The sequence below is a fragment of the Cornus florida genome, unplaced genomic scaffold, assembly GCF_030987335.1.
Source record: "Cornus florida cultivar Cherokee Brave unplaced genomic scaffold, ASM3098733v1 CherokeeBrave_3.0.0_Hap2_Chr01, whole genome shotgun sequence".
NCBI classification, from domain to species: Eukaryota; Viridiplantae; Streptophyta; class Magnoliopsida; order Cornales; family Cornaceae; genus Cornus; species Cornus florida.
Genome location: NW_026775571.1, coordinates 113,282,453 through 113,354,541, shown reverse-complemented (window position 1 = coordinate 113,354,541; position 72,089 = coordinate 113,282,453). Strand labels below are relative to the sequence as shown.

Here is a 72,089-nt window from a genome sequence, read left to right as displayed (position 1 = left end):
AACAAGCCTACATTCAAATAATGAGGATGGAATTAATCCGAGTTTAGATAGAAAACTGGTAGGAGGATGAATGGAAATTAAATTTCTGTTGTTTACTGATTTTGGAATTTTGCTTCCTCTACCAAATCTTAAACTGCTAATCATGTTTATGTTATGATACAAGCATATAGTAGTATAGTCAAGTGTATGCATGGATGGAATTAACTGATCGTGTAAACGGGATATGGATTGCGTCAGTTATGGTAATTGTTGGAGAAGTAAATTACATGTCTTTGTTTGTCATTTAACGGACTGTAATTTGGATTTCTTGGTTTAATACTGTTTTAATTATATTTACACAGTTTTCTAAGCATAGTAAATTCTTGGGATTAGCTATGTTTGGATTGGAAGTAAATTGACATAACAAATCAGTTAATTTTATCAATTAGTGGACTTGGTGCATGATGTAAATGCTTTGTTTTATAAATAACAAATTTAATGGTTGGAATATAATTTCTAGGCCTGGACTGAATGCCTAAGTTTTATAATTATGGATTAATTTGGTTTGTGCATATTTTGGGAGTTGGGTTGATGACTATTGAGTACTGTTTTATCAACTCTGTTAACTGGAGGATGGTATGTACCGGTATGTGACGGTGACATACTAGGTATGGACTAATTTCAATACTAAGTCCTACGTAATTTGGATTAAGGTATGGATTAATCATAAAGGTTAAGTCCATCACCTACATGTGTCATATCAGTTATGAATTGAATGGCCTACTATGATTTCAGGATGGATTTGTTATACATATATCAGCGTACTACACAGATGGATGGTATACTGTATTGGGAGGAGTACGGACTTTATATATATACTATATGGTGCCGTGTAATACCCCTAATTTTAAAAGGATAGTTCTAGAATTTATTTAAATGTTTAATTGTGTTTTTAGTTTATTTAGTTTGGTTATTTGTAGTTGTTGTGTTTGTTTGTTTATTTAAATTGTTATTTAGTTAAATTTTTGTTTTGCTTTAATTGCTTAAATTGATTATTTGTTTTATTTTAAATTGTTTTATTTTAAATTGGTTGTTTATGTTAGTTAGTATTTATTTGAATTAAGTTAAATGTTTTATTTATTAAATTAGGGTTTTATCAGTTTAGGGAAGCCACGTATTTAGCCGACTTATTTTTTCTGTCTAGTAATAGGATTAGGGTTTAATTGCATGTAGGTTTAGTTGGCCTATATATATCTGTATAAGACTGCCAAGGGTTTAGAACCCTAACCACACGTATTGGAGGCAGAAGTATCAGGGGAGTTAGGAGAAGGTAGTTCGCCGGAAAACTTAGAAGAAAGACGTTGAGATTTTTGAATCGAATCTCACAGGCAAGTTTTATTACTAACTCTATCTCTTTGGCCTGTGTTCTTTGCATCTCTAATTCAATTCCAGGAAGAAATAAAGCTAAATTAATTTGGTTGTAATTATTTGTTTCAAACAGTATGGGTTCTTGTATGTATTTTTCCGTTCGTGATGAAACTGTTTGTGCTTGTTCTTGTTTTAATTGAATTTGATTAACAAGTAATGAATTTAGATAACTTTGGAGCACTTTGGGACTTAGTTTTAATCCATAGGAAACTTAGGTTGGAGGAACAAAGTTGCCGGAGTTGGAGAAGAAGTTGAACAGCATGTTTCCTTGTAGGTGCATGTTAACCGTTTTTAAATTATTTTGTTTAATTCTTGTTCCCACTGAATGTGATTATTAATCAAGGAAGTTAATTAACTTTTGAACACCCAAGGACTTAATTTTAATCAGCAAGAAATTTGGTTTGGAGGATCAACACAGCCGGACACCGCCGGAATTGGAAAAACGACGCACAGGGGAAGGAGCCTGCTCTATTTCAAGTAGAGCAGGCTCAATTAAAAAGTGGAGCAGGCTCTACTTTGTAGTAGAGCCGGCTCTACTTGGTAGTGGAGGTGGCTCCACTTTGTGTGGAGCCGGCTCCTTCAACAGGTTTTAATTCTTCGCCTTTTCAGTGATGGTTTTGGCTACGGGTTTCAGAATTTGGTGTTTTCAGATGCTATTAGGAGCTATGCAGGGATGTTTCAGTAGCATCTAAGTCCTATTAGAAATTCTGAGGGTGTGATGATACATAATAAATTACAAAGAAATCGGTAGATTTAAACCGTTATAGTTTTAGGTGAACTTGTGGACTGTTCTTGGAGGCAGAGGGTTTTAAGTGCATAACCCTATGAGTTGCAATTTATCTGGAAATGGTAATATGGTTAAATCATCTTTCTGTAATTTAAGTTAAGTTTATTAGATTACAGAATGATTATATATATTCATAAGTGTCAGTAAGACACTTTTAAGGAAGTTTACATGGTTGAAATTTTGTAGATGATTCCAGTCGATTAATTTTAAATTAGCAACTGAATTAGGAGTTTGATATGTAAACCATATATCAGTGGTATGGGGATTAAGCCTATTAACTAATATAAATTCGGTTAATACTTAATATGAAACCAGTTGATGTTACCAAGAATTTATTTATGTCAACTTGTGAGATGTTGTGGAATATTTACAAGTAAGCATGTATATACTATTGTTATTATTATTATGCTTATTGTGAGTTACATGATGGTTATATTTCTTCTCTGCATTTAAAAATTTGTCAGAGAATCAGGTACTAGATGTATGGAACAAGCATGCTAATTAAACATTCTTGTTATGCTTATGATTGGATATGTTGATATTGATATGTTATGCTATCATATATATATTATCAATACTGGATGGATGGTTTGTATGCATCGGTATGGGACGGTGTCATACTAGGGGGATTAGCTCAAAAAAAAAAATGCTAAGTCCTACCTACTCTGGATTAAGGGATGGATTAACTACAAAAGTTAAGTCCTACCTGTTTTCTGTGTTAGATCAATAAATAATTGAGTGACACTTTGGTTTGGAATGAAATTTAAATATATTTTTATGATGCCACGATATGAGTCTGAGACTCAGAGTCATTGGTTAGGGAGCGTATATGCATTAGGATGCATAGCTGGCTATGATGGTTGGATGTGTACCCTGCTAAGGCTAGGTAGTCATGCCCACCTTTGGGTGTGTTTTCGCATGGTGCCTATTAGTCAGGTTGAGACAGGCCTGTAGTCCAGTGAGAGTCCTGTAGTGTGATTATATATATATATTTATCTACGGACTATTAGCTATTGTTGGATTGGTTAGGATGTACATGCGTATCGGGTCTCTGCTTGGGTAGTAGTAGTATAGAACTTGCATGTGGGCCTGATCCACTCATCATTTTTCAGGTATCGGACATTTCCAGTCTAGAGCTTGTTCGTGCTGAGCAGAGACGATCTTCCATTCTACCGACGACGTAGGACTTCTTTCCAAATATTAGATTTGGATTTCATTTTCAGTTTTTACTTTCATTTAGTTTGGGATTTTTATTAGGGGTCCATTAGAGATGGATTCCCGAGTTGTTAAACTGATGGAGTTTTGGATTATCAGATTCTAAGTATTTAATTATAAAGGATTTTACTTTTAGTTTCTTCCAGCTTAAACTTTATTTATTAAATTCATTTTGTTATCTGTGTTCGATTAAATATTAATTGTTTGATATCCTTCGGATCTGTGCTCGGACTTGATCACCCGTGGCTCTAGAATCGAGGGGTATCACATGTCATGGTATAAGCTTGAGTCTTATGACCATGGTTAGGGTGCGTATATCGCCTAGGATAGATCGCTGGACAGAGGTGTTGTTCCCTGGTAAGTCTAGATACACATGACCACAGTATGTGCAATTTGTATGGTATCTCTATTCAAGCTGAGACAAACCTTTTTGGACTAATGAGCGTCCTATAGTGTGTACTATATACATATATGGACTATTCTAGATATTGTTGAGTCTTCCTAGGATGTATCTGCGTATCGGATTACTGTTTAGATTGTAGTAGATCAGGACTTGCATGTGATCCTGACCCACTTCTTTATTTTTCAGGTGCTCGTTAGTTCCAGGGTTAGAGTTTGGACATACAGAGCAGATACAGCTATTCATTCCTTCGATTATGTAGGAATCTTCTTTATGTTAGCTTTGGATTTTATTTTTATTATTTCCTTATCTTTTGGAAAATTTTAATAAGGGGTCCAATGGATGGATTTTCGAGTTGTAAGCTTATGGAGTTTTGGATTTTCGGATTTCAATATTTATATCTTAAGGATTTTCAGTTAGCACTCTTTCAACTTATTATTTTTATTTCTTATTTTATCTTGTATTCTGTGTTTGGTTACATATTAATTGTTTGATATCCCTCGGGTTTGGGCCTGAGCCTGATCAACCCGTGTCTCGGATCTGAGGGGTATCACAGTATGTAAGACACTAGAACAAGTCATAAAAGATTCATTTGAAACACGATGAGTATGATTAGGGGAGGAAGACATTTGATTTGCCGAATTGTGGTTGACCAAAAATTGATCAAACATTTGAGTTAGGGATTTCACCTCGGCGGCTATGTCATTCGAATTGTCAACTTGATATAAGCCAACATTCTTCCTTCCACCTAGAATTCTACCATTTTTAGAGGACAAAGATCTATGCATGGAATTTTCACTCATACTTTCATACAATTGTCAAATATCATTCTCATGTTTATTAAGGTAAAAACCACCCATAGATGCATCTGTCATTCCTTTTTGATTATCCGGCAAACTTTCGAAGAAGTATTGGACTAATTGCCACTTAGGAATGTCATGATGTGGACATTTCCTAAGCAAGTCATTAAATCTTTCCTATGCCTCATGAAACAGTTCCCCTTCCCCTTGAGAAAATTCACGAATGGAAGTTCTCATAACATTGGTCTTTGATACCGGGTAGTACTTTTTCAAGAACTCTTGTTGTATTTTTGTCTAAGAAGTTATCGAAAAAGGCCTAAGATTGTTGAACCAGTATTTTGCTTTGTTTTTAAGGGTAACAGGAAAAAGTTTGAGTCTTAACACTTTTTCTGGCATGTTTGTGTATTTCACGGTGGAACACACTTCAAGAAACTCATCCAAATGCCTGTACGGTTCTTCACTTGGAAGTCTATGATAGTTAGGAAGCATTTGAATGGTTTGCGGTTTAATCTCATAGTGATATGCTCTAAATGGGGGCAATTGAATGCATGTCGGTGCATTGTATTCATTTGGAACATAATGATCACGCAAAGCAATGGGAGGACTCCCAGCCGGTGATACTAAACGAACACCGTGATTAACTTGAACCATGGGAGGTTGTGGAGTAAAAATTGGTCGAGGCATTCCCAATGGAATTTGGCCTTGTTGTTGTGGTGGAATGAATGGTCTAGGCATGCCTAATGGTACTTGGATGTTGTCATGATGCACGTTAGGGTGGAGGATACCTTGTTGGTGTGACCAAGGCCCTCCACATGGTCGTCATGTTGCTCCTCCATTGATGAAATGGAGTGATGAGAACTACCTCTTCCCCTGGGAGTATGAACAATGGATTCAAGATTCAAATTAAGTGGGACAAAAGTATGATTTAATAATCTACGACCATGCATGCACTAATAAAACAAATAACAAGTAATCAATCAAATAGCAATCACTTTGCCCCCACAACAAATCAATCAACGAACATCCTCCACATATATTGATCCCATACTCCCCATGCTTGAACAAAATGCAAAGAAAAGTAAATTGCCTCTATGCGGACTCACGATCTATTTAAGAATTTAAGAACTTGTCACCACACGGGCCGACGATTTAACTAAAGATTGAGTTAAGAAATATCTCACAAAGGGTCCTTAAGTAAGTTTAATTCATTTTTCAATTTTTTCGCTTAGCTTTGCAATTTTTAGATTTTCACCTTTTTATGCTTAGTTTAGTTCATTGCTTTTTAATTCTTCTTTGCTTGACTTCCTTTGCTCAATTCACCTAGCCAATCAAGAACAAACACAATAAGTAACTAACAAGAAAATAAAGTAAAACACGCTCAAAAGATTACTAATTCCTAATTGTTTCTGAAACACGGCGTTACCAAATCAATCCCTGCAACGATGCCAAAACTTGGTGTGGTGTTTAGTCGCATGTGCACCAACCAGTTGCAATAAAAGTGTGGCCAAGTTTAAATTTATAAAGTTCCACTACTAACTCTAACTACTAAAATAGCTAGGGTAAGTAGGGATCGTCCCAAGGGATTCGGGGCTATGTTAATATAAAAACAAGGTCGGATTAGTAGGTCAAGTGATCAAAAGGTGTTTTGATTTGTTTATTAAACTACAATGTAAATAAATTCAATACAAGACAATTAAAATAAATAAAGGGTAGAGAACAAGAGGGAGATGTCTTAGGAATTAGAGGTCACCACTAAACATTACCATTCTAGACACATAATGTGTAATGAATGAGGGAAAATATGTATTGCAATACAAAGAGGTGCGATTAATTGAATCAACAAGTATGGATTGACTAATTAAGTATACAATGCCTAGACAACCTAGTGAATAGCACAATATATCAATCTAAGCCATTAATCATTCCTTTAAGCTCACAATCAACACACTAACAAGATAGAGAATTGTACTACTTGCATTCATAAGTATGGAACATCAAACAACAAGCATGGATTGTCCTCACATTTAAGAAAGTAAAGCAAATACACTACTTCTAAGCTAAAGACATGAAAATTAAATTAATTAAACTAAGGTAGAGGCACAATCCATCAAGAAATGAGTATGAACCATCAAACAAACCACAAGAGTATTCTATTTAAGCACTATGCCTTAACAATCTCTAGATTCATAGCATTAATACACATAGACATGCATCAATATCACAAAACCAAGAGATAAATACATGAATATCTATTATAGCATACATAGATATATGGATAGAATGGAATGATCAATTGGAAGTATTAATCAACACAAATCATTGTAAAAACAAGATTCATATATAAATCAAATGTCAAGACAAGATTACAACACAAATTCCCTCAACATACAAAGCATCAAGGTCTAGATGGTATGCTTAGGGCTAACTCTAGCCCCAAGAAGATGTTTAGCCACTCATTGATGTAGTTATCCAACCCTCAAGGGCCATCTCCATGGTAGAAATGCTCTTCTTCTTGATGGAAACCCTAAAAGAATGGAAGAACTCCCAAAATAGTGTCTGTCTCTCTAAGCTTTAGCCTAATTTCCAAGATATGTGATATGAGATGTATTGAGATATCTAAGTTATGTTGAGATATATAAGAATGGCTCAAAATCCTTTTATAGGTAGCTTAAGTGTCACAACCAATGGTCAGGTCTTGTGCACTAGGGTTCCTATAATGATTGCACCACGAGCCATCTTTTAATGAGCTGGACTCTGTTTTATTTCGGACTTGAGGAGGTTCGTGTAATACCCCGTATTTTATTTCAGAGTTTAGTTTATTTAAAAAAATTCATTTATGTGAGGATTTCTTTACTTATTATTGTGCATGCTACATTATTATATTAAGTTCATTTAAATGTGCATGTAAATTAATTGTGTATGTTAAAATAGTAAATTTATTCATTTAATTATGCATGTATTATTATTAATAATTTTATTTGTTGGTTATGCTTATATTAATCATTATTAGTTAATTAAAGTATTATATTTGTGTTATAAAGTATTATAATGATATAATGTATTCTTATGTAATTATAATAATAATAATAATAGTTTAATAATATAATAATAATAATTATAAAAGTTTTATTAATAATAATATTAGTAATAATAATATTAGTATTAAATCAATGTAATGATGAAAAATTAAATCTTAGGATAGGATTTACCTTAGGACATCTTGCTTGACTTGGCTTGCTAGCCTTAAAGCCTTATGGTTGGGAATGTGGTTAATTAAATGCAAAAATAGATATTTGTAATATTTATATTATATAATTTGTATATAAATTAGCTAGCCTACCTTAGAAGGAAAAAAAGGGAGTTAGAAACAAATTATAAATTCTAGTGAGCCATTGTAAGAGTGTGGAAAGGAAGAGACAGAAAGAAATGAGCTTGGACCGGTGTAGGGAATTTACCCGACTACGCGCAACCGGCGGATTTATTTTAAATCCAAAAAGGCAAGTTATTATCTATTTTTTCCCTTTGAATCCATAAATTAATTGTTTAAATTATTTAGATTATGATGGAGCATTGAGAGCATGCTTAAATTTTATTAAATGATTTTTTTTAGTTTATTAAATTAATGAATTTTTAATTATTTAGGATGGTATATAATTAGTTATTATCCTATGATGTTTAAATTATCTAAAAATATTTCCTTAAGGCATTAGGGATTTTTTATAGAATTTTTAAGAATTTTCCGGGCATTTTCTGTAATTTCCGGCGAGACTCCGGCGAGTTTTCCGGCCACCGGCAGTGAGGAAGGTGACCGGAGTTATCTGGTGTGTTGCGGTGTATTGTAACAAGCATGCGCATGGATCAGCAGCCGTTAGATGGGTTGTGAATCCTTAGATTGATTCGGTGTAGCGCGGGACACCATATGATGGTGCGCGCTAATCATCAGCCGTAGGATGAAAGGAGCATAGGTGGATTGATCCGGTGTGGCGCGCATGTAGGAAAGGTGATGCAGCCAACCAACCGGAGGACGCCACGTCAGCAGGAAGACATCAACGCGCGCGTGGGAGCGCGTGCGCGCGCGTGGAACTCTCCAGACGCGCGTGCTCGCGCGTGCTCGCGCGTGGCTGATGCTAGACGCGCGTGGAGGCGCGTGTGAGCGCGTGAGAGAGTGGAAAACATAGGGCTGCGCGTGGGGAAGCTTAGGGCGGCACGTGGGGGCGCGTGAAGGGCCCGGTCAGCTGCTAGAAATTACCAGAATACCCCTAGGGCCTGTTTTGTAAATTCCAGAACCTTAAACGTGGATTTTTAGGTACTGTGTTGGTATTTACGGGTTTAACGGGCCACGAAATTATTATTTTAATACCCGTTAATTATTCTTATGGCCAATTAATCTCTTCTAAGCATCTATTGGCTCGTTTACGGTACGGATATTAATGTGATTTATTTAATGACATTGTTAAATATAAATAGTGTTAATATCTTACTAAATGGAATCAAACATTACTGTTAAATTAAATAATGCCATGTTTTAGTCATATAAATTATCCAATATATATTATGGGATATTTATACTGTTAATCATATATCAACCATGATTATTATGCTGTGTGCATTTCAGGAAATAAATGGACTGTTTAAATTATGTCGCATTTATATTATATGGATGTGTTGCCATATAGAACCATGTGAGCTGGCTAATAAGTTTAGACTCATTTATACCTTATGCATTCGTTGCGATAGACAGATGTGTGGCTGTCGGGGTATGTGGTTTAATATTATTGGCATGTGTTGCCTAATTAACATACTCAGTATATTTATTAATATTGCTGGCATGTGTTGCCTAACTTATATGCTCAGTATATTCATCAGTACTTTGCGAGGTGTTATCACTGTGTAGTTCGTTATAGTCTGTGTTGTCAGTACCGTGCACCATGTATAATAGCTGATTTCCCGGGTGGGGAAAGGCGACACTTAACCACCTAGTGTGAGTCTAAGTGATCACCGTCTATTCTGGTTGAGGTCATGTTATACATGGGATAGTTCCCTTAGGATGTATACAGATATAATACTCAACCGATTCATAATGATTAATTTATTTGATTCTCTGATTTGGGTCATAGTAGAGAGGACTTGCTCGTGGGGTTGACCCACCATTGTTGTTATTTCAGGATACGGTCAGTACCCGTTCCAAGGTTGAGGTTAGCAGTGTGGGACCACCATCCGAACTCATCTGCTCTTACGATCCAGTTCAGGGTAGAAGTTTTATGTATTACTTCAGTTTCAGCTTTTATTTACTTTTGACGTTGAACTCTCGGGGTTATATTTAGGGATCCTTGATATAGGATTTCCAAGTTGTAATGAAGTACGGTATTAAATAAAGGATGGATGGATGTTGTATTTTTTAGTGTTCCTTTCCTGTCTAAATTCTTTTATTATCATCATTTTGTACTCCATGCTTGTATATTGCCAATTGTTTTTGATATCCCTCGTTTTTCGTGTATAAGCCTGATCAACTTATGCGTGGAAAATGTGGGGGTGTTACAGTTCGGTTGATCGAATTCAGATTAGATCGATCGAACTGTGGTCAGATCCATCGAATTAAGGCCAAATCGATCAATCCTTGGCGGTGCCTTTTTGGAATATGACAAAACTCTGAGATATTTTGGGTTATTTGGAAAAAAGATAAAGGTAGTAGGTGAGAATAAGATTAAGGAAGTTCGATCGATCTGAAGAAAGTTAGATCGATCGAAGATGGAAATTCTTTGAGGATAAGGACAAGGGGTCTGAATCATCTTAGTGAGGTAAGATCGATCAATGTGAGATCGATCGAAAATATTCCTGATCGATCGAAGATTGTTGATTTCCACCACTTTGCTTCCACTTTACTCCATTATTCCATTCAGCTTAAGATTGCTTCTTTTATGCTTTAATTTGGCTGAATTAACTTATTTTGGGGATAAGCACCTAAAAAGGACAATAACATGAAATTAGTTTAAAACGGGAAAATAAGATAGATAAAGGTCCTAGAATACTAAAGCTTAAGGGGTTTAAATGCGTATTTTTCAGGGCTCATCATATGTGTTGTTGTAGATGATAATAAAGTCTGAAATTTCATCATATATATATATATATATATATTTTTTTTTTTTGTGGGGGTGGGTTGGTTAGGTTTCTTTTATTATAAATACATATCGTATGTAATGTTTTCCATTTTCTGAAAGTTTTCAATTTTTCGAGGGTATTTTAGTCTTTTCTCGTTTTGCATACTGAACACCGTGGGGCGTGCCGGTTGTGTCTAAGAGTTAAATGGGGGCATGCTATTGAGTTCAAGACTCTTGGAAATGCACCGGTTTTCATTTTGGTATTTTTTCGTTTTTCGGACCGGAAGGTTCCGTGTGGGACCCGCTACAGGAATTGTCACGCACGGGAGTTTTGGTTGGGTCCATTTGCATATAATTTATTTTTATTTAATGTGTTTTATACAGTTATAATATAGTTTGTGTGCATATATGTGTGTGTGGTGGAAGATAAAAGAAAAAAGAAAAGTCAAAAAGTTTTTTTTGTGGTGGGACCCACCACTAATGCATTTTAGTGGCCAAGAGGCCAAATTTGGCTTCAATTCTCTTCTTTCTCCCCGGTTATCTTTCTCTCTCTCACTCATTTTCATCATTTTTCTTTTCTTTTTCCATCAATCTTCAAAGTTTGATTGATTCTTAACCAATTGGAGTTTTTAAGTGTCGTTTGCGGCAAAATGGAGAGCTCGACGAGATTTATGCGTTGATGACCGCTATTCATCAATTGGTGCACCCTAGGAATTTTAAACCTAGGGCTTGGATTTGGGGCTTTTTGCATCTTTAAGAGGTAGGGGTGTTTAATTCACAATTTCTTGAATTTTTGTGAATTATCTTGGTATGGACTGTTGTCTAGCATGCCTATTTGGTTTTGATTCTAGAAAAAAATTGTTTAGATGTTGTATATGGTATATGGAAGGTTTAATTATGTGTAAATTGATGAGTTGTGATTCAAGCATTCTATATGGACTAGAATTCATGTTTTTATGTGGTTGCCATGCTAGATTATTGATTAAATGAAAGCATGTGGTATTTTTGTGAAAATTCTTTAAGCTTGCTAGTGGTTTAAGTTGAATTCGTTGTATAATGATAAGTCTTAGCATGAAACATTCATGCACTTCATTGGGATGAAATAGGGAAGATGACGTTTTGAAAAATGGGGAGTGACATTGCATCTCATTACATGACATATTCATTCATAACTCGGTTTATAAATGTGATTTTATGGATTATTTTCTCCCCGGCATGGTATGACCCCGCCTTCATATATTCTGTTCATTATTTGGATTCACAGGATCTCAAGAGGTGTGCCTTAGGCACCTCCTACTGAGCTTTTAGCTCACCCCATTATTTAACATTTTTCAGATTCAGAAAAAGGTATGGTGGACGACAATCCACCACAACTCTAATAGGGATTTGGGACTTTTGTTTCTTGCCTTTTGCATGTAATAAGGAACAAAGCTCCATTTGTAAAGTTTAGGCTTTATTTGTAAAAGTTATATATTTTGAACCTTTGTAAAACCTTGATTCTGCTTCAAAAATTGTAAACTTGTTGTAATGATAGTTTAACACCTGTAAATCATTTCTTTTGATCATATATTGTATATATGAACCTTTTATTTCAAGTGAATGGAAAGTAGATTCATCATTTCAGCATTCCAGAAATCGCAGAACTATTTTGGTCGACCGAAATGAGTGCTTCGGTCGACTGATTCATTTCACAGCCTCAAGACTTTGCACTTCGGCCGACCGAGACCATACTTTGGCCGACCGGTTCAGGAGGGTTCATTTTGGCCGACCAGTTTTCCATTCCGGTCAACCGAACTGTGGCTGCCTGGTGATTTTTGTTCCATCTTTGGTTTGAACTAACCCTGAACCTTGGATAATTATTTCAAGTCTTCACAGGACCCATTTAAGGCACAATAATAATAAATGGACACTAGACATGTTGTAGATTTACTTAGGTGACCTCAGATTTGGGTAAGGACTCGGATAACGGTTTGGACCCACGGGTTCAGGTCATTACATCACAATAGAGTATTTATTTATTTATAACAATGTAGAACATATTCAATCATCAATAATGTTTCAGAGATCTTTTTGCCTAATATTTTATAGATTTAAAGTTGTTCTTTCCAACTTTAAACATTTATATATTTCATTTCATCAATTGGTATTTGAGCCTTGATTTTAACCTTATCTGATAGTAATAGATGATGATGACATCAACCACTTTAACAATGATAATCACGGAGTGCAGACCCTTTAGGCAACTATGCATACTCAAGAGCAATGGTTTGAACATATTATGTTGGAAACTGCTGGTTTGGATGGGCTTTCTTTAGGCTTAATACGGGCTTTTAGCCCAAAAAGTCCTTTGCCATTAAGGATGAGTGTTTGAAAACCCAAAAGTCTATAAAACTTGCTTTCAAATTTACTTCATCAAGTGGAACACTTTTCGAGTAATAAACTACAAATTTCAATATTGTCCATTATATAACTTTTTTTCCCAAAAAAAAAAAAAAAAAAAAAAAAAAAAAAAAAAAGACCTTTCTGCACCTTTCCAAATGCATCATCATCATCACCACCGCACCACCACCACCACCACCATCTCCTCAATTGCATCCACCATAACCAAACCACCACCACCGTCATAGAGAATTTTTATGAGTTTGTTAATGGAATTTTATGTTTATGAATTGGGCTTGAGAACTAACTGATATTCGCATTGGGCCAAACTTTGGACAATATGGATTGTAATTGTAATTTTCTTTTAGGCTTTATGCTTGTTTTTTTTTTTTTTTTTGGGATCAGGCTCCTGAGGCATGCCCCTTGTACTCACTTAATTATCGGGAAAAAAAATTTGAGAAGGCAACATTGGAATTAAAAATATAATAATAATCCTACTCAGATTCCCTCAACGCATGTGCACATAATTTCACATTTCAATTTAAATTTCCTGAATGCCCCTTATAATTGTACACTGAATAAGACAAACCCATGGATCAGCTAGGCTCCATTTTAAATAAAGTACTTAAAATGAATGGATTTTAGGTTCAATTATTTGAGTAATATACCTTGAAATTAGATTTAATGCTTTAGATTTAAGTTTTCATGATATACATTTGACGTGAGAGATTTATATGCATGGACTTTAAATGTGATTCTAATCACCAAAGATTGTAGTCCAGTTGAAGATGCGAGAAATAAACTCTCTCAATTTAGAAAGATAGGTTTTTACGCTTCAAAATATCTCAACCCCTTTTCCCCCTTTTTTTTTTTTTTTTTTTTTTTTTTTTTTTTTTTTTTTTTTTTTTTCTATTTATAAGGATTTACAATCATTCTAGAAGCTTCCTATTTTACTCATCTTACTGGGCCGTTTTGTTGGACTTTTTTCTTTACATATGGGCTTGTTTCCTTTTCCTGTAGATTGGGCCTGGAGACCGTCCTTATGGAGATTGGGCTTGACGGGACTCCACCTGATCGGGTCAATTGCTCTTGCCTGATTCATCCTTTGGTAATTTGGGTTATGCCCGGCCGGGTCATTTTTGGTATCTTCAATAGTAATACTTTCTCGCCTTTTAAAGTACAAGTTCGAGAATTTAAATCTCCTTAAAAAAATAAAAAATAAAAAAGTAAAAAAAATATATTATTTCCATATTCAATATTCATAAACAAAAATCATATGACTTTTGTTTTTAATATTCCAATGTCAATTATCATATTTTCATTCAAGCCCAATGCCCACTAGACACATTTCCAATGAGATGCATTGCAACATTTTTGTCAATGCGGAGCCAGGAATTTTAGTTTGGGGGCCGAATTTGTACTATGTAATTAAATTTTATTTTTAAAATAAATTGTAATATAATTTTCCATATAGTATTTATTCATAATGTATATACCTCAAGAATAAAAATGTAACCTTAATAAATAAATAAAAATATATATTTGATATGAGAAAGAAATATATAGAGGAGCAAACAATAATTTTTAGTAAAAAATAAAGAGATAAAGAGAGAGCATTGTTAAAAAATCAAATTATCTTCGACAATTGTTTAATTATTCATGAAAAAATATATCATTATTATCTTCATGAAAGATTCAGAAAAATAATAATTTTAACTAAATAAAATTACACAAGTTCTATAACTTATAGTAACTTATACAAAAATTTAATTGCCATAGAATTTGTCATTTAGTAAGTGACAATTAGAAGTATTAATATAGAGTACTGCTATTTAGTCCGACAAATAAAAATATACTACTTCACCGAGTCTACGTGGCTACCTATGTGTCAAATATAATAGGATCCATTTTAAAATATAAGGTAATTAACTATTTGGAAAGTTGTAATCCATTTTTTAGGTTTCATCTTAATATAGTATTTTTGTTGGTTATTAAAGTTTCAATCACCATGTATATCAAATTGTATATGTGTTTTATAAATATTGGATCTAGATCTCTAACGCATAAATACTTAAGATTGCATCTCATTCTCCTATATACAATTAGATAAGCATTTGTTCATTGATGTAATGATCAAAACTATTGATCTATGTGACTCCATAAACAAAAGCAAAAAGAGGAATTTAAAGAAAAATTGTAAAGTATTGAAAGATTGAAAAATATTGCAGTTCTAGATTTTGTACCAATCAAATTCTTCTATTTGAGTACCATAAAAGATAATGTGAAAACGAAAAAGAAGATGATACGGTTATGGAAAACTGAAAAGATAAGGAAATGAGTTATGAAAAACTGAGTAGATAAAAAAATGAAAATTGACGTATTTTATGGAAACAAACATGAGTAGTAATGATGCTTATTTAAGTTGGAATTTTATAATAACACGTCATATTTTTACTTAGGTCAATTTTAAGTCGAAGTATTAAAGTCGTCAAAAATATCATTTCCCATTAATATATATGATATCACTGTTGTTGTTGGCGTTTTGCCACTTAGGTCTCACAACATTTTAGTTTCTCCTCCTTTCTAACAAATCCAAAACTTGTAAATGGTAATTGGTACATAAATATAGATAGTTTAATTGTAAAAACCTAAAACTAAAATGTGTGACAAAAAGAAAAAACAAGTGAATGCATTTTTATGAAAAATAAGGGGACGTCAATGTATTTTTCTCTTTTAAATTAATATACATGTATACATGTAAATGAAGTAATGATGAGTCTACTACAATTATAATAACAAAAATTTATGATTAACAAGATTTTATTTATTATTTTTTTTTTAATTTTTTTTTGAAGGATGTTTCACAAGATTTGAGTTTTCAAAAGTATGACTAAAATGATCAAAGTTAAAATTTTATATCAATTTCAAAAGGATGCAAATTAAATTAATTTTTAAACTCTATATTTTGAGACTAATATGCAAGTGTTTTGAAAAAAATTGGGGGGCAAGTGAAATTGTCAATAAATTTTAAGACTCCAATTTAAAATTTATTTATAAATTAACTATTTTTTAAGGGTATAATAAAAAATTTAAAAACTTTTGGGGGGGCCATGGCCACCCCTAGCCCCCCTTGGCTCCGCCCCTGCTTGCGAAACTTGCATGGCAAATGGAAATTGGAGATGATTCCTTGTTATTTCGATCTTTCAAAAGAAAGTATTTTTACAATTGTAATTTTGTGGCTGCCTCCAAGAAGATTGGAGCTTCATGTGTCTGGAGGAGTATTCTTTTTGCTCATGAGGTTATTCTGAGAGGTATGAAATGGCGTATTAGTGATAGTTCGTCAGTTAACTATTGGACGGATAATTAGCTCCTGGATATTTCTAATTTTTCAGTCACATCCAATCCCTTTGGCACCAGATTTTCTTCAGTAGCCGAGCTTATAAACCGATCCACCGATAAGTGGAATACTGCCAAAGTGTGCCAATTCTTCAATCAATGGGACTGTGAGCTTATTCTTCAAATGCCTCTAAGTTCTTTTGGAGGCCCTGATAGCAAGGTATGGGGTGCTTCTTCAAACGGAAAGTTTTCAGTTAAGAGTGCCTATTATGTTGCTTTATCCGTACTCAGCATAAAGTCAAGTCCAGTCCCAGATGTCAGGTGTAGCTTTGATGCAAACAAAAATAAAATGTGGAAACAAGTATTGTCGGTTCGAGCTTATTAAAAAATCCAATTATTTTTGCGACAATGTCTCCACGAGAGAATCCCAATAAACAACAATCTTTTTTTGCGTGGGAGTTCAAAAGTTTCTTCTTGCCCTTTTTGTGACTGTTCCATTGAGACGATTGATCATCTTTTATGTACCTGCCCATTTTCTTGTCTGCTATGGAAGCTAAGTCCTCTTAGGATGGACTTTAGCGGTCATTCTCCCTCCTTTTGGCCAAAGCGTTGGGTTGATCTTTGTTCTGGTTGGAACTCGACTGAGACCCCAACGGATTGTTGTAGCATGGCTGCTTTTATTTGTTGGACAATTTGGAAGTGTCATAATGATCTTATGTTCAATCAGAAAAAATGGGATCCATTCGATGTTGCACAAAGAGCGTTTATTGACTTTCAGGAGTTTCATGAAATTTCTAAACATTAGGTTTTGCTTTCTCCTTCCTATCATCCTTCTTTTCCTTTGTCAAAAAAATGGTCTGTGCCGAATGTGGGATTTCTCAAGCTTAACTTTGATGCTGCATTTAATCCTTTCAAGAAGCTAGGTTTGTGGAAGTGGTCTGATTCATAGAAACCATCTTGGTCATCCAATCAAAATTGCTTCAATTTTTCTTGAAAATGTCAGCGGTCCATCACTTGTTGAAGGTTTGATTCTTTGTGAGTCTCTACTGCTTCTTAATAGCTAGGGCTATTAGGATGTTGTAGTTGAGGGGGATTGTCAATCTGTTATGAATTTGCAGGCTTCTATTGAACCTTTAATGGTTGTTTTTAATGATGTAATGTCTCTTCTCAAGTCTTGTTTGGGATCATCTCTTGCGTGGTTTCCTTGTCAAGGAAATGTCGTTGCCCACTTGTTGTGTAAAAAGACTTTCGTAACTGAATGTAGTGATTTTGAGTGGAGTATTGTACACTTTTATACAAAGAATCATATTGTTGTGTCGGATGATACTCGTTAAATATTTTTTGAACATATATTCGATATTTTATTTATGTATTTATAAATAAAAATTTAATTGTCAATTTATTGAGAGATGAAAGTAGAGGAAGGTAATAATCATTCATGTTGTTTGTTGAAAAACATATAGAATATATAATAAATGAAGGGTAGTTCGTAGATTGGCTTTTGTGTGTTGTGTTTTTTAAATTTTGCTTATTTTCCAATATATATATATATATATATGAAAGTTATTTTTATAATTCAAATAGAAAAGATAAGAACAAATAATAAATACATTCTAACTCTATTTATTTTCATAGCTATGTTCTAAAATAGACATGATTGATCTTTTTTCTTCTGGTTCAAATACATTGTTGTATTGGATTGCATGGAAATAAAGTTTTAAGATTGAAATTGATATAGATGGAGAAATTTTTTATTCAATTTTCTTGGTTACTTTTTTCAAATTCCACCAATTCTAATTTCAAAACTTCAATTCTAAGCAGCAAATGCATTTTAAAAGATATTTGGATTTTGAATCTTATGAAGCTAAAAAAAAAAAACCAAACTAAAATTTGGATCCTACTATAGATACAGTTCATTGGAATTTCAAAATAAAAATTGTAAATTACCTATCATCTCTCTTAATGTTAAATAGTTTACAACACATTTGTACGTTGACATTTTAATAACATCATACCAACTGTTAAAAGGTTATTGATAGGGTGTTAGTGTAAAATTTTAAATTATAAATAGGTCAATGTAATTCACTCCTTAAAAAATCAATGTTCTCTAAAACTTTTTTTTTTTTTTCTTTTTTCAAAAAAATTATATATTTTTGTTCTTTCAATATATATAACTATTATTAAGAAATCATTCTAGTAGAAATGTCCACATTTGTAGAACTTAGTTCAAATGTCAAAGTGTAAAATACAAATAGGCCAATGGGTTAGATTTGAATTAGATCATGGTCGATCCGATCCGAATCCGATAAGTATAACAGGTGATCCGACTCCATTTGACACTTCGACGGATTTCTATTTAATGAATCCATATTCAAAACACACGTTATCAGATGTCTGATCTGATAAGCCTATTAAATTATATCATTTTTCACAAATCAAGCAAACAAATCTCATAGAACTAAAAGGCTAATACCAAGATCTTAGCCAACCTCAGGCTTAATTTGTAAATCGGATAACAGTTTTCTGTTTTCAGAAAATTAAAAATAGAAAATTGTAAAAAAAATTCAGTTTGGTTCAATTTCTGAAAATTGTTTTATGAAAATTTAATTATATAAAAAAAATATTTTTAGAAATCTATTTTCTGAATTATTAAGAACTATTTTCAGAGTTATAAGCCAAACAAACCCTTATATTTTTATTCTGTAGTATATGGCATTATATATATAGATGTTACTAGAAAATTTTAAAAATTAAAATGCACTCTCTTGGAACTATTAGAGGATTAATTTCATCCAAGTGATAATGCATGGTTGGATTGAATAATGTTTTTATTTAGGATAAATATATATTTTTGATTCCATTTGTTTAGACCATATTCTTAACTAAACTTATTTTGTAAAACTTAGCCAGTCTGGTTAACCATTAAGATTTATACGATAATACTGTATCATCTAAATTAAGTCAAACCAAATTACCAAACATGTGTACTCCTATTTGGTTGTAGGCATGCGTGCAAGTGTAGGTGAATGAATATATATATATACACACGAGTTTTTTTTATATATAAAAAGAATAATTATACAACAACTCAAATTAATTAGATGAGTTTAAATAGTTAAAATTAATTAATTTAATGTGTGGAGGCTAAAGGATTTGTTTTAAGGTTCAAATGATTAATTTAAAAGCTGGTATACGTTAGGAAAACTTTGGATGACTTATAGATATTTGTAAAGTGTATAAAATATTTATAAAAAATAAAGAATTTTGTAGAATTTTTATTTGTGATAAAATGTTGTAGACGGTAGATAGAAAATTTATAAATGGATAAAGATATTATTTCAACCATTTATACATATAATAAACCATTTATATAAATAATAAACCAATTGTATGTTGCCTAGAAATAATAAACCAATTTTATTAGTACCCAAATATTTATAAAAAATAAAGAATTTTGTAGATTTTTTATTTGTGATAAAATGTTCTAAACAGTAGATAGAAAACTTATAAATGAATAAAGATATCATTTCAACTATTTATACATATAATAAACCAATTGTATGGTAGTTAAAAATAATAAATTAATTTTATCAATATTAAGAAACAAGCGGTACGAGAGAAAGCGTGGAACGTTATGATTTAACACGTGAATCGCTAAACTTTAATTAAGATAGGATCGTGATTCCTTGGGCTGTGAAGGGGTGTTATATATGGTGTTAGTAATGATTCACTTCTTTTTCGTTGAATGGACCATTCTGTCTTTGTTTATTTTTTTTAATTATTAAATTATGTTTATACATATATCAAACTAATATAATATATGGATACATGCATGTGAACAGGAAGTCTTTCATATCTGCAGACTTATCACGCAACAATTCATTACTAAAAGGTATGCGTTGTACTTGTACACCTTACTCTGAATATCATAATAAATTAATGGCTAGAATTTTTTTTTTTATAAATGGGCTCTTACCTAAATATTAATTTACTCTGAATATCATAATAAATTAATGGTTAGAATTTTTTTTCATAAATGGGCTCTTACCTAAGTATTATTTTGGGGTTCTTGAGTTTAACGGGGCTTTTGCAAAACCTTTAAATCAATATCATGACGATGACTTCTTATCCCATCAATGCAGCTCTACCCTAGTAGAGACCATAAATGCATCATTATCTTTGGTGTGTGGTCTATATATGGTTCCAAATTTTAAGATGCTGTAAGTGTTAAATTTATGATGTAGATATATAAGATGTAAAATAAAAAAATAAAACAGAAAAAGATTAATAACACTAACATATGCATGGTTCGACACTAAAACTTGCATCGATGGATCAAGAGTCACTAAGGTTACATTTCTCTTATTGCTTATATTTCTTGATATGTTTACATTGTATTGATACACAATATATAAGAATAAAGTTGCATACAAAAGGAATAAATTAAGCAATAAATCAATGAAGAAAGGAAGAAAATTGAATATATATATATATATATATATATATATATCAATTGTAGGAAGTGTACGAAAATTAAAAATTTGTATCAATATACCTGCAACGTCAAGCGCAGAGCGGCTTGACAAGCTTGATGGGGGTGGTCGATCGAGTCGTACGTGGATATACTCCGCGGAAAAATACTGAGGAGGAAACTTGCACCTTTACTAACACCATATATAATAAGGTTGAGGCTGATGGCGGCTGAGGCTTAAGATTTTTTTTTTTTTTTTTTGTCTCTATATTTAATTATGTGAGTAGCATATATGTTTTATTTTGTTTTTGTTTTTTGGGTTTGGGAAGTTTTGGTCTATTGATTTTGTAATACTACTTGTTACTAATGAGTAATGAGATATTTAGATAATGATTATTTACCCTAAAATTTTCAAAAAAGATTTTACACAAATAGAAAGTATACATATTTTGAGACACTTTTTCTTAAAAACTCTTCACTTTTTAAAATAAATCGAGAATTTTTATAATTGTGTATTGACTAGGGTGCCACATATAAATCCCTTAGATGAAGTGGAATAAGCCTAAAAATTTGATATTATTCATTTTATGTAAGGATAAGAATCTTTATGTTAGAGTTTTAGGCCTAAATAGCTATGCAAAAATAATAATAATAATAATATTAATCATTGAAACAAATGCATCAAGACCCTTTAATGTATTTCACTTCAGGCCATAAAGGCCACTGATATATGCTGTGGGTCCAACAAATACGCTATCCTCTTCTATAGAATAGCAAGATGTTTCGAGACTCAAATTCAGGCTTCTTGCTATGATTGTCAGGATTCTATCCATCGAGCATTAAAAAGATGTTAAGTGAGAATTATTAAGGAAATTACAACTTTTACACACATCTATATTTTGTTTACGTACAAATATATTCAGACCCAATCACCCAATGGTTTAACTAGAAGAGTTTAGCCCACTAATTATTATCTCATAAGTTAACTATTAAGTCTAAATATTGTTATTTAATCGTAACTTTCTTGTACTTTTGAACTTATATTCTATGGTTTTCTATTATATAATAATTAGTGGGCTAAACTCTTCTAGTTAAACCATTGGGTGATTGGGTCTGAATATATTTGTACGTAAACAAAATATATATATATATATATATATATATGAGAAGAAGAATATAGAGGGGTCACGGTAAGTGGAGTGGGCTAATAGCCAATACAAAAAGGCCCAAACTGAAGGCCAACCCAAAAGTAAGTGAAAGGTGCTCGAGGCCCATTTTTGGGTCTACATGAGCAATTCACACAAACAGGCCGAAGGAGTAGCAATTACACTGATCTCTGCGATTCAACCTCACCCACCACTTTGGGAGGTGAATCGCTGGCTATCCGGCGGACGGGGAGGTGGTTGGATAAAAAGGAAGGCAGGTCTTACGCTGAGCAGCCAAACCAATTTTAAATGAGAAGGAGAATTTGTGTCAGAGGAATTGATGTGGATTTCCAAACTATGTGTAGAATGATGATGTTATAATTCATTCATGTCGTAAAAATATAACTACTAAGTTTTTTTATTTTTTTTATTTTGTATATTTAGGATAAAGAGGTAGACTTTATAAATATATTAAGTATTGTTCGTAGTTGTGTTAAATAGTTTTTAAAAAATTAAAAAAATTTACGTGCCAAAATTGTTTTTTAATGGAGTATTTTGTTGTAAAAAGTAGTCTATTAGTACGTTTTGTGGAAGAACGTGCCTTAAATTAACTAAGCTAAAGATAAGTTCGAAAATAAATTAAAGACAAAGCATAATATAATAGAAAACATCGGATGATTAAATAAAAAGAATTTTTTAAAAAAATTAATATATGAAGATAAATGACTATGATAGAAAATTGTAGAAAACAAAAAGATAGACGCAAAGATAATGGTGTTGACATCAAATTAAGCACTTAACGTCATTATTAATCAGGTTTTTGTTAAAAAAAAAAAATCCTCAAAATTATGAAAATGTATAATAATTTTGTAATTTTTGTTTTTTTTGTACATAACAAACTATTTTGTTTTTATAAAACTTGAAATATAAATAATAAAAGTAGTACTAGTACATGAATTTGCCGTCGCGAATGCGATGTAACAGATGCATAACTTAACAGAATAAATTTTTTTCTTTTTTTCCCTCGGTAGGAAAAAATAAGGGTTTAAAAATTTAGCCCTGTAGGGACTCAATTATCATAGACATAAAGTTCTTTTGACCTTCCATATAAGTTAAAAAATGATTACAAAATAATTGAATAAGATATATATATATTTTTTTAATTTTATAAAAATTTTGAAGATCATTTTCCACAAGTAATAACTTTCTTATCAGTTTCAAGTCATTATATATTCTAATTAAAAAAGTTAATGGCAATATAAATATAAAAAATAAAATAGATAAACATAGGATTTTTTTTAACCTAGATAAACAAAGGATACAAGTCGGAAGTATAAGAATATATTAATAACAAAATATGAATATGTCGAGATGTTGTAATTTCTTTTTTAATTCCCACTTTGGATGTTTAGAATAATATAATAAGTAGAGTTAATTGGTTGGGTATGAATATTGGAGTAATGTGATCACTTTTTAAAATTTTTAAAATAGATTGGGAGTCGATGATCCAAATTTTAAAATGAATAACCAACATATTATCTTACCATGTCTAATAGACTAATATTAGGGACGTTTGAATGTTGAAGTCTTCAAGCTGGACATTTTACAAAAAATATATAAATAAATAAATAATAAATAATAAAAAATAAAGCAAATGGTATAATGGATCTCCAACCTAACGGTGAATTCAAGAATTGTTAATGGGCGAGCTAATATTAAACAATTGGGGAATTGAGAATCGAAAGATTAAAGAGTTGAATTTTTTTAAAAGAAATAGGGTTAGACTTTAGAAGGAGAGAAGGAGTGAACTTTCTGATTTGTGCAAGATTAGGAATTCAGGAATTCTCTTACTTTGGCTTAGTAATTGTTTAGGGCTTATTTGGCTTGAGCCTATTTGATTGGACATTTTCTTTAAAATTATGGTTAAGATATTATGCTTGTTTTGGATAGGAGGGGCTAATACTACTACTATTTTTTTTTTTTTTTTTAAGTATTGGGCTAAATATAAGTATACTTAAAAAAAATAAAAAATAAATTTGGGTTGGGGGGGGGGGGGGGGTTGTTCCGCCACTGCCTAACAGTACTGTGCAGTGTACGACCAGTAGCTCTGAGTGTCCGAATAAGCTTGACTCTAAAATCCTTATCCCAAACCGCCCTCTGTGTGTGTGAGAGAGACACATCTATGTTCTGATAGAATAAAGGAAACGAAGAAACCAACAGAAGCCATATAATTGAAGCTGACAAATGATATAAAATAGCCGTCTTGCATTGAGGCTTAACGTCGAAGAAACTTGAATAAAGACAAAGAAAATAAATAAAAAAATTATATATATATATATATATATATATATATCTTAATTAAGTGGATGACTTTGTCGATCGGAGCTAGCTTTGTTTAATGGTGACACTAGGCTTAATCATTCTGAGTATTGTTATTGTTTCGGAATGCCATCGTGGAAATTCATGTACTACTACTGTATAGAGTTTACTCAGAGTAGAGTCTGATTTGTCAGTGTTGCCCATCAATTAAACTCGTTGGATATTTTAGTAGCATATTTTCTTTATGGGTTTGTGGCAAATTTGTTAGATGAGAAACGTGTGCTGTTGACCACCAGTAATATATATATACATATATATATATATATATGTATATATATATATATATATGTATGGAGTATTATATACCTTATGTATATGTATTTATCTATGTATATGTACAGGAAACCACTGCCAATATTAATTAAAATTGACCATAAGTTTGAAGTTTTCAACTAATTGTTTTTTATGTTCACATAGACATGTGTAACCTTCACTCGCCTAACAGAAGTAATTGATGTGTAGTAGTGATTTTTTAATAATGTAGTACTCTTAAATTATGTTATGTGAGTTTGGTTATCATTCTTTTTAGGGAACGAAGTTTATCATTAGAATACATGTTTAAAAAATAAAAAAATTATTTCTTACGAGTTAAACCCCTCTTCTTTTTTCTTTTTTCTTCTTCTATGTTTTTTTTTCTTCCTTTCCTTCTTCATCACTATCATTTACCTCTCTTCACCCCCTCTCTGTACACAGCAAAACGAATTCTTTTTTACCCAAGTATGGTTGTATAACGGTCTTTTTCCATTTTTTTTTTAATTGCTAGATTTATGTACTTGATTATTCAATGAAAATCAGTAAGAAAATCTCTTTGCTTTGTTTTAATAATAAAAGTTTTGATCAATTCCATATCAGTTAAAAAAAATAGGTGGTTACTGATTGAGGGGATACTTCAGATTCAATTCTTATTTGTTTCTAGTTTTTAAAGGAATAAGGTTCAAGTTTACTTTGTAGTGGCAAAACAATTACTTAATAATTGACTATAAATATTTGTGTAATTATGCTTGTGACGATAGGGGGAGAGATAGATTTGTTTTGTTAAGGGAAAGAGAGGTAAACCATCTTGATCAAGAAGGAAAACAAAAAAGAAAAACAAAGAAAGAAAGAAAGAAAGAAAAGGAAAGAAAACGTTTAACTTTTAAAAAAAAAATGAGTAATGTCCATCTTTAATTTTTTAATTTATATTGAACCATATAAGTAAAAGGATGAATTCCTCCTAAGGGAGGACCCGAGCATTATCCAATCATTTTTGGGCCACAAAATCTCTATCCTAATGTCTGGAGCATAAACAATTTTGGGTTCAATAGATTAGCATAATTTAAAATACATAGATGAAATTATGCAAGTGATGTGTGTAATGTGTAAATTGTTTCAAAATCAATTTTTTTATTTTACCTTTCGTTTTTTTTTTTCCCCCTAACCCCTTTTTCTTTCTTCTTTTTTTTTTTTGAAATTTGAAATATGTAGAATGTTCATATTGTTTATTTATTATGGAAAAGTGAAAAACCCAAAATTTCAAACATTCTATTAATCTCAAATCTTGATCAAATATTTTACTCAAAACTTCAGGATCGAACTTGTCATTCATTTTATCTCAATTAAAAAACTCTTCATTAGAAAAATTAGGGGTAACTTTTTTTATTTTTTAAGTCGTTTTAATATCAGCAATGCTCTACAGTACAATAAGACCGACTGGGCTCAATATAATATTGTCATAGTCTGAGCCCAGCTACTCTCTCTCACTCAAATTGAGCAACCAGTCCAACATCAATATTAATGGTCCAAGAAATCAACTCCATCTGCATATTTCATGTTGACTGTTAGATGCTGGTGGACGGACTAATTGACTCCCACTCACAAGTCATGTAGTCTGATTGGTAGGCACACAAAATCCACCAGTATATTTTGGTACATCAGAAAACAAGGGTACTCATTTCAGATAACCACCCTTTAATCTCTTACCATTTTTACATAAACCATACTTAGCTATATCCTAATTGCCAAAATACCCTTATAACAAGATTAACTAACCTCCACTAATCATCTTACAACTACCAAGAAAATGTTAGTTTTTTACCATTTTGAAATTAAATATACCACTCGGTGCTCTTTAGGATTGAAGAGATTAGAGCCCAATTACCCACATTGTTATGTTTAAAAATCTTTTGGACCGTTGTGTATTTTTTTTAATAATTGTACAATGTATATGGGATCGAAGAACTACACTTGTCCATTAATAAATTATGAAAAAGTCTAAAAAATTCAATACCACCCTTGTCTATTAATAAAATAAATAAATAAATAAAACTTTTGTATAACATTACTTGACTAACTAACTTATCAAATATATAATTGTTTTGCAAAACTAAAAAAAATGAAGGGGTTAAAAGAAATATAGAAGTTCTTGAGCTGACTGGTAGGTTGTGAGTTTCAACCTTATATACAAATCAAACAGGAAGATGATAGATCATTAGCCACTCAAGTTGGGACAATGGGCACCCAAAAAATCCAATTAGCTCTTGTTTTCTTGATCTGGGCTTCATTATCATGCCTCAGTTCAAGTCTACCAAGTGAGTTCTCCATAGTGGATCAGTCAAAAGAGCTTGTTTCAGAAGAGAGAATTGCTGAGCTTTTTGAGCAATGGAAGCAAAAGCATGGAAAGGTGTACAAGCACGTGCAAGAGGCAGAGAAGAGGTTTCACAACTTCAAGAACAACTTGAAGTACATATTGGAGAAGAACTCGAAGAAGATGTCGTCTTCGGGGCATACGGTGGGATTGAACAAGTTTGCTGATTTGAGTAATGAGGAGTTCAAAGCTGTTTACACTTCAAAGATAAAGAAGCCATTAAACAATACGAGTTTTGATGGTCAATCGAGGAGGAACGTGCAGGGCAAGGCGAGGACGGCGTCGTGCGACGCACCTTCTTCCTTGGATTGGAGGAAATATGGCATTGTCACTGGTGTTAAGGACCAAGGAAGTTGTGGTATGTTTCTTTATTTCACCTAGCATCATATTGTAGACTATAGATCCATTCAACATTAAAAAATCATGTAGTTTTTATTTATTTATTTAAGATTTTAAATTTAAGTCTACTAAAGCTATATTTGAGAGCTTTGGATTTGGAAATGTCAATTGGATGTTCCCAAATGCAACAGTATTTATATTAGAATAACCATATAAAATTTGGAGTGACCTCTTACCATAATCCCTGTTATGGACAAAATTGGAAGGTTGTAGCCTAATGTCTTTTCTAATTGTAGAAGGTCGAGGGATGGAATCCCCCACAAGGACCAAAAGGTCATGTGAGTTTTTTTCCGAGATAAAAAAAAAAAAAAAAAGAAAAAGAAAAATCAAACAAACAAACCTCAGGAGGGCTTTGTGTAGATTTATTGCTCTTCCATATGGGTGTGTCCTCTGCCTTTGGAACAGGGGAATGGAGAAAAAATAAGGTTGACATGATTCATTATGGCATGAATACTATACACTCTGGTCTTGGCACATCAATTGAATTCATCCACCATAGGTGTACTATATTTCCTCAATTAGTAAATTACATAATAATATCCTAGACTAAGTAGAGTAGTTGCTCAATTTGTAATTACTTGTGATTATAGCAAAATGCCAATTTCTTCATTATTTTAGATAGTTTGGTGCAGATAGATTTGGCCCAAACCAATCAGTATGATCTTGGCTTGAGCCCTAACCTTTGCCACCTCTTGTTTGCCAATTTCAACAAATTTCCTTTTCTTTCAAATGTTCTTACTTGGTCAGGAAAAATGAAACAAGTAATAGAAAATGTTCTCAATTTGTCAAAAGAATCTTCGTTAATCTTCTTGAAGAACCCTGCCCATGAACCGTGAGCAATTCAAGATAGTATGCCTAATATCCTCATTTTTCGCGCGACCCATAGGCTGCTTAAAAATCAAATTTGTTGGTTTTTCTTATAACATGACATTATAGAGATGAAGGGAAAAAAATATGATGCCTATCATCCCTTGTGATCTTTAACTGTACAATCAAATCCCCACTTAGAAAGTTTAATTGTTAAAATTATAATCTTCGGATCAAAAACTATGATTTTCATTCCTTCAACTTTGTCAAAAACAAAAGAATTGGGAAGTGGAAACATTGTGCCATTGTAGCTACTAGTTGAATTGAATGGTCCTATTTCCTATTTTGGCAGAATAGTCAAAGTATGTTCAGTTTAATGTTATTTTCGTAATCTCTTGCTTATTCCTCTAGTTGATGTATACAGGAAGTTGCTGGGCATTCTCTACAACTGGAGCCATTGAAGGAATAAATGCCCTAGTCACCGGAGAGCTCATTAGCCTTTCGGAACAAGAACTTGTAGATTGTGATTCCACTGACGAGGGTTGTGACGGTGGATATATGGACTATGCTTTTGAATGGGTTGTAAGCAATGGTGGGATTGATACAGAAGCTGATTATCCATACACGGGGGTGGATGGTACTTGTAGCATCTCCAAGGTCTAATTTAAACTCTCTGTTGTCACTAATAGTTTCACATTCATCCGATATTGGATTCACAACTTTGTTCTAGCTAAAATTTATCATTGTTCTTCTGTTTCTTATCAACTTTGTTCTGTTTGCTTAGGAGGAAACCAAAGTTGTCTCAATTGATGGCTATACAGACATAGCAGAAGAAGAAAGTGCTCTCTTATGTGCTGTAATTAACCAACCTATTAGTGTTGGTATGGATGGCAGCGCGATAGATTTTCAACTGTATACCAGTGTAAGTCTAATCACTGTTTCATTTCACATTCATACATAGGAATTAAAAATTCAAATGTTAATATGCTAAAAAATGTATGGAAATACAGGGAATCTATGATGGCAGTTGCTCGGATAATCCAAATGACATAGACCATGCTGTTTTGATCGTTGGTTATGGTTCTGAAGGTGATGAGGACTATTGGATTATAAAGAACTCATGGGGCACATATTGGGGAATGGAGGGATATGGATATATAAGAAGGAACACTGATGCAACATACGGGGTCTGTGCAATCAATGCCATGGCTTCTTATCCTACCAAAGAATCCTCTTCGCCATCACCTTATCCATCTCCGACACCTCCTCCGCCACCATCACCGCCACCGCCACCCCCACCCCCATCACCTCCCTCTCCATCACCTAGTGAATGTGGAGACTTCTCCTACTGTCCTGCAGACGAGACATGCTGCTGCATTTTTGAATTTTTCGATTTCTGCCTCATATATGGTTGCTGTGAATACGAAAATGCTGTTTGCTGTACTGGCACCGAGTATTGCTGTCCTAGTGATTATCCCATTTGTGACACCGAAGAAGGGCTCTGCCTCAAGGTATTTAGTTCTTTCACTTATAGAGTACCTTTAGGAAATTAAACCACTAATTTGTATAAGTAATTTTCATGCCAAATTATAATTAGTAACATGGTTCTTTTCATACAATTGTATTTTTTTAGAATGCTGGAGACTACCTTGGAATAAATGCAAAGAAGCGAAAGATTGCTAAGCACAAGTTGCCGTGGACTAAATATGAAGAGCAAACAGAGAGACAATACGAACCTCTCCAGTGGAAGAGGAACCAGTTTGCTGCAATGCGTTGAAAGGGGAACCGTGTTCGTCATTTCTTTGAACTTTGAAGGTTTGTTGTCACTTCCATTATTTTCTTTTGTCCCAGGCTGGACATTTTTTTTTTGGTATTGTTTAGAACACAGGTTCTATTAGACATTGAACTTATGCTGTAAGCAGAACCTTAAACAGTTAAAAATGGGGGAATATGTGATTTTTTCTCCAGACCTTGTCTGGAAAGAGAATTATCATTGATTACATCTATGTTTGATTTGTTAATTCTAGCTTGCAGCATAAGGTTCAAACCATTTTCAGCGTCGTTGTCAAGGCCTTGTAAAGACTATAAAAGGGCATGTTATAAGTACCATGTGTAATTGTTCCACAGTTTTAAGCTTGAAAGTTGAAATAACAATGAGGTTTTATAAACAAACTTGTTTAAGATTCAATGTGGATTGCCAAAATGACTCAACAGTCTGTTCAATTGCCAAGAAAAGAGAGCGCGAACAAATGAAATTCTGGAAATTTAGAAATACAAGAAATCTGTATTTCATTTGCTGTATGTCTCGTCACCTATCGAACAGGCATGGCTAATGATTGAGCCTTGAGAACCATATGCATCCAGTAATTCGAATAAAGACCTTATGCACAAGTGGTCAGATAATATCTAATGTGATTGAGAGAGCACAAATCTTTAATCTATTTTCAATCTTCACATGGCTAACATATAGAACAGATGGATAATGGAAATGTTAATCCATTGAGGTACTTTATTTATTTTTATTTTTTTTACACGACACCTGCTTGAAAAGATGATAATTGGAAACAAAACAATGTCACATGGGTAGGTGAGAAAACTCAGATTACTCATGACAGGAGATATTTTATCCAATTATCATCTCTCAACTTTTTTGTATATATACTTATGTTTTATGTTTTAATTTTTTATGGAAAGAATTTATTATGAGCAACGGGAGATGTGATTCATGTATTACTATTTGTGCTTAAAATGTGATAATTTAAGAGAGATATGATCTCATTGGAAGTGAATTCTATCTCAATTGGGAGGGTCCTGTGTACCAAATGCACAGTATGGAGCTCAAAGCAAGTTGCATGGAGACCGTACCTGTGGTTCAAAACGATATAATTTTGAAACACAGGAGACCAGAGGGTGAACAAGAGGGGTCCTAATCCTCAGCTCGTGATACATGTGATAAGCTTGTTGAGGGAATGACACTACCTAATCGTTAAAGAAAACAAAATGCTGATATACATGTAGAGTACAGATGAATTAGCCCTAAACGTATTTGGTTTGCGCGAAAGTCAAAAAAACATCCGTAAATTTTGGCATGCTATAAAGCTGACATGGTTGTCTTTTGCTCAATGTTTAATTCTAAAATTGGGGCGTAGGTAGGCACCTTTTCTGAAAAAGAAAAATCCCACTTGATTAAACCATAGTCAAGAATAAAGTCACTGGAGGCAATATGTAATGAATAGTCGCATGCGAGAAGTAGACATTGACATTAAACCATAGTCGAGAATAAAGTCACTTTGAGGCCATATGTAATGAATAGTAGCATGCGAGAAGTAGATATTGACATCATGATATGTTATCGAGAAGAGTCGAAACTGGACTCTACACGATTGAAAGAGTGTTTCTATCAATTGGAGTACTCAACTCATCCAACATATCATTTAAATTTACATATTACTTTAATTGATTATATATATTCCTAAAAATCCTAAACATACTAAGAAGTTATGAATCTTATTAAATTATCTGCAACTTAATTTTCTTATACTCCTTGTACGTTGCCTCGAACGGGCATGTTAGTTCATTGTTAAAAAATAACATTAATTTTGATATAAATAAGAAATAATTATAATAAGAATGAAAATTTAATATTAAGTTGAATATTACTATATTACTTCAAAGCATCATGTGAACGTGAACTTGTGTTTCAATCAAAAGTATAAGCCAAATGCTACTCAATCAAATGGTTTGGAAGGAAAAAGAAAAAAATGGTTTGACAGTAAGATTGGTTGTCACAATTCAGTCATATCTGATATCCTTCCCAATGTAACACAATATGTTGATAATTTAACAATCTTTTTATCCTTTAATGTTACCTTATGATTGAAAATTATACATTTAGATAAATTTATCTTTTACATTTTTTTTTTATTTTTTTTCGGAGTCAGTTGGAAGTTGGAACTGACCCCATCTCCATTTTCTCTTAGCATAGCATGGACAAGGATCACCTCCAGTTGCACAATAATCCATTTCTTCCATTTTTGTAAGTAAAAGTGCATCTCAACATTTTCGTAAGGAGCATTCCAATATTTTCCTACTATGCATCCCAATATTTTCCTACTATGCATGCCAAACATGGATGACGTGGCCATTTCTGGACTACTCATTTCAAAATAAAATAAATGACACACTATTTTATATTTTACTGGAAGTGATTTTCACCCGCATAACATAGCTTAGCAAGGACCCCTCATACCCCATTCCCATTTCCATTCAAATTCCCCATCCTATCCTCACCACCCTGTCCTTACTCACTCAATTATTTTTGTTAAAAAAAAATATATACATTCAATATTTTGCTTATTAATGAAATGAGAAAGTAATATACAAAATTAACACAAGAGAATCAAGAATCAATTGCTATATTGAATGTAAATGCTTAAGGTACTGACCATACATGTATTTATCTGCACTTATGGAGTTAATGGTCAATTAAATGGGCGGTAAAGTGGTCCACTGTTGAAGATTGCCGCGAATCATTAAACACCGTTGGCCTCAATCGTATCTCTTAAACGGTTTATCCGTGACGCATGCCCCCTTATTCCCCAACAAGAAAAATAATCAACGGCGTCAACTATACACACACAGTCACTCATCACAAAAGCAAAAGAATAGTGCTCGAGGGTTTAACATACTCTCTCTCTCTCTCTCTCTCTCTCTCTCTCCACTTTTCCTTCCTTCTCTCTCTCTCTACGTTTTTCCTTACTTTCAGTCTTTCCTCAACTCTCGCCATCATTCGCGGCCGCAAACGTCCAGAAGTGGCCGTCTCTCTCTGGTATGGAATTTCTCATTTTCGTTTATTCATCTTTCTTGACGTGATTTAGATTACACAACAATGTCGAAGTTTTTATGTTGATGAGACGTTCTTGATTATGGGTCTGTGAAGTTTCGATTTTCATGTTCATTTTGGTGGAGAATCAAGGATTTTGAGTTGTTCTTGAAGTCCTTTTTATTATTATTATTTCCTAGTCATGAAATTGAGTTATTTGTAATCCCATTTTGCTAGATAAGTAACAATTAATCCAATATTTTACGGGTTTATTCCTTCAGAAACAATTTGGAATTTAATCTTGATCGCCAATTGTCTGCCTGAATTAACCACGGTATGTTCTTGGAGTTCCTATTTTGGGTAGAAATTTTAGGATTAAGATCATACCATTAACTGTCTCTTTGATTATTTATTTAGAGTTTGTTTAACTTTTTAATATATATATATATAGTTTTAATTAATTGGAGTATTGGACATTCCTCTGTTTTGATGCATAGGAAATGTAGAAGAAAGTACAGTAAAATTGAATCTGCGACCAGTTGTTGTTCAAGAATGGAGGAAATAAAAATCTTTAAAAATATTAAGCCTATTACAACTGACCGAGTTAGTAAAGATAATTTTTAATCTTTTCATTATGAATGCTAAGATTTTATTGTTTTAAAATTTCCTCATTCTTTCCCATGTTTTTTTATTTTTTTTTATAAGTATTTTTTCCCATGTTTCTAAGCAACCAAATTGACGGTAATTTCTTCTAATTAGTAAATGAGAACATCAATTAACTGGTTTCTGTAATTAGTAAATGAGAACATCAATTGTTTCTGGACTTAGAATGTTATTGTTTATGTATTTTCCATTCTGAAGTAAAATGTACACAAATGTTCTCTCTTTTGTATCTATGCAATGTGTTTGTAGTTTGATTAGATAACTGGGAATGAGAACTTTTAAACAATTATCATTTTCATTCATTTTTTGTAGTTGTTTGCTTTCTGATTATGGAAAATTGCAAACTCTTATTTCTCTTTACTCTTCCCCTTTTTTCATTTATATATAGTAGTCAATGGTTTAACACTGAATTAAAAAGCGGGGCAAACAGATCCTTCTCAGTTGTGAGACCTAATGGAGAAAAAGCAACTCAATTTGAATATACCACTTCTATCTGTGCGGCGACTTTTGTCAGTGGCTTCTCAAGATGGAGATAACAGGACAACAATTGAGAATTCAAAACAAAAAAGATGGAATTCTCTTCCTTTGTACAAACCAGACATTGAACTAGGTGAGGTGACAAAACCAGCTGCAGTTCCTTTTACGTGGGAGCAGATCCCCGGAAGACCAAAAGATGGAACAAGTGCCCAGTCTCAATCTCCTGAAGAGCCTTCCAATTCTTCACGTCCACCGAGAAGGGTGCTGGAGGTCATAAAACAGTTCTCCAAAGAAGTATCTGAAGATCAAAATGTCATTAGGCCCCATATCAAATCACCATCTTTGGATGATAATGCAACTTCGTTGGAGAGCTCGAACAAGGGATTGAATGCAAATGGGGATTCTGATTCGCAAAGCGAGGATGATGCATATTCTGATGCACGCGACACACTGTCACCAACAGAATCAAATTCCTTCCACTGTAGTTTAAGCAATTTGAGTGGGTATGATGGTCCAGAAGTGAGACCAAGTGGAACCTTCTCCACTGACCCACAAACACGAGATTTCATGATGAGTCGCTTCCTACCTGCAGCCCGAGCTATGGTTGTGAAGACACCTCAGTGTGTTCCAAGGAAGCAACCTTTGGCAACTGACCAATCTAGACAGGTTCAAAATGTGGTCACTGAGGAAACGTGGTCTCTACTTGAACAATACAGATCTATCATCATTCCTTGTGATGGTCAATATGAAGAAACTGATGATGAAGATGATGATTCTGGAAATATATCAGCTAAAGCTTGTGGGCTGTTTCCTCGGTTTTGCTTAAAGAATTCTTTGTGCCTCTTCAATCCGGTGCCAGGAATAAAAGTTAGGACCCGGACTGCCATGCCGTCTTCAACTGAGGCTAGCAGACTGACCAGGACTGCATATAGTGGACCTCAAAGTCAAATTTTTGATAAGGTGTCTAATGACCTTCTCTTTATATCTTTTTTTTACCAGTATAGACTTCCATTTGTTACTTAAGATCTGTTTGTTACTCTTTTTGCAGCATGCTTGGAATGCTGGTCATAAGACACATGTTTCTGCAGTCCAATCACATGAGCTGCTTGAGGTTGAGAATAAACTAATTGATAAATCCAATCAGTTGACTGACTCGGGTGGCTTGCATATGACAGATGTGTCATCTCCCTACAAGAGTTCCAAGGATAGAGGCATATCCCCATACCGGAATGTTGCACCTCAGTCCCTCTTCTGTGAAGGAACTGGGTTTCTTGGTGTTCCAAAGGTAGTTGATAATGCTGAGCCTAAAAACTCCAAATTGTGTGGCAAAGGCTCTAACAACTTTCGGGATGTGTCATCCCATCAAAGATATAAACAAGGGTCACATTCAGTGAGCCCCTTGACTGAGAAAACATTGTACATAGATTCTGTGAATACTGTAAAATTCATTTCTTCAGAAGAAAAAGGGCCAATGGCTTCTTCTGGAGATGCTATTGAGACCTTGGTGGATCATAAACGGATGGAAGGAATTTCTGAAGCCGAATCTTCTGTTCAAGATATGAGATGCCTGATTAATTTGGAGGGAGGCATTACACCGAGTACTAAAGCTTCAGGGTTTAATAATGGTGATCTATCTCCTTCCTTTCACACATCAGATCTAAAACAAGCAAAAGGAACAGAAAGGTTGAGACCAGATCAAATTCTGAATCAGGAACCCCTGTCCTTGGAAAAGTTGGGATCCTCAAAAGTGCATACCAATGGAAACCTAGATATGACAAGTGAACAAAAACTGAAAAATGGCTTGGAAAATTCTAATGTTGGCTCTTTACAGTCTCTGCTTCCGCCGCCTTTACCAAAATCTCCTGCTGAGTCTTGGCTTTGGCGTGCCCTGCCTTCCATTTCCTCACAGAATTCATTTTCAAATTTACAATCTGGCAGCCAGTTTCATCCTAAAAGGCAGTGTTCCAACACTTTCTCCAATGATACCAAGTGGGAAACCATTGTGAAAACTTATAATTTGCATTGTGATCATGTACGTTGTTCTGAGGTAATCTCAACACTTTTTTTTTCATACTTATTTCATTGTATAAGATCTGCAGGTAAGTGAACTAAAGGCACTAACATTATCTTTCTTCTTCACAGGAGCTAATTCCTTATGTTTCTCAGCACATCAAAACTTAGAAGTGGAAATGTCTCCTGCAAAGGTGTTAAAATTCACTTGCTGTGGAAAGTACTTTTTTCTAGTTTTTCTTTTTTATTGTTTTTACTCATGTTACATTAGGTAAGTGGAATACAATGTGGTCTTTGCTCTGATAATCTGGATTTCATTTTTATCTTACATCTGTATAAGTGACACTAAGTTCATTTTTTGTATTCTTTGCAGCAACTGATCTTTTGGTCACTGGTGTCTTTCTTTGTTTCACTGCTGAAAAATTGTTTATGAATCAAATATCCCTTCTTTGTTGTGAATGAAAGTTGCTTCCTTACGAATTTACATATCCTGTCAAATGCATACTTTGTGTGAAATAACAAATTCTTTCAGGATGCTTTCCTGAGAAGCAATTTAGGCAGAATAGTATGTGGGTCAAACATTATTCAGCTTATTTTGGATCATTTTCCTTTTCTCATGTTTTCATCTGTGTATCTTAATTCTTTAACCTTCAAGCTTCAAATATTAATCAATTTCTGAAGAATTCATATCAGCTAAGATGAAAATACTATCATATACATTCTGTTCTTACAAAGTTGATTTGAGTACTTGGACAATTTTCAACATATGAAACCTAGATAATCTATAACACTGGTGGCTAGAAACTAGTGCCTGGGCAATTATGTTGAAATTTCTAGACTTTCATCTTTTCTATCATATTAGGCTTTTAGAGTAATTGGTTGTTAACATGGTCTCATAGTGAAAAGGTCCTGAGGTCAAACCGTACAACCTCCCTGGGAAAACAGATTAATATTCAGAGAAACAAAGTTCAGTCATCCATTAGCTTAAGCTTTTAGAGGAGTTAATTAGTAACATTGAGTCTGCATAAGTGAAACTAAGCTTCACGACCTCCGTATATACGTGGACTTACCACTCATGAAGTGACACAAATGAGAGAGAGTTCAAGAGGGGCAACAAGTGAGGGGTAGTGTTGAGATAAATAGAATCATACCTCCCCTATCAGTTTAATATTTTAGAATAGTTAGCTGTTAAATAAAAAGCCCCTTTTCTATCATATTAGGCTTTTGTTGAACAAAAATGTCATATGTCTGTTGGGATGATTTTCAGTTGTATGTCAATATCCATCCAGGTTTCTAGTTTTAGGCATGCAAAACTTGAAGAGTCTTCCATGATCAAGTGTATGCACAGCAGCCTCTATGTTCATATATGTTGAAATTGATGATTGAGAGGGAGAGGAGGGAGTAACAGAATGCAACCTACTAAGCTTTACCTTGAAACAATGTCTATAATAGATTTCCTAAATATATGCATTATTTTATACAATTAGTATGTGTAATTTGTGGTGTCTTTCCTAAATATGCTAGATTTCATATTCGTTTAAGTTTATGATATAATCACGAACTCCTATCATCATGTCAGTTCTAGTCTGATTGCTTTCGCCATTAGGAGTCTGATTGAAGCCATGGAGAGAACAAATGAATTGATGTTCCAATTTTTGGCCTCTGAACGTCACTAAATTTTACTCTATTTGGTTATATGAATCTTTCCCACATTCTGATATGTTCCAATTGTTGCATTCATAATTAATGATGCTTTGAAAGTAAACTTTTTTCTCTAAATGCTTGCACTTCTTTTGCAGCTTCTCTGACTTCTCTTGAGGCTCTTCAGAGATGAAAATCTAAGACAGAATTGTCTCATGGAAATGGGCTGGCGTAACAAAATTGTTATACTATCATTATCCTATTAACCAAGGCAACCTAGCCAATTAAATAGGTCCACACTTGTATTCCTTGGTCTGAAAATATTACAATAAATTCACTTTTATTGTATTATTATATTGTACTCCAATCGATAGAGGACATAAGTTCATTTTGTCTGCAACTGTGAACCATTTACAATTGTTTTATCTTTATCCTTTCTATAGATGCAATAGTCTTACCATGGCAAGTTTAAGAAACATCTATGATACATTTTTTAGATACCACTTTTTTTTTCTTTTTTCTTTTTTTCAAACTAAAGAAAGTCTGAATCATGTTTGCCATTACTCTTGAACAAGTTAAAAGTGTTTGTATTTCTAAAATTATTATTATTAATTTGTTTTTGATCGCATAGATTTTAGTCGGTATATCCATTTTTTTTTTCTTCATATTTTTCGAATGCATATATATATATGTAACTCGTAATTTTGTTAACTCAAACCACACTGGTATAAACAAATGCTTACATAATTTCTTCACAAATTTTTTTTTTCACTTGTCCAACAATAGATGTGCAATATGACCATATAATTCCGAACATATAACAATTTCTGGCATACACACACTATGTGTACCACAAATTCACAATAAAGATTTAACATGCATCTGAATCCCAGCATTTGCTGAAAGTCTTACAGCCAACTTAAGTTGTAGTATTTTCTTAATTTAATACTGTATTGGATATTAGGAAATTTAGGAGAGAAGACTAAGAGGTTCGCACGTACCCTCGGGAAGTGAGAGAGAGGGATCTATCAACGTGAGAGCATGAATGTAAAAAGCGCGTCCTATTACATCGGAAGTGGGGGTCCTCACCACCACTCATTTAAACCGCGGGAATGACAATGCCGCCGTCACCGCCGGTGACAGTTATTCACTTACCGATCGCTGCCGGCGGTGACACTGTGGGCCCACCCCAAAACTAATAAAACAGAAAAACCAAGAAATTGGGACCACCAGAAAAAAATAAAAAATAAAATTGAGGAAAAGAAACAAGAAGAAAACAGAACACACAGTTTGTGGGAGTGGTCTGTGGTGTCCCTGGCGTAAGGGTTAGAGAGAGAGAGAAAAAAAAAAAAAAAAAGAAAAAAAGAAAAAAAAATAAAGGTTGGAGAGAGAAAATCTAGAGAAAGCTGTCTCCTCCTTCAGAGAAGATGGTCGAAGAGAGGTTTCTCCTCTGAGATCATCCTGAAAAGGGCAGCCAAGAAAAACCAGAACCCTAATTTTTATTATTATTTTTTCCTTGCTGCCTTTTTGAGTTTTAACAATCCCTCCTAACTGTCATTTTCTTCAAGATTTGTTTTTAAATATAATTTCCCGAGAAAATTATACATATCACCATCAACACAACAACAACGTATATTATATCATTGACTGCTCTCTTGCCTCTTCTTTCTGGTAATTTTTTTATCTTTTTCTCAACATTTCATACCCTTTTGCTTTTTCTTAGATTGCTTGATCAGGAGGGTATTCTTTGATTCTTTTGTGTTGTGTCTTGTGAATTACTCTTCTTTGGGATCTTTTGACTTTCTTCAGATTGTTAACATTTTTTTTTTTTTTTTTTTTGTGCGTGTGTGAAATTTGCAGCTCTGGTTGAACATTGGAGATAATTTCTTGAGCTAGGTTATGCAATTGAGGGAGTTATTATAACCTAAAACAAAAAAATTAGAAAGATGAGGGACCCCAATTTGCTCATTGGTTACAAGAGGCTGATGAATTTTCGTTTCTTTGTACTATAGTTTTTGCCTTGGTAGTGAATTGTGTGTCAATATATACATATTATTATTATTATTATTATTGCTCTTGTAATTTTACAATCTGTTAAGCGTCTGAGAAATCTCAGAAGGGGGTGTTTGGCAAAAATAAATATAAATATAAAAACCTGGCGATTCTGAATAGAGTCCTGGCTGTCTGCGGCCCAAGCACTGCGACTTAGGATTTCTCGAGCAATGAGGGATAGATGGAACACCTACGGAGTCCAGTTGTTACATTTTATGCTATTGATTCTTGTTCTGGAAATTCAAGGATGTTGGTCTCTTAATTCTGAAGGTGATTTGTTCTTCACATTGTTGATAGCTCCTATAATGGCATTGAATTTATTTGTCAAACATTATTGATTTCTATTATTGATTGCAATTAAAATGGAATTGCAGGACTGACACTGTTGGAATTCCGGGCAAAAGTGGATTGTGATCCGTATAGTGTTTTCGCAAATTGGAATCCTAATGATAGTGACCCATGCAAGTGGTCAGGTGTTTATTGTGTCGATGGCAAAGTACAAATGCTGTGAGTGCTTGTTATTTTTCTCAAATTCCTTCTTTTGGTAGGTAAGTCACACACGCACCCACTGTGTCCCGTTGGGGACTCAAACCCTGAACTTTTCATTTGGAATGAGAAGGAAATACTACTTATTAGACTAAGCTCTTGGTATTTTTTTCAAATTTCTTTAGTCACATTGATTTCAAAATTTTAGTTCCCTGCATGTGAGTTGATGTATTATTCATTGTAGGCAAGTCTGTTCATAGTGTTGCATTATTTGAATGGGAATTTGTTATTTGCTTTTGTGTGTAGGGATCTCAAAGGGTATCATTTGGAAGGGGTACTAGCCCCTGAGCTTGGGACGCTCACTCACCTAAGATCTCTGTAAGTAATGAATATGTTGATTTACATTATATTTGCAATTTGGTGTTCTTTTTATTTTCTTTTTTTTAACTCCGGCTAAGCTTCTTGACCTATCTGCTTACTGATTATTTAAAACCCCAACACATGGAATTTGAAGGTGTTGGCAAAACCTAAAGTGTCAAATAGTCTATCTACGAAGAAGAATCAAATAGTGATTCTTTGTATAATTTATGTGGTAGAAAAGGTATTAAGCATCGATTTTGATGTTTAATTAGGCTAAATGTACAAGCATGAGGGCTGAGTACCTTTCAGGATTATGCTTACTGCATCTCGAAGAGTGAAAGAAGACATAAAACTAAACACTACTTCTTATGGGTTAAGATATACAAGGGACAACTATGAGCCTTTGTGATAGGCATACACCACAATTATATAGGTTAACCTCTTTCTAAACCATCCTTGCCATTGTTATCTTAATATTGATTGCATTATTACATCTAGATGGGATCATTGGACCACTACACCTATATTCTTTCTGCAATTCCGGCCATTTTAATTTTTCATATTTCTCCTTCCCCTAGATTTCCTCAAAAGAACTGTCTCAACTCATAGCAATGTAATCATTCCTATTAACAGCTGGTGCTATTATTCGTCATCAACTTACATATGTAAACTATCTTAGCCAGCTTCTCATCATTTTAACAGACCACTGGAGTGATACCCATATTATTAGTATTTTCTATGTCCTCATTTCTGATGTGATACATCTCAACTGTCTTGTGTCAAGTTTTTTTTTTTTTTTTTTGTTTCCCCCTCATAGCATCTTTGCCATGAAATAGAGCTGACTTAGTGGTTGGTATCTAGGACAAAGCTGGCTCAATATAAAGCAAGGCCTAAGGAAAAATCTTTAAAATGAGGCATTTTTTATTGTTAATAAGTTAGTATAAGTAACATTAATTAACACTTATTTTGATTTAAAATTCATTCTTGTTACTTTTGACATGCATTGATTTCCACATGGGGCCTTAGACAATAATCTTTATGGCCTACTAGTAAAGCAGGCCCAGGTGTAGGACACATGACACTTCAAAGGAAGATATCTATCTCAGGCACAGAGCATTAACTCTTTTTGCATTTATATTACAGCCTTAAACTTTATGTATATCGAGTGAAATGATATTGCATAATTGCACATTTGTCTGTGTAGTGTAACAGTAGAACTTCCAGATGTCTTCTAATATTAGCTTGACTAACTTTTGATACACTTAAATATGATACAATTTCGCAAATGTGAATCTATTTTAACCATTCGTATACCAATTCATATTGAAGCTATGTTGAAGACATAGGTTAATTCTGAAAAAGATAATTGATCCAATTCCGATCTGGTTGAAGTTCAAAAAACAATAATAATGCAGCTAGGCTTTCTAATTATAATAACTATACCTGGTATGGATATCAATATGTGCAATAATGAACCTTACTATGTGGCAATTATGAATTTATAATCACTTTTCAATTTGCTGTGGTGAAGAGTGCATGATATAGTTTTAAACTCAGGCTTGTCCCTCACCGTTACACATAACCTGAGGACACTTTATTTCAACTAATTCATCTATATTTAAAAACAAAAACAAATCAGGTTTTGTTGATTTTGTGGACTTAACTACAACATATTTGGACAATATTAGCTTATCTGTTTTAATATCTTTCAGGTAAATGTTTTGACATTTACAAATTTTCTTTGTTAGATAATGTCACTTGATATGAATCCCCATGATTGTATAGATCTGCTACTGGGTATTTTATAAAGCTTATGAATTATTCTGGTTATGTGTCCTATTTATGCATTAACAGTGTACTTTACAAAAACCGGTTTTCTGGTGGCATTCCTAAAGAGATCAGAAGGCTTACAATGTTGGAGGTATTGGACTTGAGGGATAACATCTTAAGTGGAACTATTCCAGCAGAAATAGGGGGACTGCAGTCACTAAGGCGCTTGTGAGTCCATTGGTTAATTGGTTTCAGGGATTTCAATTTTTTATTATGTAGGCTGTAAATCCCATGTGGCTGGACTAATATTCATATTATACTCCAGGTTACTTTGTAACAACAACTTTGAAGGCAGCATTCCTCAGGAGCTTGCAAAGCTCAATTTCCTTTCCGAATTGCAATTTGACGAAAACCTTACATTTGCTGTGGATGCTGGGATCGGCTGTGTAAATAGAAAATTTGGACACTGGTAAGATATTTTATTCCTTTGGACTCTGTTGATATTCTGGTCCTTTGCTACATTTGTATGCCATTTTGCACATCAACGCCGTGATTGACATGTTTGAAAAAAGTTATAACTATGACATTTTAAAGGGCCGTGGCATTGGACATGTTTCAAACACCGAGAATTGTCAGATATCCCTGGACATGTGTCCTATACAATTTTTACATTCTCATAATTTAAAATTTAAAATTATTAATGTAGGACAGGTGGCCAATATTTCTTTGACATTTGTTAATATTTGACCAAAAAACCTTGGAAGATATAACTTCCTTTTAGCATGGATAAAATATAATTGTGAAGACTTTTTATTTGATTAGTATAGTTGTAAAGAAAGATAAAATTAAAGTTAGTAACTTGAGAATTTATACATTCTAACATGCTCCCTCACATATGGTCAGATTTTCGTGTGTTATCTTTAAGAGTTACAATTTCCTAAGTGATAGTGAGGTTTGAACTTAGGATCTTTCCTGTTTTGATACAATGTAGATTACCATCTACTCTAAAATCTTAAGTCACCCTTTCTTGTCTTTCAACATTTCCATCTCGAGATTCACATTCTTGATGCACTCACTTTGTTTTATGAATGTTGTTTCTTAACCACCCAATATTCTATCTTGTAAAATACCGTTGGTCTAATAGTTGTTTTATAAAATTTGACTTTCAGTTTTGGCTGTATGCTCTTGCTATGTAATGCTTATTGCGTTATGTTTACATAGCCAATTCCAAGTTTGGAGAAAAGAGGAGAGTTTGTTAAATTTTGAAATCATGTCCTCTCCAGTTTGTAATCAATAAATTAAATGTCATATTAAATATTTGTTTGAGCTACTCAACTTGAGAGAGAGTCCACCCAACTCTCCTAAATTGAAAAGTCTATTATGTATCAGCATCAGCTGAAGTCATTTATAGAGTGACTCTTGTTCTCAAGTGATTTTAGTTGCTCCTATTTGAATGTACTTCGCTCTTTGTTATTAATTTTCTAAATTAATGTTCTAATTATGAGGGATTAACCAAACTTCCTTCTTGTTTTCTATTTTCTTTGGATTTTTACTGTTCGACTAAGCATATATCTTAGTTGTCTTCTTTTCTGATCTTTTAATGCTTTTTGGACAGCATCTGGCAGAGTAGTTTGAAACAACTGAAGAAAGCAGATTCCTTCCTAATCCCGATTAAAGATGCACTTATTAATTACCTCAATGTGTTTCCATTGTATGGAATCAATATCTTTCACCACTCTTAATTTTACTTTCGTTTATCAATCATATGTTTTCTCAGTATAGTTTATTTATGGAAAGTATATGCTCTTCTTTCAAGGTTCAAGTTTGGAAAGCGCTCCTCCTTGCACAGTGATGCATATAATTGCTATGATAATTTATATAGTAAGTAGAAACAGTATGTTGAGTCTTGGATCCTAGAGCATCCCAGTTTATGCTTTTGAGAGAAATGACATTGGTTCTTGCTTTCAGTAGATCCGCCCGAAGCACACATAGTCCAAAATGTACAGAACCTAGTTAATATGGTAAGGCGTAGACTGCTTCAACAGTCCAGTAACCTCGCTGCTGCCCCCGCTAGTGGCGGTCCTCCACCACCACCTGAACAGACAATTTCTCTTCCAACTACCCGAAGTAGTGGGTCCTTCCCTGCTGTGCCAAAAGGAAAGAAGGGACAACTTCCTCCAGCAACAACATCAAACTCTGATGGCCAGTCTACTGATTCTGTTGAAAATACTGATTCTATTGAAAATACAGATTCTAAACAGCCTACAGCTGCTGGAAATTCTTGGAAATATATAGTCGTGATTTTAGTTGTGCTTCTCTTGCTAGTTGTCGCTGCAGTAATGGTCTTAATGTGTCGAAAACGGGCAGTGTCAACTATAGGTCCTTGGAAGACTGGACTGAGTGGACAGTTGCAGAAAGCATTTGTTACAGGTAATATTGCTACATGTAATACAAAAAATTGCTATATATTGTGGGTGTGTGTGCATTTGCTTTAACTTTCGGGAGAATATATATATATATAAACAGTGCTAAGCTGTATACAATTTCCGCTCTGACCTGGCCAGTTGTCCTGGTGATTGATTCAACCCTACACCATACATAAGTAGGAAACAGAGGAAGGTGGAATATTGTACATGACTTGGGCAAAATGATTGGTTTATCTGGATATCAACACTAGTTGTCAACCCCAATATTTTAAATAATGCCTGAAGAACTATTATGGCATGTCTGCATATCCCATGGAAATTAAACTGCTCAGAGTTGTGTTGTACATGAGATTTGAAGTTAGAAATCCATCACAGTGAACAGGGGCGTTGTAGAAAATGGCAGCTCTCATCAAGTTTTTTAAGAATTGGAAGTGTTGTATCTTGAAAACCTAAAACATCTTAACAATTAATTGCGTGATGGTCTCTATTTCCTACAACAGCCACATGTTGGGGATGGATTTATACTTCTTAATGCTATACAGTACTCAATTACTCATCACTTAAGATCTTAGCTGATTCCTGAGCCAGCCTAGAATTACTCATCACTTGAATTCACTTGGCTTCATTCTAGTAACATCCCAATATTTTTGCGTTGGCTGGATGCCCATGGTATCATTTTATTCACAATCTGACGAAGACTGAATCACATGTATAATTAAAACATGCAGGGGTTCCAAAACTGAACCGAGCAGAGCTAGAAACAGCCTGTGAGGATTTCAGCAACATTACCGAAACTCGTCATGCCTGCACTGTATACAAGGGGACACTATCAAGTGGAGTTGAGATTGCAGTTCTATCAACCAGAACAACTTCTATTAAAGACTGGTCAAAGAGTTCAGAAATGACATACCGTAGAAAGGTCTGTTGTTTTGGTTGTCAAAAGAAATTCAGCTTGGTGTGGACTATGAACCATGTCAATCAATGCATGCCGTAATTTATCTGCTCCACTTTTATGTTCTTGAATTTCATTTAATTTTGTTCATTCTCTACTTTCTGTAGATCGATACACTGTCACGAGTAAACCACAAGAACTTTGTTAATCTTATTGGCTACTGTGAGGAGGAAGAACCTTTTGCTAGAATGATGGTGTTCGAGTATGCTCCAAATGGAACCCTTTTTGAGCATCTACACGGTAATTATTAGTCATATTTGCCTTCAGTAGTGGTGACTTGAGTAAAGTTGGAGGCTTCATCTTTTGAGAGGCAACCCCTGGTTTTTGTTTGTTTTTCCAGTGAAAGAAGTTGAACATCTGGACTGGAATGCGAGGGTGAGAATAATCATGGGTACAGCTTACTGTCTTCAATACATGCATGACCTGAATCCTCCCGTGGCACATACAAACCTGACTTCAAATTCCATCTACCTGACGGACGACTATGCTGCTAAAGTAGGTTTTTCATACTATTCTTTGACAGGCTTCATGTTTTTTTTAATTCTTGTATAACATTAAGAAAAATATTTCTCTGCATTTTCAGATTGCAGAGATCTGTTTTGCAAAACAAGATGCACCAAAATCAAGGATCTCAGGAGAAATTGAATCGGAGCATTCTGAACTGCCATCACATGCTGATCCAGAAACAAATATCTATAGTTTTGGAATATTGTTGCTCGAAATCATTTCTGGGAAGCTCCCCAACTCAGAAGAACAAGGTCCTCTTGAGAACTGGGTAAGCTTCAAATATAGTATCTCGGTATCTCCATTTTCAACCGCCCTTTGTTTTTTGTGCTTTTTTTCGATAGATTGGTATTATGGTATTGAAGTTCTTACATAGTTCTACCTAAACAAATTATTATGAAATTATCAGGCCGCTGAATACCTGAATGACACGCGGAGCATCAGCTACATGATTGATCCTACCTTGAAGTCCTTCAAAAACAACGAGCTTGACGTAATATGCGAGGTAATCCAAGATTGCATTCAACAGGATGCAAGAAAGAGACCAACTATGAAGGAAGTCACTTCCAAACTTAGGGAAGTAATTGCTGTGTCACCTGATGCGGCGACACCAAGACTTTCTCCCCTTTGGTGGGCTGAACTTGAGATCCTATCTGCAGAGGCAACTTAAGTTACTGTGTTTTCTATGTTAATGTCAGTCGAGTGACTCTCCCTTTGTATCAATATTTCGTGTTTAACTCTATATTTTGTCTCTCTCTCTCTTTCTCTTCATGTTGTTGGGATGATTCATTCTATTTAATTCTTTCCCCTATTGTTTCCTCACTTCCTACCATAAAATACGTGTGGCGCCTTGCCCGCGCCCACATTTTATACCCCATACATGTAATTTTGTGATCAAAGCTTGGTATGTAAAATTAAGATTCAAGTCCTGCAGTGAATATCTCGATATTGAACATTATTTTTTTAATATAGATCGTTGTAAAATGTAGACCCTTGTATATGTTTTGATATAATTCAGACTGTTGTTTGTGCTCGAAATTCTGTTGTAGTTCTGAAATTGGATTTTGTTGTAATCTTTGATCATAGCAATATCATACTTGGTTCCATGTGTTCCTTCTAATATTTGGTCCCAATCTTTCTCATTTTCCAGTTAAAGGGCTGTGGCAATTTTAGCAATAAAGCTTAGGTACTGTTGGCCTTCATATTCTGGTTGCCACATTTTTAGCTACTTGATATATAAAAGTACTGTGGCTTTATCGTCTACATGAATAGAACCCACCCAGTGAAAGCCAATTCTATTATCAAACATTGAACAACTATATCAAGTGTTGTCTCATGATCAAGGATATTCGAGGGTGTTTTATTTTTATTTTTTTTGGGCTTATTAAGAAATTTTTAACTTTTTATTACATCCACAAAATTTTTGCCCCTCTAATTAGACTAACTTGAGTCTCTGTGTATAAATATATATATATTTGTGGAAGATCAATGGACTCAGAGACGATGGGATGTCTCTAGTTTCTCTTTCTCCCTGATAAAAATTGATAAATTGTTCTTAAAAACTTCTTCATTCAAACACATATGGACTATAGAGATACAAACCTAAACAACTTAGCTGCAGGACTATACAATACGAAAGCAAACTCTTGAGATATACAAAATTCTTTACATACACTAAAACATAACTTGAGAGATACAAAAAAAAAAATAATAATAATAATAATAATAATAAATAATAATAAATAATAAATAATAAATAAATAAAGCCTCTGAAGCATGGTAGGAACTAAGAAATTAAGCATGTTTCCTGTCTCTCTGCTTACCCCAATGGTGGACGCAAAGCTCAAGCTTCTTGGTCACAGCTAGAAACTCCACGGCTTGAATTGGTGTCAATATACTTGACAGCTCCTTCAACGTACTCAGCCTCAGCCCATCGGCCTCCTCCGGTAGTTCCGGCATGCCCCGTGCGTGATCGTCGAGAGCCTTCTCCGTGACACCGTTTAACTCAGTGGGTGGACTCAGCTCCTGCACAATCCTGGCCAAGGGCTATGCCTTCCTGCACGCTCGCCAACTTCCTGGACAGCTGCTCTTCTTCTAGGATTGTCTTCATCTGTAAAGCACTCACCATGTGAAGTTGCTTCCCAGAGAGCTCACGGAGGTCACCTCTCCTTCTGCCTCCTTGGAGGAAGGCGGTGAGTTCGGTTTCCACATTCGACCCCCAAAGTGCGTAGACGAGTCGGATGAATGAAGTTGGTCTGCACCCACCAACCCATGACATAGACTTCTCCAGTGAGGAGCACCAAGTGGGTGAAAACAAGGCAGTGATGTCTCCGCAGGCAAGCTCCTTTCGCTTGTCTATGTAGTCCTGAAAGTGTTGGATTGTCTTCTCAGCCAGTTGAACCAGTGAGGCTTCGTTGTCGTGGCTGTTTGAGTTTTGGCTTAGGGCTTGAAGTAGCTCTGAGAGGTCTACTTCTTGAAGCTTCATCCACTGTTTCTAAGTTCAATAAATACTGGCTCAATATTGTGTGCATATATGACAAAAGACGGGGAAGGATATCATGTGCATGGGCTTTGTGCTTGTTTGCATTGTAATAATATGTATCAGAAAATCCTCCGGCTCCCGGTACAGTACCAAGCCAATGAAAATTTCTCATTTCCTTATAATAGGAATTACAATTTTCTATTGACTGGATACTAAATTCTCGTACCTCCAATATTTTTCTATCTATAGCAGAAAATAGTAATTGAAGTGTTACTACTTTCTGCTATAAATGGATAGATATTATGACAATACAAAATAGCACAACATATATTATATATGCACTCAGTATTGTGCCAGTAGTTATTACTGTTGGGTTTTAAAAACCGAAAAACAAGTAGAAATTAAAAATTGATCATCAATTAAAAGAGAGGTTTTGATCTCATACCTGATTAGAAAATTAAACTTGAAATACCTTTGAGAATTCTTTATCGCCCTTTGAGAAATCCAAAAAAATAGAGCGCTTTATCCCCTTCTGAAAGTTGAATAAGGGTTTTAAACCCCTATGTATAACAACAACAGGGAGGGACGGCTTCTCTTCAAACAAGCATATCTAAATCTCCCTTTCTATCATGGAAACTTAGATATCAATGGTTAGAAATAAATCACACCAAATAAGTTGGAAAATCACAATCCAACGGTATAAAACCATACTCCCAATTAGACCACCAAATTGGAAAGTACAAACTCAATCCATCAAGTATCAATAATCACATTACAATCTTACTTTATGAAACGTAGTGCATAGGACCATAAAATAATTTTTATTATTTAAATATATATATATATAAATTCCAACAATCTCCTACTTGGTCCATGCACTCTAAGTTTTATAAAATGACACTATGGATCGCAACACACTTTATAAAACTCGAGTGGCCACTCATTTTTATTTAGAAAACACAATTATCGAAATTGATGGATTGAAACTTTAGAACACTTTCCTCCATAAATTTCCTCAATAGTGGATCATGAATGCGTAGACAAGTAATATATTAGTCTAAACAGTTCCATGGTCTCAAAACCGATTCTATCTAGGATTCAAGCAAATATAGTGGTTTCTACTGTATTTCATGAGATATGCAAACTGCATGTGGTCTAAACGCACAGCTTACTATCCGTCCTGCTTTATACCATCGCGGTATGTCACCTGGACATATTACAGCAAACCGCCAATCTTCTATTCAGTGTGAGGGTTTACCGATATGGAGCCAATCTCATATCTAGCCCAAGCTATTCTCATAGAGCGTTAACACTCCCACAGGCAAACTTTAGTAGTTATGTTTGGATTTACCAATGTGGTGCCAATTTCACATCTAGCCCAAACAACTTCATAAATGCAACACCACTCTCAGGCAACAAGAATAACACGTGCACATATCATATACAACAATGTAATAATAATAATAATGATGTATCATAACTTTATTTTCATGCAAATAACTGTCACCATAAGATATAAATAAACTAAAAGAAATAACTGCAATGTAACATGATGTAATAGAGAAATCAGACATCATAACACAATAACTCTTGAATACCCATCCAAATCACGTGCTCTTTAAATATTTTTGGCTGAAGACCTTTAGTGAGAGAATCTGCAATCATCCTTTCTATATCTATATGGGGAACCTCAATAATACCTTGTTTAACCTTCTCGCACACGTAAAGGTACTTTACATCTATGTGCATATTACGCTTGGTCAATTTTTCATTTTTCACATATTTTGTGATAGCTTCATTATCACAAAAAATTATCAAAGGCTTGTGTATAGAGTCCACAACCTTTAAATCCGCAATAAACTGTTTTAACCACATAGCACGTTTGGTCGCTTCATAACAACTGATCAACTTTGCATTCATAGTTGAATCTGTGATAATAGATTGCTTAAAGCTTTTCCATAATACAACTCCCTGAGCCAACATAAAAATATATCCAGAAGTGGATTTTCTACTACTTGAACAACCTGCATAGTCCGAATCAGAATAACCAACTATCTCCAAACAATCTGATTTCCTGTACACCAAGATAAACTCTTTTGTTCTCTGAAGATACTTCAAAACTTTCTTCACAGTCTTCCAATAAGCAATACCTGGATTTTGCTGAAATCTTCCAAGCATCTCAACCACATAACTAATATCTGGTTTAATGCATGTCATAGCATACATCAGACTTCCAACTGCAGACGCGTATGCGGTGACATCAATTTTACTTCTCTCAATCTCATTCTTAGGACATTGTTCCTCTGAAAAAATATCCCCTTTAACAACTGGAACCTCACCAGGTGCACAATTTTCCATCCCAAAAGTTTTTAAAATTTTATTAATATATACCTTTTGAGATAAACCAAGTGTGCCTGTCGTGCGATCTCTATGGATCCTAATACCCAAGACAAACTCAGCATTGCCCATATCCTTCATATCAAAATGACTTGATAAAAAATTCTTCGTATCATGTATTGCAAGAATGTCATTGCTAGCTAGTAAGATATGATCAACATATAAAACAAGAATAATAAAACGACTCCCACTGACCTTGAGATATATGCATTTGTCTCCAACATTCTCCTTAAACCTATAGCTAGTAATCACTTCATCAAATTTCAAGTACCACTGTCGTGAAGCTTGTTTGAGCCCATAAATTGATTTATTTAATTTACACACTTGATGTTCATGTCTCTTAACCACAAAACGTTCAGGTTGAGACATGTATATCTCTTCCTCAAGGTCTCCATTAAGGAATGCTATTTTCACATCCATCTGATGCAACTCAAGATCATAATGTGCAATAATAGCAAGAATGACTCTTAAAGAATTCTTTGATGAAACTGGAGAGAAAGTCTCAGAGAAATCAACACCTGGCTTCTGCTTGAAAACTTTAGCCACCAATCTAGCTTTATATCTATCAACATTTCCAAGTGAATCCCTCTTGGTCTTAAAGACCCATTTGCACTCCACCGCATTGCAATCTGTAGGTAAGTCAGCAAGCTCCCACACCCCATTAACATCCATAGAGTGCATTTCATCTTTCATAGATCTATCTAACTAGAAGATTCATGATTCTCCATGGCATTATTAAATGAAGTTGGATCTTCATGATCGCTAATGTCAACCTCACTAACATACACCTCAAAAACATCAGGTATAGTGGATCTCCGAGTTCTAGAAGATCTTCTAAGTTGATCAGGCTCATAAAGTGGATTAAAAGTTGAAGCAAGAGGCTGCATATGAGGAATAATTGAAGGGGTGGGACTAGGAGCTCTGAATGGAATCACTGAAGTTGGAACTAAATCTGTAGTAAATGGAATAGGCACAGAAGATTGCTCCTCTGTAAAAGAGAAAGTACGATGATCCAAACTCCCACTGGATTCGTCATTCTCAATAAATTTTGCATGACTGGTCTCAACAATCTCCATAGGTATAGAGGGACTATAAAATCTGTAACCAAATGATCTCTCAGGATACCCAATGAAAGGACAAGTAACAATGCAAGGATCAAGCTTTTTAATATCAGGATTGTACAACTTTGCCTCTGCAAGACATCCCCACACATACAAATGTCGAAGATTAGGTCTACGACCTGTCCAAAGCTTGTAAGGTATTTCAGGAGCTGCTTTACATGGCACCCTATTAAGAATATAAACTGTCGCTTTAAGAGCTTCTCCCCAAAAATTCTCAAGTAGTGAAGAATGGTTCATCATACTACGAACAGCATCTTGATAGGTGCGGTTTCTCCTCTCTGCAACTCTATTTTGTTCAGGAGAACCAGGTGTGGTATACTGTGGCACTATACCTTGCTCCTTGAAGTACGTGATGAAAGGACCATGATTCACACCCTCTTGGTCCATTCTCCTATAATACTCACCACCTCGGTCCGATCTTATAATTTTAATCTTTTTGCCTAACTGTTTTTCAACTTCAGTTTGATATATCTTAAACATGTTAAGTGCATCGGACTTTTCGTGTATTAGGTACAAATAAGCATACCTTGAAAAATCATCAATAAAGGTAATAAAATACCTTTGTCCTCCTCGAGAAGCGATAGGAAACGGACCACAAATATCTGTGTGAATAAGGTCCAATAGATTAGATGACCGACTAGCCTCAAAGTTGGGTTTCTTCTGCATTTTCCCCTTGACACAGTCAGCACATAAATCAAAATCTGAAAAATTTAGTAGTCTTATAATGTCATCCTTGACCAAGCGTTCAAGTCTCTTTCGAGAGGCATGCCCCAATCTCCTATGCCACAACATAGATGAATCATTTCTAATAAAAGTACGTTTTGATCCGAAAGGTATCGAATCCACAGAAAAACAAGAAGCAGATATATGAAAATCATCCAATAATAACTGATATAAGCCATCAACTAAACAACCATATCCAACTATATTATTACCATAATGAATAGTAACTGATCCATCACCAAAAGAAAACCGAAAACCCAAAGTGTTGATGCGTAAATCCTCATGACTCGAAAGGACGGCGTTTACCTACAAAATAAAAGGACGTCACTTCAAATGGCACCGGTGGGGTGCCAGCCAAGGACCCTCCGACGATCAAATTAGTACTTGTAATCGTATCACATAATAACTATGTATCTTTTGTTTAGGAGTTTTTTCTCATACCTTTATTGCCCGGTAGGATTTCCTTCTTATAGTCGCTCTCCCTTGGTTTATTTGCGGGATCAGAGGAAATCCGTCTGTGCAAGATCAGAAGAAATCTGTTCATTGCCATATTTGTAGGGATATGATTAGACCCTTTTGACTTCCTTATGCTAGGATTATCCTTACCCTGTTGAACCACGTCGTCTTTCATTATCCTGGATAAGAAATATCATCATTCTTATCTAGTGAAATCGTTATATTTGATAACGAAATATTATCGCTCAAAAGTAGAAGAGGTCTGGTCAACATTTAGTTGCCTTTTATCGTTAGGTCAAGGTAGGTCTATTTTTCACTATCAGTTGCCCTCCATTCCCAAGCTTGCTTGTCTAGCTTTGGGAATGTAAAATTTTTTTTTTTTTTTTTTACCCTATGAACAGTACCCCTGTTCATATGAACAGTAGAAGACTTTTTTTTTTCCTTGCCCTGGAACAGTACCCCGCAGGTATTATTCCCGCGGGTACTGTTCATGTGAACAGTATAATTTTTTTTTTTTTTTTTTTTTTTTTTGCCCTAGGAACTCTTCCCTCCCTCGGGTACTATTTTTAGTACCTTTGGGTAATCTCCTCGCGGGTACTATTTTTAGTACCTTTGGGTACTCTGCCCCTGAGTACTATTTTTGATACCTTTTTTGGTACCCTTGGGTACTCTTCCCTTGGTAAGGGAATAAATTGGACGAGCTTCACTCAGGTCGTCACTCCTTTAATAAGGGAATTAAATTTTACGAGCTTTACTCAGCTCGTCCCCTTTAGTAAAGAATTTTTATTTACTATCCCTTATAGTACGGGGATATTAATTACGGGATTCATTCAGCCCCGGTCCTTGTAGTACAGGACATTTTTTTACTATCCCTTATAGTACGGGGATATTGATTGCGGGATTCATTCAATCCGAGTTCTTTTAATACATGACATTTCTTTACTATCCCTTATAGTACGGGGATATTGATTACGGGATTCATTCAGCCCATCCCTTTAGCAAAGGAATAAATTTTACGAGCTTCACTCAGCTCGTCCCTTTAGTAAGGGAATTAGGTTTTACGAGCTTAACTCAGCTCGTCCCTTTAGTAAGGGAATTAATTACCACATAGGTATAACACGTGAGGGGGAGGATCATTTTTTGACCTAACATTTATAGGTTAAGTCTTGATCTCTGATGATCATACTTTCGTCAGTTAGGCCCTGGTCTTGGTCTCTGATGACCAGACTTGGGGTGACCGGGCACTGATCTTGGATGACCGAGCCTTTGTAAACTTTGGGCAATCAATTCTTAATCTTGGTTAACTGGGCCTTGGTTTTGGATAACCAAGCCTTGATTTATGATAACCAAGGGTTGTACCCTTCCCGGCGTGTAGAGACTTACCTGGTTATGGTTTCGGAGGATTGAGCACCGGTCTTAGATGACTAGTGCCCCCGAGGGGTCACTAAAGGAAAGAGACTAAAAACCCGACTAGCTCGATGCACCAAGGTACGTCAATCTTCTAAACCTTGCCATCATATGTAGATCGACGATTGATATCGTGTGATCCACTATTCTATCCCCGTTGCTGGGATCTTGGGTGATGACCCATTCTATGGACGTTTATACAACAGATGGGGTGTCTGGTGCTGCAACAATTTACAGTTGTCTAAAAATATTAAATTGTGTTAGAAAGAATTACTGAAAATTAACCTGCAATGGATTGTCAATCTAAAATTTTGCATAATCTGAAGTCGATAGGCAATTCCTACAAGGGAAGAGAAGTGACGACTATCGTCTGGTAGGTGGAGGCTTAGTGTCCAGCGACTAGTTTGATGCTTGGTGGATAGGGGCGTGGTATCCAACGACTGACAGATGACGGTCTGGTGGCCAGTACCTCGTTGGGTCCAATGATCGCCCTTAACTTAAAAACCTCCTTGGGAATACAGACCTCATGGGATCTTGAGGGACATTGAACTCCTTGGACCTGAAGGCCTTGATACATTCTTGGGTGTAGAAGGCTACCCTGATTGCACGAACGGACGGAGTAATGAGACTCCATTGCTAAAGACATCCTTAGTAATAGAGGCTTTACTAGTAGGTAGAGACCCCCTTGTTGGTGGTGATCTTCTTAATGGGTGGAGACCTACCCATTTATGTAGGTGCAGAAAGACCAGGTCTTAATCTTTAACGATCAGGCCTTGGTAATTAGCTGTTGCCCGATATGAGATGGAGTCTGGTCTTACACGACCAAACCTTAGTAGTAAGGGGACCAAACATCGTTAGATGGAAAACACCATATTGGACGGCCTGGGTCGACGTGCCAAATTTTAATTATTGTCATCGTACACTGGGTGGCATCACGCAACCTACTGTTTTGCCCCCAGTATGATGGACGGGTAATCAAGATGTAGAGTCCCGTCCTTATATAAGAACATGGAAACCCGTTGTCAACTGATGACTTTGGGATGATTTCCATGATCGGAAACTTTCGTCTTGCCGTCTGAGCCAAGTCACGTCGGGATAATTATTTCTTCGAAGAACTAATCGTTCCCACAGACGGCGCCAGCTGTTGATGCGTAAATCCTCACGACTCAGAACGACAGCGTTTACCTGCAAAATAAAAGGACGTCACTTCAAATGGCACCGGTGGGGTGCCAGTCAAGGACCCTCCGACGATCAAATTAGTACTTGTAATCGTATCACATAATAACTATGTATCTTTTGTTTAGGAGTTTTTTCTCATACCTTTATTGCCCGGTAGGATTTCCTTCTTATAGTCGCTCTCCCTCGATTTATTTGCGGGATCAGAGGAAATCCGTCTGTACAAGATCAGAAGAGATCTGTTCGTTGCCATATTTGTAGGGATATGATTTAAGATTTTTGACTTCCTTGTGCTAGGATTATCCTTACCCTGTTGAACCACGTCGTCTTTCATTATCCTGGATAAGAAATATCATCATTCTTATCCAGTGAAATCGTTATTTTTGATAACGAAATATTATCGCTCAAAAGTAGAAGATGTCTGGTCAACATTTAGTTGCCTTTTATCGTTAGGTCAAGGTAGGTCTATTTTTCCCTATCACAAAGCATTAAGTCTTGAAACTGAAAGTAAATTACGCCTAATAGTAGGAACATAAAAAACATCCTAAAGCTCTAAGGAAAAACCAGTGTGTAACACTAGCGAAATCGTCCCAACAGCTGCAACATAAACCGCATCAGCATTACCCAATACCAATTTCTCCTCAGCCCTGGGTTTTCTCTAGCTTCGAATTCCCTGTGATGAACAAGAGTTATGAATAGATGCACCCGTATCAATCCACCATGTATGATTAGGCACATTTACAAAGTTGGATTCAAATATTACCATAGTAACTCCCATACCTGCTTTGTTTTTCTTTAACCAATTTTTGTAGCTATAACAGTTTTTCTTTTGATGTCATTTCTTCTTACAGAACCAGCATTCATCATTTGCATTTGCATGCTGAATGCATTTTCCTTTGTTGTCCTGCTTTTCATTTTTCTAAATTGTCTGATTCCCTTTCTTGCTGCCTTTCCACTTGAAGTAATTCTTGCTTTCACTGCTTATGGCAAGATGAGCTGACTCAAATTTAGCACCCTTGAGCCGCTCTTCCTCGGTCACACAAAGTGCCAATAGCTGATTAATGTCCCATTTTGTCTCTTGTGAATTATAATTTACCCTGAAAGCATCAAAAGATCTAGGAAGAGAATAGATCACCATGTAGACAAACAACTCATCATCAAATGTGATTCCCTGCTCCCTGAGACCATTAACCAACTTGCATATCTTATAGATATGCTCCCTCATTGAACCACTACCATCATAAGTAAATCAAGAAGCGCCTTGGCAGTATCAAATACAGGAATACCACCACGAATAGTCTCACCAATAAAAGCACGGATCAACCTAATGGCTATGGTATTAGCTTTAGTCCATTTAGCATGCAACAACTTTACTGCTTCAGAAGACTCTTCAGTAATTGCAACGAGTTTCTCCTCATAAAGTACGAACTTATAGTCCAAGAAACCCAACATAATATCAACACTTGTCCTCCAAGTAGTATAGTTCGAACCATTCAATGGTTCAATCCCTGTGAGCTGTCTTTGAATAGTGGAAGCATCCATAACTGTAATACATGTTATATCAAATAACATAAAAATGAACATATAAAATAATATGTTACAGCTTTAGGGATTATTACTTTAATTCGTGCTTGGGGTTTTAAGCCGAATTTATCAGGGTGTTTTACTATATGTAAAATCGTCCACCCTGCGGGAACATATAAAATGTAATCTAAAAAACACCTTTTAGCAGAATTTTAGATTTTATTTTATCCCAAACTTGCGATCAAATCACAAATAGACCTATTTGATTATACTTAAATTGTTGCTAAACACTTCCACTACCTTTTGGCAAGAGGGTTATTCAGTTATAATCCAAGCACTTTCAAATATTCTACTCACTTATCCCACACTAAGACATTGATCACATTTTGGCAGAACAAATACCCTCATGTAGGTAAGTGCACTATGAGACCTCAATAAAACCAATGCCTTAAAATTTCAAAAAATAATAACCTCTATGAGCGTGTCACTTTTTAGTAGGCATCACTCACTTTGACTATTAATTTTGAAACGGTCACTTTACTGGTCCTCATAAACCCCAATGAAAGACCTTATCTTTAGAAGTTTCATTTTAATCAAGTTCAAATTTATTTATTTAGTGTGCATAAACTAAACCAAAATATGGAACAAATACCATAAATTAATTATATAGCATTGGATAACACCATTAAAATTATATATATATCCCTCTCTATATTATACACAGTATAATTTTCACAATCAAATTTATTATTATTTTTTTAATTTCTTGTTCAGCGTGCTTACTGATTAAGGAAACAAATTATAAATCACATAACAAATTGATTCCTTAAACTTTAACAAATTAATTCATACTAACATCTCGTTAGGTGTGCATGCAATACTAATTAAAACAAACCGATGAAATGCATAGTTGGGCGTGCAAGCAATAATCATGTAAAGAAACCAACTGATATATACTATACATATATATATATGTATGTATATATATATATACACACACACACACTTATATAGCAAATTCATTAATTTTGTTTCTCATCTCGTTCGGCATGTACAACAATACAAAACTCTTACTGCTGTATTCCAGACTAATATATTACTTGAAACTTATTGATACTTAAAACAATCAAAAAGTTCTCTCGTTCGGCGTGTAATAAATAACAACAACAATCAATTGATTCGTGTATATAAATCAGTGAATTCGTGTATATATAAATCAATTGGTTTTTAAACAACAATTATTATAATATGAAATTAATTCATACACGAATATCCGGAAAACAAACACAAAATCTAATCCAAACAGTACAAAACTCATGTACACAGTTTGCGATCAATATAAATTTATTTATTTATCCTATCTTTAATTTAAAATAATCTATAATGTCAATTTTAATTCACTAATTTTTTTATTTTTTTTTTTCTACAAACCCTAACCTGGCTTTGATACCAATTGTTAGGTTTTAAAAACCGAATAACAAGTAGAAATAAAAAATTGATCATCAATTAAAAGAGAGGTTTTGATCTCATATCTGATTAGAAAATTAAACTTGAGATACCTTTGAGAATTCTTTATCGCCCTTTGAGAGATCTGAAAAAATAGAGCGTTTTACCCCCTTTTGAAAGTTGTTGATACGATAAGACTGAATAAGGGTTTTAAACCCCTATATATAACAACAACAGGAGGGACGATTTTTCTACAAATAAGTATATCTAAGTCTCCCTTCCTATCATGGAAACTTAGATATCAATGGTTAGAAATAAATCACACCAAATAAGTTGAAAAACCATAATCCAACGGTATAAAACCATACTCCTAATTAGACCACCAAATTGAAAAGTACAAACCTGCGATACCCCCGGATTTCCGGATGCGAGTTGGCCAGGCCCACGCCCGATTACCCGAGGATATCAAATCAATTAGCAATTAACGAACACAGAATACAATATAGAAAATGGGAATGAATAAAATTTTACTGAAAAGAAACTAAATGAAAATCCTTTATTAAAAGCTTTAGAATAAATCTTATAAATAAGAACTAGTCTGTTACATCCAACTTCTCCAATTATAATACAACTCGGGAATCCATCTGGTGGACCCCTAATCAAAAGCCAATACTGGAAAGCGAACAACTAAAAAAAAAGTCCACTGCTAAACCATGAAGAACCCCCTACATCGTCGGTAGAATGAGTAGTCGTCTCTGCTCAGCACGAACAAGCTCTAAGACCTGGAACCGTCCGTTACCTGAAAAATAATAGTAGGTCAGGCCCACGAACAAGTTCTATCCTAACTACAATCCAAACAGAAACCCGATACGCAGATACATCCTAGACGTCTCAATCATATATATATAGTCCGTAATAGATACATATATATCCACACTACAGGACTCTCACTAACTATGCTGAGGGTCTCAACCTGAATAGAATGTAACATGCAATACGCACCTGAGTGGGCATGACTACCTAAGCCTAACAGGGTAAACCTCAACCAGCATAACTAGCTACGCATCCTACTGCATATACGCACCCTAACCGTCGACTATGAGACTCAAGTTCAGATCGCGGTACCATAATTTATATATATAAATTCCCATCCAAACCAATGTAGTGCCGCTCAACTGATTCGTTGTCATGACACGACATAAAATTAGGATTTAAGTGTTTTAATTAAATCCCTACTCCAATTATATATATAAGTTCCTTCCAAATACAATGTTGAGCCGGTCAACTATTCGTTGCCAAAACACAACATATAATTAGGATTTAAATATTTTAATTAAATCCCTATCCTTCCTATTAACAGAAAATATAAACAACCATCCAATATGTCGTTCAACTATTTTAGTTGACAGGACATGAAACCATGTAGGATTTAACTGTTTTAGTTAATCCATTCCGTGTGTATGAATGGGTTGGAATTAGTGTTTTGATCTAATCCGTCCCTCCGTATGTCACCGTCCCATACCAGTACATACCATGCATATGATCCGTAAATGATGCAACATTTTATGTAGTACATCAAACACATCCATATAATCCAAATAGATAATAAACAGAATTTAAATAGTTCATCATCTATAATCCAGAATCCATCCATGTAACTAACAAAACAAGATTTAATAGTTCATCAAGTTAATTATCGAGCATCCATCCAAGTAATTGACAGAAAATATATATAATTAATTCTAGGCCAACATCCAATTAGATTAACAGAACCTAAGTATTAGTTCAGCAGTCTAAGTCCAAACTATAACCCAAATAATTGCAGAAAGATGTTTAAAGGTTCAACAATTTAAATCCAAGAGTTAAACCATGCATTGTTTAACAGTTCAACGACAAAATAATTTTAACGACAAAATAATTTTTAAACCCAATCCATCAAGTATCAATAATCACATTGCAATCTTACTTTATGAAACGTAGTGCATAGGACCATAAAATAATTTTTATTATTTAAATATATATATATAAATTCCAACAATTACACTTACAAATTACAAAGACGGGAATGTACACTATCGAATTGATTTATTTTCTCTATAAAATCAGAATTAATTCAATACTAAGTTACCAACTGATGAGGATAAAAATTTCATCTTCTTGTTGACAACTGGGACCCACCCTTGATTTCTTCTTAGTAGCTCCTACTTGACACATTATTATGGTTGCATGATACTTACTGAATTCCTGAAGAAGCAGTGGACGAAATCTCTTTCCAATTGATGGTATTGGTAGTTGCAGACAAGTAATCCAAACAAAGAGAGTACCCCATCTCTCCCAGTCGACATCAATAGTTGCAGTTTTTTCATTTGATGTTTTCCTTTTCAGACACAACGTGGTGATGGGTCTCTAATCAGATAAGTTCTCCAACTTAATTTTTACAGTTAAATCTTTATTGAAATTTATATATATATATATATATTCACATATGATGCAATCATGATACATAAATCTTTATGATTCTGTTTGGTATAATCTATCAAGACCAAACACATAGAGTAAGATTAGACTTTTTGGTCTGCACTATCATAAAAATATATATATATATATATATATATATATATATATATATATATATATATATCATAGATTTAACGTTGGTATCCAAAAAAACATAGATTGGATTTTTATTAATTTCTTAATTAATCCATCAAAAAAAAAATTGTGAGTACTGTTCACATGAATAGTACCCACGGGAATAGTATCCGCGGGTACTGTTCACAAAAAAAAAAAAAAAAAAAAAAAAAAAAAAAAAAAAAAGGGAGGAGGAGGAGGAAAAAAAATATGTCCAGGACAATGTTGAATGGTCATAATCATTTTATATCTAAATTTTCTTAAATGCAAATTCTTTATTTGGTGTCATATGAGTGGGTACAAACCACATCATAATGACTTTGTTATTGCGACTTTATTTTAAATTCTCTAACTCAAACTTTGTTTGAGTGAGTAGTCATAAAATAAATAAATAAAAAAATAGCATGATTACACTCTCTTATTTTAGAGAACAATCGCTAGCTGCATAGATGATTTTGGTCCTATGATGCTCAATGATAAGTTTTTGCCTTTGCCTTAGTTGTATCAATTCTTATATATATATATATATTATCCGTTCAAACTATACATCTGTTCCTCTATTTTTGCTTTGATAACTTTGCAAATAGAAAGAGAACATTAGTGTTCCTTGCGCGTGAGAGGCAAGCTTGAGAATTGGGGTAGAAAATTAACCTCTTATTAAAGATACGAGCTCACGAAGCTCTGGAAAATCAGTCTTCCTTATCAAATAGATGAGCTCACGCAACTACAGAAAATTAGTCTCTCTTATTAAAAAGATGAGGTAACGAAAATCAGGAGGATGAACCTTCCATGTTAAAAGGATAAGTTCATGAAGCTTGGAGAACCTACTCCCTTTTTAAAGGGCGAGTTAAACGTATTATAAGGGATTGATATAAAAGTGTCCCGTACTATAAGGGCCCGAGCTGAATGAAACTCGTAATTGTTATCCTCCGTATTAAAAGGGGTCAAAATCAACTTGTAAGATACACTTTCCTTTTTAAAGGGTGAGCTGAGTGAAGCTTGTAAAATATACTTTCCTTTTTAAAGAGCGAGCTGAGTGAAACTCGTAAAATATATTTTCCTTTTTAAGGGGCGAGCTGAGTAAAGCTCGTAAATATACTTCCCTTTTTAAAAGGTAAGCTCATTCAGCTTAAGAAAGCCTACTCCCTCAGCTCATGAAGTTCGGGCAAATCTGCTTCCTTATTAAAGGAGTAAGAGAGGTCAACCAAAAAGAGGTCGCCCAACAAGGGTTAACCTAAAAAGAGAATGATTTCTGCCAAAGAGATGTCGGTCAAAAAACACTTTCACATTCTCGATGCTTGACAAGCAAGCACGAGAATGGGGGGCAACTGATGATGATAAAAATAATAGGCAACTCAAAGTCAAAATAAGATAAGGGTAAGGGATTTATTCTCCCCAAAATCTCTATGGAATTATAAAAAAATTTTGGTTACCATGTGTAACGACAATTACCATTTCTGTAAGAAAGAAACGATATAATCTTGGATCAGGGAGAATCTCGCTTCAATAACTACTGCCATCAATGCTTCTATAAAAGAAATGATCACTCAACCTAAAAAAGTACACCATAAATTTTATATGTAATCCTTATCGGATATTAGATCGTCAAGTACTAACTTGACAGTCGGAGTACACCCGGCCGGCACCACGCCGATCATCACTTCTCTTGTTTTGCAGGAATCACCACCGACTCCGGAGCGTGTAGATTTTTGGCATCAACACCAACAATTTCATAAAATATAAATTAAATTAACATGAAGTGAGTTTTAAAACCGAACCAAATCGGATCCCACAATCATCATATTGGTTTGAGATTAAGCTTCTTGGCAAAGAGAAAATCGACCAAAAAAAGAATAACTAAAAAATGATAAAGATAAAGACTATGCATATATTAAAAAATTAATTAATTGAATTTGTTTTGATTGTTTTTCAGATTAAATGCATGAAAGCAAGAGATTTAGCTGTGCCTCTTGTTACGGCTGTCTGCAAGTGATACTTTAGTGGACAGGTCAGAAATAAAAATTTAAAAATAACTCTAATAGAGTTGTATAGAACTCTATTCTAAAATTATATATAGTTGCCGTGATTTGGAGCATAAATAGAAGTGCGGTAGCTTCAGATCGCTGAGTTCATATTCAGACGTTAGGTTATAAATATAGGTAGTAGCTCGACGGATTGAAGGCCTGTAAAGACACGTATTTTTAGAACAGACACGTATTATGATTGAGTATCACGAGATGTATTTCGCACAAACACGTATCATTGACTCATAGCGTTTGTTAACATTTGTTGTTTTGCGGTTATTACACCATAAAAGATAAAAATATTTTTATATTAATCGTTTATTATTATTTTTTTTATTAACCCGATTAATCGTTTATTGTTGAATGACCGGTAATTATTATAAAAATAAGTAATGAGTATTATTTTAATTTTTATAATAATAATAAATAAAAATTATTATTTATCATCCACTTTATTTTTTTATTTTTTATTTTTATTTTTATTATATATATATATATATATATATATTTTTTTTTTTTCTTTTTGAGATTGTACTGGACTATAAATAAGTGTAACTCTTAAGTTACAGTTTTGGTATCGAAATTGAGTTATTATTACTTTCAATGCATTAGTATGACCAATTGGTTCTTAGTTAAGAACGGCTAATAAGATCAAATTAAAACCTATTGTTTTACGATATAGTTGAGTTATTATTGTTTTCTGGCAAGAGAATTGAGTGATGCAAAGTTGCCAACTAGTTAGATGATTGAGTCAAAACCCACCTTATCTTAGTTAAGTGCCGTTTGACTATTTAAATTTGGCAAAAAAAATAATAATAATTGATAAGCAAATGTTATATGAGAGATACTAAAGACAGTTCGTCTCAGCTAGTGTCAATTTTTTTGTTTTTTTCATTGGCTGTAGTTTAGTTTATTAATTATAGTATTTCCTACTTTTATGAATATTGAAAACTTAACATTTGTAGACAAAATTACCCTCCATTCTTTTGTTCCGTGTATATAATACACAATAACTAACCTTGAGTGAATGTTTTTTTTGTTTGTTTTTTTTTTTTTTTCGTCTTTAACTATATGTATATATAATTCATATTTTTTGTTTACTATTATATATACTTCATATAAATTCAGGTAAATCTGACTTTAGATGGATTCTTTATTTAATATATATATATATTAAATTGTGAAATTGAGTTTTATTTATTTAGTGAGAGGGAGATGAAGTTTTTGTAAAAACCAAAGAGAATTATGGTATTGATGAAAAATAAAAGGTGAAAGATAAGGATGCATATATATATATATATAAACACATATAAAGAAAAGTATAAAAAAAGAAAAGCACTTTTTGGATATGTGTACGATACTTTTTAAAAGTAAAATTAATCATTTTCGATAATTCACCAACACTAGCCACAAACGCATGTAGGGCACTCACGTCCATTTTGAAAATAATTTGAAGACATTTTAAAATGTCTAACTTTTTCTTTATAAATATATATATATATTATATATAACCATCATTACAGTAGCATAATTATATCTTGTAAAATATATAACGATCGTTGCAGTAATAGCATAATTCCATCTTGTAAAGTATATCCGGTTAACTCTAAATTAAATATAAATTAAAGTTCTATAGTAATCTCAGTCACTGAATATATACGCATAAATAAAACTTTATAATTATATATAAGCGTGCTCAAGCCTAATGGTGTTCATCTTTTTTGTTTTTTTAATAGAATTTAAGTATTAACTATTCATATGTGAAAAAAAAAAAAAAAAAAAAAAAAAAAAAAAAAAAAAAAAAAAAAAAACACAGAAGAAAAAGAAGAAGTATTAACTATTCATATTCTATCTTGTCTATGTCTGTGTCTATGTTTGCATTGACTTTTGTGAGAGGGTGTGACATGGGTGAGTGCAAGGCATTAGACAAGCTGACGAGTTTTTTGTTGCACAATTTTAAAAGGTGATTGAATAAGTGCTTATATGTGCTAGTTTCATTTTCAAATGGTATGATTATTTTTGGGGTAAAATCTAATAGCAAAATTGAGAAAAGGATAATACCATGCCATCTGGTGGAGTAGTATTACAGTGAGAACAATATTTAACATATTTTGTGAGGTTTTGTTCAATAAAAAATTATATGTATACCAATATTATAGTTATGAAATTAAAAACCTTCAATATTTTTTAATTATTATATTTTTAATAGACTTCTCACTTGTTATGTTGACTTTTAATGTGAGGGTATTTATTTCGATCTAAACTTTTCTAAAAGGAGCTAAATCTCTCCGTAGCTAGTATTTTTGGTGAACCCCGCAAAATTGGTTTGTTGCATTTATTTAGATTTTGCAACAATATAAATGCAAATTTCACTCATATTTTAAACGACATATCAAGAACCAGTTACAAAATTACCTTAACTGCCAAATGGTTTTTGCAGCCTCTTAGTAATTGTTAATTTTTCTTTTTTTCTTTTTTTGTGATTATTGCATGTTGTTGTTAATATTATTATATATAATATGTGTTATGGACTAGTAACACAATCTTTTTCAATGATGTTTTTACTCTTTGAGTGCGGTCTCGTTCTTGTTCCCACTTGTATACCTTTAATTTTATCTATTTTACATTCCCGCTCTCAAATTCACTCTCGTTTCCGTTTTTACTTTGTATGACTTAAAATTTTTGTTTCTTTTGTATTTTTACTCTCAAATTCGCTCTATGTGACTGAAATTATAAATAGTAATTTCTCATTATGAGTGAATTTATTATTTTGTAGAGAAATACTAGTTTGTTGATGTATGTATACACTGCATGTGAATACAAAGGGACATTGACACGAAGCAATGGTTGAGACATCCACGCGGCAGCTGAAGGAGCTTTGGGAGTGAGGAGAAAAGGGCGTGGGAGGGGAGTGGTGTTGATGAACAATTTTGGCAGGGAGTAATAGTAATCACATTGAAATATGTGGGAATACATGGGTATCAACCATTGCTTCGTACCCATGCATGTTTCAGCACTCACAAGAGGTTAATTGCATGCCTAGTCTGTTTAACCTTTCGGAAACAGACATTGCCAATACCAGACAACTATAACAATCAGTGGAAGAAGATAAGTATTACCAGGTCTTTGTCCCTTTCTTTTTGTTACAGCATTGATATATATATATATATATATATATATATATATAGGATAATGCTTAGTTACTCACCGGTGAGTAAGGTGAAGCTACTCACCCCTATATAGTCTAATAACAAAATAACACACCACATTTAATAATAAAATAATTCACACCTAAAAACACTGTTGATTCGAGAAAGCACAAAAATGTGTGAATTATTTTATTATTAAAGGTGAAGCGTTATTTTGTTATTGACCACATAGGGATGAGTAGCTTCACCTTACTCGCCGGTGAGTAATTAAGCATTGTTCTTGTTTATATATATTTAGGTTATTTTTATAGACTATTTACATAGTTAAAACGCAATTTTTTTAATGAACATTGGTGAATACTGTAGACTATTACACGTGTCTTGAAATTAATAAAGCGCAATTTTTAGATAAACATTGGTATGTTAGCTCAGAAACCACTAGTCTTAATGCTATTTTAGTTACTTGAATTGCAGTATTGTTTTTTCTCTTATTAACAATACTTTATTTACGGAAAAAAAAACACAAAAATTAATTATTATTTCGAGTCATGAGTAAGTAAATCTGTTCTCCGAAATTTGAATTAAAAATTATACTGATTCTAAGTTTTAAATTACTCCAGTTTCAATTTGAAGTGTTATCTATAGTACCAAACACGGTATTAATTTTTAACGGATAAAAAAATAAAATAAAAAATAATAATAATTTTACCCCTAAGCCCAGCCTACCTTTTAGGGATTTGTTCAAACTTCAAACCCAATCCCCTCAATGGGCCCAAACCGTGCTCACACCTACTCAATCCCAACCTTAGCGAATAATGGGCCCAAATTAACTCACAACAAACTCAACTGAAGTTAGTACACTCACAACCAGCGTCCTAGCAGTGGCAAACCCAATCCACTTGTCAAAAAATGGACCCAAACCCAAATCACACCAAAATCAAACCAACCCACTTGACATCTTATGGACCCACCACCTCTACACTTTTATAAAAAAAAATGTCCCAAAACCAACACCCTCACAAACAATGGACCCAAATTAACAATAAACACAAGTGATGTTAGTGGACCCAGTTGGGACTTTGGTATTTGTGGAATAGACTACCAAAGAAAAAATAACAACATATATATAAATGATATAATATACATCATCTCTATAATCACTGCCTACCACTCAAGTGGGCCGGTGGACCTGCATTCACCACCAACCACCCACCCACCCACCCACCACTATGTTCCTGTGTCTCTTTCATTGTATCCATATATCTTGTGGCCACAGCCCATATGCGACATACAACTCTACTTGAACGGCAATGCTAGCTATCTTTGACAAATCAATGTGGTCCAAAACTTATTATATCCACTTGGACATTGAATTTTTGTCATTTTGAGACCATGTGGCAGTGGTCTTCGATCACTAGTGCATGTGGTTGGATCAAAATTATGTTCCACGACATTGTCAATCGAGTCATGCTATCATGAGGCCCATTTCATAACAATTGATCAACATAAATTCTGTCTTTAATTTGATTTAGATCATATACAAATATTAAGACATGCAGCAAATTATTTGAATAATGATTGCATGAATATTATACATTCAAAATTTTAAATTAAATTTTATTATTATTACACGAATCACTCAAACTTCATTTTATGAAATTAAACTATCATATTTGATTGTCAACTTTCTTTTTTTTTTTTCTTTTTTTTTTTTGCAATAAGATCACTTTAATATTGGCCATGTGGTTTAATTTAAAGGAAAGTTCGTACCATGTGCTCCATCTCATAGTAATATTACTCTTTATCATCCTACCTCTCCACCTTTAAAACCCCAATCCTGGGTCACAATATAGCCTCAACAAGGCACGTGCTTGAGCGTGCGCTGGGGTCCTTGGTATGTTTCTTTGCTCCCATCTTTAGCACTACTATTTCCTACCACTTGTTTCTCATCTTCTCCATAAGCAACCCTACAAATAGTTGATAATACATGCATGCTGTCTCCAGAGAAGGACAGCACATTCTTCATATTTCCAGCATTGCCCTCTGAGATTGCTCAATAATAAGATCCAAATAATCAGCCTAAATAGCTATATATAGAAGCTAACACCTGTCTCTTGTACGCTGTGCAAAGAATTCAATCAACGTTTTTTACTATTTCTGCACATCTATAGGGTGTAGATTTGGCGTTTTTTCGGTTAGCTGAGCTAGAAATTAACCATTACTGTTTTATTGTTATATAACATTGCTCTATATTTCTTGATCTCTCTCTAAACAAATATATCCTTAGCCCTACCTAGGGCAAGGTTCTGATCTACCTTCAGCTACCATTTTAATTCATTTCTCTTTTCCATCCTCGAAACCACTCCTCCTCAAAAGATGCCATTGTTTCGTTCTCAAAACGAAACAATGGCTGTTCATAATGAGTATTTCCAATAATTCTTTGTTCTATAGATAAAATTTTCATTCAAATATTAGTGATCCATATATACATATTATGGAAATGGAGAAGAAAGGGACAATCTTGATGCAAAAGTACGAGCTGGGAAGACTACTAGGTCAGGGTACTTTTGCTAAAGTGTACCATGCCCGAAACCTGAAAACCGGCCAGAACGTGGCCGTGAAGGTCATTGACAAAGAGAAGATCATGAGGGTCGGTTTGATTGATCAGATCAAGCGTGAAATCTCCGTGATGCGCCTGGTGAGACACCCTAACGTTGTCCAGCTCTACGAGGTCATGGCAAGCAAAACAAAGATATATTTCGCCATGGAATATGTCAAAGGTGGTGAGTTGTTCAACAAGGTAGCCAAGGGCAAGCTCAAGGAAGACGCGGCACGAAAGTACTTCCAACAATTGATTGCAGCCGTGGATTTCTGCCACAGCCGGGGTGTCTACCACCGCGATCTCAAGCCGGAGAACCTCCTCCTTGATGAACATGGGAACCTAAAAGTGTCCGATTTCGGGCTGAGTGCGTTGTTCGAGTCCAAAAGGCAAGACGGCCTCCTCCACACCACGTGTGGAACTCCGGCCTATGTTGCACCGGAAGTCATCAACAAGAAGGGGTACGACGGAGAGAAGGCCGATATATGGTCATGTGGGGCGGTGCTGTTTGTTCTCTTGGCGGGTTATCTTCCTTTTCATGACGCAAACCTCATGGAAATGTATAGGAAGATAAGCAAAGGTGAATTCAAATGCCCACAATGGTTTCATCCTGAGGTAAGAAAGCTTCTTTCCAAAATTCTTGATCCGAATCCGAGCACACGAATAACCCTAGTGAAGCTGATGGAGAATTCTTGGTTCAAGAAGGGATTAATCAAACAAGTAGTGGAAGATCATGAGTGTTGTAAAGACGAGGAAAACACGCCTCGTAGCCTTCTTGACATACATGAGGTTTTCGAATCATCGGTTAATTCCACTTCGTCTGGTAGTTCAGAGAAGAGAGAAGATGAAGCAAAGACGAGCTCAAATATGAAACCAACATGCATGAATGCATTTGATATCATATCTCTGTCGCAGGGATTCAATCTCTCGGGGTTGTTCGAGAAAGATACGAATCAGAGGTCGGAAGCAAGATTTACCACAAAAAAATCAGCTTCAGCAATTGTATCGAAATTGGAAGAGATCGCGACGATGGAGAGCTTTGAGGTGAAGAAGAAAGATGGGATGGTGAAGTTGAAAGGAAGCAAAGAAGGGAGGAAAGGGCAGCTAGCAATAAATGCAGAGATATTCGAGGTGACGCCGTCGTTTTACATGGTGGAGGTGAAGAAAGCGGCTGGGGACACAATGGAATATAGGAAGTTCTGTAACAAAGACTTGAAGCCTAACCTCAAGGACATTGTGTGGACTTGGCAAGGTTGTCATGATCAGCAACAACAACAACAACATTAAACACTTCATTTTCTGGCTTAATTGTTGTAGGAGTTGGTTTTTTTTCTACTACCAAGCCAATTCATGCATATATTCCGATATTTGGAAGCAGGTTAGGCTTCAAGGGGTGACCAGTGGAGAGAGCGAAGGGTAAAAAGAGCAACTAAAAAGTGCATACTAATAGCCTTTGAACAAGCTTGTTTTCTGCTGCATGCAATGTATATTTTTTCTTTTCTTTTCTTTTTTTTCCCACTCTCATTTTTGGTACCTTTAATTATATTCTTTTCAGTTTCTCGAAATGTAAAGTGTGTTTTTTTGAATAATAATATTCTAACCGACTTTTTAAACCGATTTGTTTAATGGATTAAATTTTTATTGTTTTGATATAAAATGGATAGATTGAAGCGTGAATCTCCTTCACTTTTTATTTTAGAGGAAGAGGAGATTATACTGTATATTGGACCACAGACAGTGGTGGTTGCCATTTTGTAATTTAACTATTCCCTTGGTTCTCACTTAACCTACGAATTTTTAATTACTTTTTCTTTGCATTTTGATATATAATTAGTTTGAATGTGCAGTTGTTCTACCGAAGCAACAGAACCCATCTCATCTAGGAAAAAAGATATTTCACTCGAGATTTGCAAGACATTGTACCACACAAGCTATACCTAGAACTGTACTTAAAACATTAATTGAGTTATATGTACAACGAAAGCCCATTAGCACGGGTGAAGATAATCTGCAACTTAAGTTGGTATGTGACATGGACAAAATTTGATATTATTCTTGACCACGCACGAGATACCTCTTTTGGGTAACGTTATTGTGGTATAAAACACAAAACTAAAAGTTAGTTGTGCGAAACACTTAAAAATGAGTTATATGTACAACAAAAGCCCATTAGCACGGGTGAAGATAATCTGCAACTTAAGTTGGTGTGTGACATGGACAAAATTTGATATTATTCTTGACCACGCACGAAATACTTCTTTGGGTGAGTTAGGATCCCCTCTTGTTTGGATGGTTTCTGCGCACCAAAACGTTGTTGTGGTACAAAACATAAAACTAAAAGCTAATTGTGCAAAACTCACTACGAGACCAGCATTGAGTTTCGTGACTATACGTCAAAATTACCTCGTTTGATGCACGGACCCTCCAATCCACTTTCTCTTTTGTGTATGAAATAGATTTTACTAAAATGCTGGTTTTGTTTAAGAAATGATTGTCAGAATTGGCTATAATTAACATGTCTGGGAGTATCTGGAAATTAATTAGG

General features: G+C 34.3%; 4 protein-coding genes and 1 pseudogene across 12 annotated transcripts; 4 read left to right on the top strand and 1 right to left on the bottom strand.

Annotated features, from left to right (window-relative positions):
• The first annotated feature begins 26,871 nt into the window (after window positions 1-26,871).
• On the top strand, window positions 26,872-30,267 carry LOC132315046 (low-temperature-induced cysteine proteinase-like). Its single transcript, XM_059813811.1, has 5 exons — window positions 26,872-27,398; window positions 28,671-28,903; window positions 29,031-29,168; window positions 29,257-29,757; window positions 29,880-30,267. The coding sequence occupies exons 1-5, from the start codon at window positions 26,906-26,908 to the stop codon at window positions 30,021-30,023; spliced, it is 1,509 nt and encodes a 502-aa protein (XP_059669794.1). The 5' UTR covers window positions 26,872-26,905; the 3' UTR covers window positions 30,024-30,267.
• A 2,590-nt stretch (window positions 30,268-32,857) lies between these two features.
• Window positions 32,858-38,445, top strand: LOC132314990 (uncharacterized). 8 transcript variants are annotated; one of them, XM_059813772.1, is made up of 6 exons: window positions 32,859-33,074; window positions 33,350-33,402; window positions 34,123-35,168; window positions 35,257-36,255; window positions 36,351-36,412; window positions 38,018-38,442. In XM_059813772.1, exons 3-5 carry the CDS (start codon window positions 34,185-34,187, stop codon window positions 36,387-36,389), a joined length of 2,022 nt encoding a protein of 673 aa, XP_059669755.1. In that variant the 5' UTR covers window positions 32,859-33,074; window positions 33,350-33,402; window positions 34,123-34,184; the 3' UTR covers window positions 36,390-36,412; window positions 38,018-38,442. The 8 variants fall into 8 exon arrangements, with proteins under 8 accessions (XP_059669777.1, XP_059669783.1, XP_059669755.1 ...); XM_059813794.1 differs by lacking the exon at window positions 33,350-33,402 and having other exon boundaries at window positions 32,858-33,074; window positions 35,257-36,240; window positions 38,018-38,445; XM_059813779.1 differs by lacking the exon at window positions 33,350-33,402 and having other exon boundaries at window positions 34,162-35,168.
• Window positions 38,446-38,973: 528 nt separating this feature from the next.
• On the top strand, window positions 38,974-47,447 carry LOC132314972 (protein MALE DISCOVERER 2-like). Of its 2 annotated transcripts, none has more exons than XM_059813742.1 (14): window positions 38,974-39,530; window positions 39,720-40,181; window positions 40,286-40,418; window positions 40,704-40,775; window positions 42,612-42,755; window positions 42,853-42,996; window positions 44,143-44,238; window positions 44,344-44,408; window positions 44,499-44,957; window positions 45,682-45,872; window positions 46,013-46,145; window positions 46,246-46,400; window positions 46,489-46,680; window positions 46,819-47,447. In XM_059813742.1, exons 2-14 carry the CDS (start codon window positions 40,082-40,084, stop codon window positions 47,077-47,079), a joined length of 2,145 nt encoding a protein of 714 aa, XP_059669725.1. In that variant the 5' UTR covers window positions 38,974-39,530; window positions 39,720-40,081; the 3' UTR covers window positions 47,080-47,447. The 2 variants fall into 2 exon arrangements, with proteins under 2 accessions (XP_059669725.1, XP_059669719.1); XM_059813736.1 differs by having other exon boundaries at window positions 44,496-44,957.
• A 485-nt stretch (window positions 47,448-47,932) lies between these two features.
• LOC132281050 (protein DELAY OF GERMINATION 1-like) lies at window positions 47,933-48,894 on the bottom strand (annotated as a pseudogene).
• Window positions 48,895-68,827: 19,933 nt separating this feature from the next.
• LOC132314962 (CBL-interacting protein kinase 5-like) lies at window positions 68,828-71,157 on the top strand. The gene has a single exon (XM_059813728.1). It carries the CDS (start codon window positions 69,440-69,442, stop codon window positions 70,829-70,831), a length of 1,392 nt encoding a protein of 463 aa, XP_059669711.1. The 5' UTR covers window positions 68,828-69,439; the 3' UTR covers window positions 70,832-71,157.
• Window positions 71,158-72,089: the final 932 nt, after the last annotated feature.

What these genes read in the sequence shown, in the direction of transcription:
- LOC132315046 (XM_059813811.1), top strand. Translation starts at nt 26,906, where the DNA reads ATGGGCACCCAAAAAATCCAATTAGCTCTTGTTTTCTTGATCTGGGCT. An exon ending in TAAGGACCAAGGAAGTTGTG is followed by an intron (nt 27,399 to 28,670) that starts GTATGTTTCTTT and finishes TGATGTATACAG; the next exon opens with GAAGTTGCTGGGCATTCTCT. An exon ending in AAGAAGGGCTCTGCCTCAAG is followed by an intron (nt 29,758 to 29,879) that starts GTATTTAGTTCT and finishes GTATTTTTTTAG; the next exon opens with AATGCTGGAGACTACCTTGG.
- LOC132314972 (XM_059813736.1), top strand. Translation starts at nt 40,082, where the DNA reads ATGAGGGATAGATGGAACACCTACGGAGTCCAGTTGTTACATTTTATG. An exon ending in AATAGAAAATTTGGACACTG is followed by an intron (nt 42,997 to 44,142) that starts GTAAGATATTTT and finishes CTTTTTGGACAG; the next exon opens with CATCTGGCAGAGTAGTTTGA. An exon ending in TACCTCAATGTGTTTCCATT is followed by an intron (nt 44,239 to 44,343) that starts GTATGGAATCAA and finishes TCTTCTTTCAAG; the next exon opens with GTTCAAGTTTGGAAAGCGCT.
- LOC132314962 (XM_059813728.1), top strand. Translation starts at nt 69,440, where the DNA reads ATGGAAATGGAGAAGAAAGGGACAATCTTGATGCAAAAGTACGAGCTG.
- LOC132314990 (XM_059813779.1), top strand. Translation starts at nt 34,185, where the DNA reads ATGGAGAAAAAGCAACTCAATTTGAATATACCACTTCTATCTGTGCGG. An exon ending in AAAGTCAAATTTTTGATAAG is followed by an intron (nt 35,169 to 35,256) that starts GTGTCTAATGAC and finishes CTCTTTTTGCAG; the next exon opens with CATGCTTGGAATGCTGGTCA. An exon ending in ATCATGTACGTTGTTCTGAG is followed by an intron (nt 36,256 to 36,350) that starts GTAATCTCAACA and finishes TCTTCTTCACAG; the next exon opens with GAGCTAATTCCTTATGTTTC.